Here is a 72,089-nt window from a genome sequence, read left to right as displayed (position 1 = left end):
AAGATATGGAGAGGCTACTTCTTGACTTCTTATGTTTCAAAAGTGCGACTGCTTCAACAAGTTCAGTCATTTTTGTGTTGCAGTGGTTGGTGAGTTCATTGACTGTGGAGTGGCAGGGCAGAGGTAGAATTTGGGAGTTGACTAGCGTTTCCAACTCTGCTTGGGAGATTTAGTGGATATTCCTCACTTAGCGCTTGGGACGGCTGGGTTTGGAGTGGGCCTTCGGATGAAAGGTATTGAGCTGGAAAAGTATAAGATTGCTTTTGGTCTAGTCGGATGGAAGGATGGAGGGCAGGGATAGCATGGTTTGCTTGGAGATGATTGCGTCAAGGGAAGAGCCCTTGTTATGGGTTTGTTTGTTGCAGTGCTCGGTAAGATCGTTCACTTCCAATAGTGCGGTAAAAGTTTGTACTGGGGGATCCTTTGCATTATTCAGGTGTAGGTTAAGGTCTCCTAATATAATGTCAGTGCTGTCATTTAGGGAGTTTAGGTAGATTAGGTTAACTAAATCTTTGAGGAATCCTGAGATGAAATTTGATGGGGATGGGGTCTTTTTAGGGGAGATGAACGCCTAAATATTCAAAGGAGGGGTAGTTGATAGTGAGGAAGGCAAATATTTTTTGTGTGTATAACAGCGTCTCCACCCCTGTGACCCTGGCGATCATTGTGAATGATTGAGTAGCTCTGTAGGATGAGGAGGTCGATAAAGGTGCTCTGTTAGCCATGTTTCAGTGAGCAAGCATATGTCGATATTGTGTTGTAGGATAATATCCACTAATAATATCCACTATATCAAAGGCATGTCTGACTGCTGATCAGCAGTTCAGGAACAGGCAGTGAGGCAAAGGTGGCAAATTCAACATAGGTTAACTAGGTTGGATGGTAATTAGATGTGCGGGCAGCCTGGGTGGGTGATTGGAGTTCAGGGTCCTATTCGAGTTGAGTACGACCAGGATCTTACGAAGGCTTGGCTGGATTGGGGTATTGTCGGAGGTGTTGCTCAACAATTCTCCTACCAGCTATGGCAATCCTGCCATGCTGTATCTAGTGTTGGTGTCTTGGTGTGTGTAGTGGGAGGCTTTGTTAGGGGTGTGGGCTGTGGAGTCAGAACAAGTGTGTGGCGCAAGGCCGGTGTTCGGCATGGATGGAAGGGGTAGGGGCATGGAGTGATTAGCCCTTTCATCATTATGAAGCGATGATATTTCTTCTAGGATAAATTTGATTTTAAGTTCTAGGGGCAACCTAATGTGGGGAGCAGTTGAAAAGTATCATGAGTTTCCGTAGCAATTGAGGTGTGGTAGCATTAATCAGAGTCTGGGATAGGGACTGGGCAAAGTTCCCGCCAGTTGGGATTGTTGGACTGAGTGGGGGAAAGTGCGGGAGGTAGTTCTGGATGGGCTGTGGATGTGCACAATGGGGAGGGAGAAGGTAATACTGGCAATGAGGTCACAGGTTGGAGGCGTACTGAGCTGGGGGGGTCAAAGTGTATAAGTCAGGCGTGCCAGTGAGATTGGTAAGAGGAGTAGTAGTAGGAGTAGGGGGTTGCTCAGAGACGGTGCAGGTGAAAGGATCAGATATTTGGCAGAGGGGAGAGGCATATTTTTCCTATAGGGGAGGGGGTAGGTGTGGTACCAGATGGAGACTAGGGGTTGGTCCACTGGGTGAAGAGATCAAGGTGGTAGAGGGGCTAGAAGGCAGTGGCAAGGTTAGTTTTCCACAGGAGGGGATGGGGTAGATCTAAGACCGGGTGTCTGTGGTTCTCTAAGAAAAGGGAGGGGGTTAGGAGTGGGGCCCGAGAGCAAGGAGGTGCAGAGCATGGGGTGGTGATGGTCAAAGATTGCTAGGTTTTGTCCAAAGGCTTGGATTATGATGTTCCCAGATCTGTAGACGGTTATGGACACCTCTCTTCTGAAGAACTGCAATGGCGATATGTCGAGTTTAATTTCATAGGGGATGTTTGTAGTGTTTGTTACGTGAAGGTGCTGACAGAAGTTTGTTCTCCATTGGGTGTTTTTTTTGAGTGGAACATGAAGTTCATCTTACGGCCTCCATGGGTCACGCTGCAGTGGATGTCTTTTATTAGTGTTTCAGGGTGATCTTTGAGGAATTTATGCTTGAATTATTTTGTGGCAAGTTAAGAAAGGTTTCTTGGAAATTTGATGCAAAATGAATTGGGGCCATGCTTTTCCATGAATGTGCTGCGGTGGGTCAGTGGTGAGAATTCAGGGTGAACTGGGCTATCAGAATTCATGAAAATTGGCCACTGTTGTGAGCATGGGGTCGTGTAAATACAGTACAGTGTAGGCAGGAGTTACTCAATATCCACATACAGTCACCGTGCTGGCTGGGAAAGAATGAAAAGCCTTATTAATGCGAGGCAGTCAGAGTCATCTTGAAAACAAATGTCACCGTACATGCAAAAGAACATGATAGGCATTTAAAAACATAATGCAAACAATCACTAATAGCAGTGTACGCTAATTGAAAATGTGTTCACACTGAGCTAATATAGGTGTGATGTAGACAAAAAAACATCTTGTGGTCAGTTGAGATGGTATGCGCATGTATAGGTGCGTACATGCCCACAGTATGAGGATAGACAGTAGAGGACCTACTGAGGAGGAAACCCCATTCCAGTAAGTCAAGGAGATAGCCTCAGTGGTCCCTTCTTGGTGTGGTGCCATTCCTGGCCTCCCTGGAAGGATTCTGCAATATGCCCGGTGTGCTCAGGGAGGAGGTATAGGCAGTGGCAGGAGGGAGTGTTTTGGTCAATTGTTTTGGGCACTTCTCAGTAGGCTTTGGTGAGTTGTGGGCTACCTCGGAGGGAGTCTGTGTCCTCAGCTCCATCCCCAGCAGCAGCACACTCTGGCACAGAGAGGGGGCAGACAGAGAGTAGGTGTTGCTCCTGGCATCCCCATAAGTGTTCCACAATGCTTCGAGTGGGGTAGGAATGGAGGTGTAGAACACATAGCTGCCAACTGTCCCGTTTTTGCTAGGACAGTCCTGGCCAGTTGGAGACTGTCCCGGGTAATTCACTATCCCAGGACAGTCCTGGCAATTGCACTTCACATCTATAGCACTGAGCTACCTGCATAAATACAAGAAAACACAATCCTGGAAATGCACATCTGTGCATGCCCGGATATAAAGACCTAAAACTGCGTGCAGGTGCAGATGGAAGCATGCAGCCAAAACAGTGTTTCTCTACTTGCACGGACATCGCAGAGCAGTGAATCTAAAGTAAGTTCTCAGAAAAACACTCATTAACAAATACATGGTATAATGTGTACTCTCTCTATAACCACCAGTGTGTTTTTTTTTACCCGTTTACTTTTGAACTTGTTTTTTTAATGTTTAGATGTTGAACCTTACTTGTATATATTTATTTAAAATGTACATAGCGTGGACGACCTAAGGTGGACTTTAAATCGTTTTGCATTTGGCAGAAAATAATGAACTTAATACAGTATAACAAATGTATGTATTTACTGAGGGAGGTTGGTCTGCCACCATTTGAGACGCCTTATGTTTGCCGACTTGGCCTGCATTTTAGAGTTTGATTTGATGCTTGGGTCAGATGATATGCCTTTTCAAACAGCATTCCTTTATTTACCACCTGCAGCCAGCTCTGCAAAGTGTCACACATCACCTGTTGCAGGTATTTATTTTAATAATTTCTCTGCAGCACTGGATGAACCAGAGATTATCATACTAAATGTGTCTGTGATGTTAAGTGCTCTGACACCCTTTACTGGTATAAGCAGTGCTATAAAATAAATTAAATATTTGTTACAGAGGGACTACGGAGAGATAAGGGGCACTGCTGGCCAGTGGTTAAGTGGGAAGCTATCAAGCATGAGGTAATGGGGCACCAAAAATGATTGTTGCACTGGGCGCAATCTGCTAGAGTGAACAAGTAATGTCTGTCACTGTGCAGTTCTAGAATGATAGTTTTGTCCAGTTGAGAAGCTGTTGTTCTTGGTCTTGCCTGTATGCATGTATGAACTTCAATAGCACATTGTTTATTTTATAACGCAAGTTATAATCCATGACGGTATTTTAGGTAGGTGGAGTTAAATTATGGTAATTGTGTCACTTGGCCCAAGTGGTCGAAGTTTTGGGAAAGTGGGTGTGGTAAATTATCAAGTAAGTAATTGATGCTGTGCTGCAAAGTGTCCCTGGTATTTTTTTCAAATGTTGGCAACTATGAGAACAGTGGCAGGAAGGAGCATTGTGGTTGCTTGTTTGGGCACCTCTCAGTATGGGTTTGGTGGGTTTTGGGCTTACTCAGAGGAAGCTGAACCTCGCAATAGGCTTTGGTGGATTTTTGGCTACGTCCAAGGAAGTACGGGACCTTAGCTCTGTCTCCAGTAGCAGCACATTCCGTCACATAAAGGGGGCAAGCAGAGGGTAGGTGTAACTCCCAGCCTCCCCAGACGTGTTTCACAATATCTGCAGTGGGGTGAGAATGGAGATGTTGGACATTGGCAGGAGGGAGCATTGTGGTCACCTTGGGCTTCCTCTGAGCAAAGGCCCTAGCACCCCTTACCAGATCTGAGGCCGTCCCATTGTAGAAGAGGCAAGTGAGTGCTCATCTTTGCCCCCAGGAGGGCTCCCAGGGTGCTCCAGCCGAATCAACACTCTGTGACTCAGGTCAGGAGTGCATCCACCTCAGCGCTCAGCCCACTTTTTAGTTGTTGCTGCAAGGCTTCTTATGGAGCCAGTTTTCACTGTGAATTGATATGTTGTGCTGAGGTTAGCTCTAACAAACCACTTCCAGTCAATAATTAAAGGTCCATAGACCAGTGGCTTAATTTGTTTGCTGACTACACCAAAGCCTACAGGTATAGAACAAGGCGCCAGTTCAATTGGTAGCAACAAGGATGGTTCATTACTGAAGTGTAGGGAGCTAGAAAATTCCACAAGATGACTTGAAATTTGCCCAAGCCTCCCCTCATGATCCTGAAATCTATGGTCCCGTTTGGAGAATCGACGGCATTCTGGAGGTTCAGAAAGTGATTGTAGTGTCCAAGGAGTGAGTATAAGCAGGGCTCAGCATTGCTAATTGTGGGTTGTCAAGCTTCACGGTGTTTGTGTTGATGCTGTGTATCTTGGTGTATGGTTTATTTTGAATCTGAGAAGCTGCAAAGCTTCATGGAAAAATTAATGTGCTTTCTTGTGTAGTTTGTGTATGTGAATGAATGTGTATGTTATTTTTGAAAATGTGGAGTTTGCTTATCAGACTAGCCGTAGGTTAAGATCCTGGGATAGACAATGAGTACATTGTGGTTTAAACTGTCTGTTAAATGTTTGTGGTTTTGGTCTGTGAGGTATCATCGTCCACACAAATAAGAAATGGAACTAAGTATTATTATTATTATTATTATTAGGAGTTTTATATCGCGCACGGTTACCCTTGGGCATCCCAGCGCTTGCATTGGGAACCCGTCCTGGTTTTTCCCTGTGAGATAATCCATACTGGGCATCCCCAAGGTGAAAGCCAGGCATCCCGCCGCGGGGGGGCCGTTGTGGAGATTAAGCAAGCTAGTTGCCCAGAGCTGCCTAGTGTGAACTCATGCTTAGAGTAGGCACCGAAGCGAGAATTATCAAGTCCGTGGAAAACTACTGTTGTAAGAGTGTACTAATAGTGACTGGTGTTGGTAATTTCTTTTGTGCAGAAGAGAAACTGCACTAGTCAGGGTGATTTCCTTGTGTATGTGATAACATGTGGAAAGTGTTATTTTCTCATCTATCTCCTTGAATGAGTGATAACTTTGAATCCCTTTAGTGGAACAGACACAAGTCATTTGTTTTCGCTTACCATTTGTAAAGCATTGCTTGGGTGGAGCTAATTGCGAAGGAGGATAAGCCGCTGCTAGAAGCTGCAACTATGTCATTAAGTGCCATGGTGGTGTGGGTGCTGCTCTGGGATTGGTCACTGTGTCATCAGGTGCCATGCTATGAAAGGCCAGTGTCGAGTGGGCAGAGCTTTAATTGGACATTGGAAATATTGTGTATTACATTTCTATTTGCTGAGAACTGCTGCTCTTTTTTTTAGTTAATTTATATTAAGACCCCAAGCTTGAAATACTAATTAAGTGTTTTAGGACATTCAGATACCTCTTTAAAGGTAATATTTGGGAAGGCGCGGAGGCTCCTTTGGAAGGTATGCTTGGTCATTACACCGCATTCAATGTCACGCTCCACACATGTATTTGGCTTAAACAATGGAACAAGATCCCTGAGAAAGAAGGGCCTGTGCAATTTCCTGATATGGTACCTTTAGTTTAAATATAAAAGAAAATTTGAGGTGATATTGTATAACATGAAGCCTCCATTTGGACCAGCACAGTATGAGACTTAAATCGCGCAGGAGCAAGCCACATATGCAAAGGATAAAGAGAATTATCAGACCCGTGGTAGAAGGCAGGTCCTAGTTAGATGGATACAAAGTGGGATGCAGAGCAACATTTATCAAGGAGAGATATGGTAGAGGGATTGTACTCTGTATAAACAAATGAAAAAAAGAAAACCTGAGAAGATGATGCAAGTGCCCAATCCAAGGCAAGCATTAACAGGTATTCTAGTGATAGGTTTCTGGAGGAGTTTTCAGTTTCCTGACCTACTCCATATAATATGGGCTGATAGTTAAAATATTTTAGGGTATTAAGAAATTCCTCCAACATGGCATGAGTAGAGTATAAATTATGAAAAATAAAAGAAGTTGAGACAATTTAACTTGGCTAGATAGGAAACATTTGCAAGATAATTCAGTGAACTTTTCCACAAATGATACAGTAAATGCTCTCACAAAGACAACACTGGTACCTGTGGTTCAGGGCGCAAGGATATCTGCATTGGCACACGGCTGCTGTTTGTGTGCCGGTGCAGGGAATGCGCTGTATCTTGTAGATACGGCGCCTTCCTGCCCTTTTATTTTGATGCATGGCAGCACAGCAGGAAGTCTTGCTGCACTCCAATATAGTAGAAGTGTTGTGTATGTTGTCCCACTACTGGCAGGAACCCTGTGCCTGTTCAAGTTCATTCCCACCTACTGATAATACCCCAGGCTACTATTATTGGAAAGGTCAGACACACTTGTCCTAACAGTCACAATCGATGATGGTGAAACCTATACAAACTGCCATGGAGGAATTAACATTTTTACACAGAACCCCACTGCAGAACACTGGTTACATCTCCTCTTCTGGGCCTATCACCCACAGCAGGGTGAGTAATGAGGGCTCCTGTTACACTCAGTTCTTATCAAGAGCCACCAAATATGCCAATTTATGGGTAGTTTGTTTTAGGAACTATCAGACGGTTACTTGTCAGTTCTAATCTTCTGTGAATATTCCATTACTCCTTCAACAGAACATAACTCACATAGATGTATGAGGTGAAAAATGGGATCTAATGCTAGCAGCCACTCTTGTCATGTTTACGAATGTAGGACCCTCTTACAATCATGATAGGTGAACATTATTTATTATTAAGCATTCTCCTAGCTATGAATCATAGAAAGCTGCTAATATTGTCACCTTGTCATAACGTGATCTGAAAAATCTCCCTCATCCATACTACAAAGACCCAATAGCAAAATAAATGGGTCTGGAGACTCCCACACTCTTTCCTCCTTATTAGCTAAGTGATGAGCTTCCCACAGCTCCTGGAAGCAAAGTCCACACCTAAATCTGTGGTCTTCAAACTTGTATATGCTTAGCACCCCCCACCTCCCACTCTGTGTAAAGCCACACTGGGTTAAAATGTAGCCTGAGGCTGTCAGAATGACGATTTTTTTTTCACAATTATCTAAAAACGTGACATATCTACTCATATTTACCAATTCAAACATTGCAGTTATGTTCATTTATTTCTTCTAAAAAGCAATCAACTACAGATTATCAGCATGCTATGGACAACCTGATCACCCTAAAGTATGATATTACCCACAGTGTGATTCTTAAGTTTAAAAGAAATGAGAGGGCTTTGAGGATTAGAGTCTCCCCCCCTTTAACTACTGCTCCCAGCCAGGAAATAAGTGTCAAAAGATGTAACAGATGGTCTAGTACATAGTGAGTATTGCCACTCTGTTTATTATTAAAAACAGTACAGTTTTTAGCATGACCCTCTTCTTGGCCAGTGTCTGGTTCCCTGCTGAAATAAATTCAGGCCTTCCTTCCCCATTTGAGGACCTCTGCTCTACATTATACCTCTAAGGACACCAACACCATAAACCTAGGCAAAGGGAAATTAACGCTCACAGTGTTAAATAGCTCAATCCTTACAAAAAACATTGGGTTTGGAGTGCTAAGATGAAAAGAAAGAAATGCCTAAGAGATAGGGAAGACTAGTTGCAAAAGACTTGCAAACTAGACAGCATCTGGTAGGCACCATGAGAAAGCAAGAAACATCACCACCGATTCGCAGAAGATGGAATCAATGAGTTGAAATTAAATGAAATGCTTTATGAAATAATATGAACTAGATACCACAGCTAATGCCTGAGGGCATCAAGGTGCTAATAGCCAATGCCAAAAGTAACCCTGCTCATAACCAAATCATGAAGGGTGAAAGGCAAATCCCCAGGGAGAAGAGTCACTCTTTTAAGGCCTTCCTAAAAGGCATATGCAACTTCATATTGGTCAGATGGAGGAGAGGGTATTCCAGAGCTTGGAAGCTGCAACCGGGAAGTCTCGCCCTCCCAATCTCTTTTTCTGTACTCAGGGGATGACCATTAAATTGTGGCCTGTCGATTGGAGAATTCTTCTTGGGGAGTACCATCGGTACATGGATTTAATTCCCCCCAGTCTAGTACTATGCAGTGCTTTGTGAACAATGCACATGGCCTTGAAGGTGACTCGCTTATGTACAGGAAGCCAATGAAGTTTTTGCAATCCTTTTGAGACTGACATGTATCTGGTGATCCCTAGTGTAAGCCTGGCTGTTGCATTTGCACCACTTGTAATTTGGCGGTAGAAGTCTTATTGGTGTCCATCTAGAGTGCATAGCAATAATCAATTCTGAATGAGATTAGAGCCAAGGCCACCTGCCTGGGAACAGAAAAATGGAAAGATCTTCCACAAAGGTCTGAAAACCAGAAACAGGTAGCTACAATGAGATTGACCTGAAGATCCAAGGACAAGTCACTGTACCAGGATGACTCCTAAGCTTTTAGCTGAGCTAGTGGGTATGGGCAGTGTCCCCAGTCGGTCTAGCCACCAATTCTGATTCCATACTGATGACTGACTCCCAAACATCTGCACCTCTGTCTTCTCGCCATTAAGCTTAAGACAGTTCTTGTTCATTCATACAGCCACCACCTTTATACAGTTGTTAAAATTGGCCGCTATAGCCTCTGGGTATTTGTAAAGGGATACAATGATCTCTGTGGCTTCAGCGTATCACACAACCTGAGGATGATAGGAGCCATCCAGTTTGGCCAACGGTGTAATGTACATGTTAAACCCTTATCTCTGACGTGTTGTGGCTTCAAGATCGCTTGTTCAAACCAAGGAAGGCGATCTTCTGAGGTAATTAAATTGAGTTACATTACATTGGTTGTAGTAACACCTTCTATTTACAGTGCTTAGAAGCAGGCTGTTGTCCAGACATAACTTGGGTCAGTCTCAGACACAGACAACTGATTACCAGTGCCTCACGTCATCCCCTGTTCTTAAACACACCTAAATATAGACAAGCTCAGGGCCCTATGCTGCATTCCTGAACTTCATCTTACAACTGATGATGTCAGTGGCTGTGGTACGAATAAGGAACATTTACTCTCTCTGTGCTGGTTGGCTATTAAAACAGAGCCATATGTAGAGTTTAGAGGGCATGAAAACTCCTGGGGTCCTGGGCCCTGGTGCCACTGCAATGCTTACTATATATAGCTATGTCCCTGGAAGATGTATTGTAATAACGACAGACATCTAAGCTGCCGCCATTTTCTGTTGCAGGGTAGATCTATTTGCGACCCACTACAATTTGCTAATAGGAACAGCGATTTCTTAATTGCGATTCACGGAGAATCACAATTAAGAAATCACTATTCCTAACTTTCGTAAATCTAGCCTTATATTCGTAACACAACAAGTGGGCCATGCTTTCTCACAGAATATATTTACTACTGTGTACACTATGTCTTCTGATCTTCTGAGCCTAAGTTAAATTAGCAGCGTCTGAGCTGCATGTCATATAATGCATATAAAATAAAACATATGGGCAACTACTGCAGTGATCCTCATTGACTCAAAGCTCAGTGACAGGAGCAACAGGGAAGCCATTTTGTTCTTTTGCACTTAGCAAAGGCCTTTTAGTGCAGCTATGTCCCCCCTTCAAATCATCAGATTGAATCAGCATAACCTTTAAACATAAATAGCATTGCCCTGGATACCAAGACAACAGGGACCTCAGGAGTTCAGTCAGAGAAGGAAAAAGAAAAATAATATCGCTATCCACAAATCCAACAATAAGTCATGAAAGGCTGAGTGTGGGAGGAAGTCAATGATCTGCCATTGCAAAAAATTCCTGTTTCCAGTCAACAAAAAGAAGAAATACAATCGAAAACCGGTTCTGATTTACTTTATCACAAACAGAGCCACTTTTATAAATTACAGTTACTCCACTGCATTTTGCCACCTCGTTTATCACAGTTATCCAGATCTGCTGAAAACAAGCTTAGTCCAATTTCGACTTAAAAGCATAAAATAATTTACAGAATATCTTCAATGCTTCTTTTATGATCAATCTTGTTTTTATGTGTATGTACACTCCAAGCTGCTATTCCTGGGTTGCTATTCACACACCTAAGAGTGTAAATGCCCACTGCCATCTCTCCTGACTTTTCCATGGGTGGGTTTCCACATATAAGTTTACTACTTAGGGCCTGATTACGATGTTGGTTGGAATGACTGTCCGACTGACTTGGCGGGATTGAGATTCTGACAGACTCAACCGCGAGCCTTCCGACCGCCGTATTATGAAGTATACCAGGTAAATTTCCGACTGCGTTGGTCAGAGATGACACAGACATGACCACGTTGGTCACAAACATGTCCAATCTGACTGCATCGGTCAGAAAGGCTATTCAATAGGGATTCCGACTCCGCAAATGCATTGGTTGTACTGCTGAGCTGATTATGATGCAACCAACGCAGTTGCAGTTCCATAGGGGCCTTTTCACCACATATCAAGTGTAAATCACAAAAACTGAAGATAACTAACGCAACAACCATAGTATGCCCTCACAAAATACACAGCTGATGACCATTCAAGGAGTAGAAACACCCACCAATCCACCTCTAAACTAAAAAAAAATACCAGACCATGATCCTTTGCTATCACAATTCATCTGAGCCTGACAGAGCACATAGCTGTCCCTAGTTACATATGCTGCAGCTATTCCTTCACACGTTCATGCACCCCATTTGCATAACTCACTGCACATTTCACTTTTTTATTGGTTCCTTCTTGTTCTGTGCACGACTTCAATTTCCCACTCACACTCACTAGTTCACAATGGTCAAAAAGATACAGCCACATTTCTCAGATAAGGAGTTGACAGTGCTTGTGGATGAAATCCTTAGAGTAGAGCCACAGTTATTTCCAACAGATTTCCATCACACAGAAAAACCTGATATGGGACTGGATAGTCAACAAGCTGAACCCAGTAGCCAAAACCCCACATACAATGGAGGATATAAGGAAGAGGTGGTACAATGTCAGAGGAGGGTCAAGATAATAGTCGACATAAACCACCAGGTTGCACAGCAGACTGGTGGTGGCCCTCCGGCGCCACCTGTGCCCTTTCCTGCCTGGGAGGACAATGTGTATGCCATCATGCCATTTGAGAGCTTTTTCGGAATACCAGAAGGACTGGAGTCTGATAAGTGACCTCCAAACATCAGCAACAAGTCAGCCATGACCCCATACCACACTGAACTACAATTATCTAAGACATGCAATTATGCCTTTTTGGGAATGAAGCAGTACCCTAAGTATTGTATATGTGTAACTAAGGCAGACTACCAGTATACCTGCAATGAACTTCTAAATTTACCCAAACAATCACATTTCCAAATGTCTACATTTAGGCAGTCAGTGTATGACAATGCAACTCATCGTGACACCGACAACAACATCTGTCAACATTTCCCTAAAATGGCCCTCAACTAGAGTAAGTAGTTACCAGGTATGTAATGCAAACTGCTCCATCAAGTAATTCGATCTCCCCAAAGGAAAGGACTACACCTACCACCAGCCACTCACACTTCACCTAAGAACAACAAATTCCTATGTGAGCCATCTCTCCTTGCAACTTCCCCTCACTGGTAGTCAGCAGGAGGCCCAGGTGGGCTGGCTGGGTAGGCTGAAAGGAGGACTCACTGCACTAACCACACATCCCAGCAGGCCTTCCGCTCCAAACTCCACCCCCCTCTGTCCGCCATCTTGCTACTACGCACACCATCACTGGCAGGAAGTCATTGGTCAAGTGGGGGTGGGGAGGAGTGTTAGAGAAGACCACACATCCCAGAAGGCCTCCCACTCCAGACCCCATCCCCCTCTGTCAGCCATCTTGCTAAAACTCTCACCCTCACTGGCAGGAAGTCATTTCTCAACTGGGAGAAGGGGTAGGAGTGTTAGAAAAGACCACACATCCCAGCAGGCCTTCAACTCCAAACTACATCCCCCTCTGTCAGCCACCTTGCTACTACACTCACCTTCATGGGTAGGAAGAAATAGGCCCAGATGGTCTGGCTGGGTGGAGAACCCACTGCACTGACCACACATCCCAGCAGGCTTTCTAATACAAGCTCACAGAAACAGTCACCTGTGATGTACCTCCAACACCATTTATCTCACATCTCACTATAGAGTGTATTTTAAAATTCACTGAGCTGTGTACATACACGGAGACCATCACTCCCAGCATGACTACATTATATGGGAATATACACAAACTGTTCAGCATTAGGCTGTTACTTCAATGTGTCTGGTGAGACATAGACCATGCACAGCACACACAAATAACAAATACCATTAACAATAGATGAGTATGTATGTCATGCAATCTATGTAGATTGTAAACTCACATATCCTCAAGTGTCATCTACAGATTATGAGGTACACAGCAATGTCAGTAGACATGTTACAATCTAATTCAAGAACATTACCATATCAGCACAGATGTGGAGCAAGACCATAATCAACATCATGATCAAGTTGCATCGTCAATGCCAAATAAAGGCTAACATCATGTGGATAGGTGACAAATCAGCCATTGAAAACTGTTTAGGCATCCAGGTATATTCTCAATGTGTACCAGTTAAGGTATGATGTATCATCACATAATTGACTGTGTCATATCTGTACCAACTAGGCAATCTGGGAGCACATTAGTGCAAAGTGAAGACAACAGCCAAGGACCGACTTCCACCTTGAATGAGCTCCCCGGTGAAGAAGACTCTCCCTTACCCTTGGACGAGTAGGAGGAGGAGGAACCTGGCCCATCGGGTTTGGCTCAGCAGATGGCACCAACACGTCCAGCGGGATCCAAGGTGACAACTACCACACCACAGCTACGAACACCCAGCTGACCCCACCACAAAAGATGCACCATCAACCATGTACAACAACAACATCACGGCTGCACAGTCCACTCAGGAGTTGACGGACATAAACTCAATACATGAGAGAGGAGGATCTGCTTCGACTGTGCATGCACAAACCGTGCCAGCCTTTGGGCTGGGAGATGGCGTGTAGATCCCCGTCCCCAAACAACTGGTGCCACTGATGGCCAAGACAACCTCTCCAGGGTACTTAATGCCTATCAGGGATACCAGGAAGCAATGAGCCTGGTTTCAGAACACCTCCAGAACATTGAACAACTGCAGGTATCCGAAGACCAAAAACTCAAGCGGTTCCATGATCAAATGGATGAGTCACAGGGGTGCAGGGGTAGATCAGTTCCAACCTGCACCAGGCCTTTGCACACACAAGTGTCCCTCCCTGTGTGATGTCTCCATCTGTGCCATCAACATCTGCACAAGCCACAGGGAGGGACGCTGAGTGTGGTATAGAATCGCCAGTACCCCAGGAGACTGCAGTTGTTGTCCCCCACCCCAAATGTGGGGTGGGTCTTCCAAAGAAAGATAAGGGTGGATTGGATGGCAACGCACAAGCCCCAGGCAGTAAAAAAGGCGCACCTGATATCCTTCATTGTGTGCTACCCGTTCACTTTGTTGACTAATGTTCCACATCAGATGGAAGTACACTGTTGGACTTTGGACTCTGATAACTGTGGCTATGACTTTTTGGATTTCAACCAACAACACTATCAACTTTTCTATTTCCTTTTAGTTTCATTTTCACTGATCCATAATGGGTGTCTTCACCTCTCAACCATGTTTTGTAAATAAAATACACTTTGCACATCAATACTAGCTTATGTTGTGCCTTTGTATCATGTGAGCACTCTGATGTAATCGACCTAGGTCAACAAGTACATGTAAATTGTACCTTAAGTGCTGAAAAGTCAATCAATCGTGGCACCACAAGATAGTCATACAGATTCAGTGTATCATACAAACCTTAGTCCACTGTACATTTTCACAGATAGTCATTTGTAAGAACAATCATCACAAGTTGACATCTCACTAAACAATCTATGCTGCCTAACTAGTGTGTCATGTTCAAACAACCAGACAAAATATTCGGAGGAGCTACATCAGACAATGCAAACTTCAATGTGAAACACAAATTGTAATTGCTGTAAGCACCTGGTAGCAGACCACAAACACCATAAATGACATACACAATCAGTGGACAAAAGAAAAGCAAACAGGACTGCCCTACTGGCCAGTGTTGACAGGCACCATTACAAGACGTTAGGCTGCATCTTTAGCTAGGTTACAAGCACATGTCAGTGGTGTGGCACTTGCACTGTGACATACAATGAGGACACATATTTAGAGCTACATAATTTTTCAAACCTTTCTCATCTAGGTGATATGAATGGAAACAACCATGGTCTATCCCCACAACCACATTGCGTTTGAGCATAGGATGGTACACCTATTGCAAAACAAAGTACACACAATGGGATGAAAGTGGCATTGGTGCTGTAGTAACTTCAATTACTATAATTGCAAGCAGGTGTTGTAGCAGTTATGTATCCTCAATTCTGTGTCAGACATTCCCAGGATAATTCCATGCCCAGGACACAGCATCATATGCCTGGTGATGGCACAACTCAGAAACTCCCCTCAATTGATGGCATGGCAAAGTGAACTGAAACAACAATATTTAAATAAGATAAGCAAGGGCAAATCATGTCTCACAAGTAAGAGCAACATAAACTTCAACCAGAACAATGTCACTGTTGACACTAGTTAGGGCCTAAATGAGACAGTGAGCATGTCATTATAACCATATCCCAAACCTGTCCTGCATAAACACACTTATCCTCCACTGTAATGTGTACATACACATAGTCCACACTGCTACACAACAACATATGCAGTGGAATAGGAAAGACATTAAAGTGCATACTTACAATCATGAAAATAAGTTGTTGATAAGCTGTTCTTGCAAGTCAACTCCTTCCTCCTCACCACTGCCTTCATTGCCCAGCCACAGATCCTCAGCTGGTGGCACTTGCTGGCTTCCTTCATGTTCAGTCAGAGAGATTTCCTTCCTAATTGCCAGGTTGTGGAGCATGCAGCAGGCAACGGTGATCTGGCACAACTTTCCTGGAGAATATTGTAGGGCTCCTCCACTTTTGTCAAGATAGCCAAATCTTGTCTTCAGGGGTCCAAAAGTCTGCTCCACTATCCGCCTTGTACTCCCATGTGCCTCATTGAAGCGGAGTTCCCCTGGAGTGACTGGATTCTGCAATGGTGGGTTGGGGTATCCTGCACTTCCTAAATGAAAGATAGGCAAGAGCTGGTAAGGGTATCCTGTGTCTTCGAAATGGAAGATAGACATGAGCACAATGTTCAAGCAAACATTCACTGATAAGACACACAAAGCCACTCACAACAAACAGCATTAAAAAGCTTACTTACCAACAAGCCAGGCCCGCTCTGGAAGTAGTTGAGTCATCGAACAGTGTATGACACTGGTCCTTAAAATGTGGGAGTTGTGGGTGGATCCGGGAAATCGGGCACAGACATGAGAAATACTCTACCAAACACACCACCTGTACGTTGTGTAAGTGGAAGAGCTTCCTGTTCCGATATACTTGCTCGTTGGCCTGTGGTGGAATCAAAGCAATATGTGTCCCATCAACTGCTCCAGAGACATGTGGGATTCACCCAAACCCAGCTTTGATGTTGTTCAATTCCCCTTGTTTGGGACACTTTATGTAGCTGTCCATGTGTCTGGTCACTGCCTGCAGTACATCCTGAAGTACATTGCTAAATATGGGCTAGGACATTTCGCCAGATGTTGCCACTGTGTACTGAAATGACCCAGTGGCCAAGAAATGCAGTACTGCCATCACCTTGACTTTGAGCATGAGTGATGTAGGATAGTAGCGATATGGATGCAATGAAGGTGCCAACTGCTGGCACAAATCATTTATTGTGGCCTTATTGAGACAGAATTTTCTGAGCATGTCCCTCTCTTCCATGGTTTGTATGTCAGGAAAGGGCCTACAGAGAGGAGGCTGTCTTATGGCTCCTCCGCAATACCTATGTGTGGAGTGTAAACACAGTAGGTATTAGATCACATTGTGCCTAGCAACATGTGCTTAGACAAACACCAAAGACCAAGTGAACACATATAACAGTCCATGGCAGTACAAACCAGATTTTAAAAGACAAAAATATACTAACCATACTACAGTATACATGACACATCTGATTATGTCTCAAATGTATAGTTACACAGGAAGGAAGGTACACTTGACTCACATCACTAGTGGCAGTTTTTTTAAAGCAAAATCAAGTAGGACATAGTCCAAATCTCACAAGCCAAGAACACATGACTTAGGTATGTCTAAGGACTGGGCAAATCTTGATGTTAACACAGTAGGATCAAGTTATGTACGCCATCATGTACACCACATACATCTTGAAATTCAATCAGCATATCATGCAGACAAATCGTACAGGGTGTACACTGTCATGCTGTCATGTCTTCATTGAACATGCAACAAAATACACAACCCATTGACAATGTACATCTTTCTTAATATGCAGATGTCACTTCAATGACTCTGTAGGGTGATTGAATTTTGAGTGTAAAGGCCCCCTGGGAAGGTAGGATAATGTACATCAGACACACACACTCTTTTCTTCTGAACATCACACACAGGGTGATAGTGGCTTCCCAAACTGTTACATGGTGTATTTCCACCTGTCAATGGGCATGTGTTGCATACTGATTGGGAAAAATTTGAACATCAGAATCTGTAATGTACACTTCCATGTTGTTTTAGCCTACCATCAAGTGTTTCAGGGTCCACTTAAGGTGACTTATTCATGTGAATTTGTGCATATACATTGTATGCTTCTTCAACGCACATTATAGTGCATCCAGGCATGGTTTAGTACAAAACTTCAACATTTTCAAGTTTTTTCCACCAATCGAATCTTTATTCAAAAGTCACAGTAGGCTGGTCAGAACCGAGGCGGACACAGCCATTGGTTGTAACTTGTTATGGTGACAGTTGTGGCTCGCTGATTGTGTCCGCCTGCAGTGAAGCCCGATGCGGTAAACTTCAATTGCTTATGTAGCAATCTTACTCGCGGACCACCAGCTATTTTGAATGGCGCAGTAGGCGGAGTGTCAGGCAGCAATTGAATCCATCGGATGCATTCGGAAAACATGACCAACGTGGACCTATCCCTTTGACCGCATGCACAGAAGACCACCTATGCTGTCTAGATAAAAACCTCGCGTTTTGCTACACAGATCACTTGCCTTCAGAACCTGCACAACTACAGGCCTCCTCATCTCTCTGTTGCTGTTCACATCCTCTGGGAGCTACAATGTCTCACTGTACAGGGATCAGGACCCCTGTCTTCAAGACAGGATAGATATTTTAAATGTCAGCTAACCATGCACATAAGGCAGATTGTTGCAATGAGACATACGTCTGAATCTGTAGCCCATTGTTTAAAAGTGTGTTTGGAAATGGACAAGTCCACTGCTGTATGTGTGTCAGTAATGGTCTGGAGTTTATATCAATATGAATATCTCATCATCAACCACAAACTTCATATGGTGTATTATATAGGCATGAGCAAATCAGTTTGACAAGGTAATACCTTGTTTCCTGTCTTATTTCCAAGTGCATTTGCTTGTGGAGTCATAGCTAAACTGACTCTAATGGTGAATGTGAAATTTAATTTGCATTTGTGGTTAGGTTGCTTCTGTTTACAGTCACTACAACAACTCCATAACTATATCAGTGTTACGTCAGTCAAGTCACAAGCCCCCACATGGAAAATGACAGTGCTCCACAATGCTCATGTCAACTGTAGGAAGGCGACCAGGTCTATGTGTCATAATGTCCATTTAGGCTATGTGTAGATCATGTTAGACAATGTGTCATTTACACAGTGTAATCATTGGCAATTTGGCATACTAGTTAGGTGTATTTCCAGGGCTAAAATGCTACTCTTACCTTCCGCAGAAGACATAGGTGTGCTGAGGTCAGTCGTAATGAGGTTTCATGCCACATGTGTTGTTCTCCCATCCACAGTGTAGTGAGAGGTGTTGCATGGTCACTTACGGCAAGGTCATGTTGGAATGTGGTCAACAGGAAATTAAAACGTGTCATGAAATATGTTACGATCACATGTTTGACAACAGGTGCAGTGTTGAGAATCCTAGTATGCTATTGCTAACTCGGTTATTGTTTACGCAAGCTATTCCTGAGCTATGTCACAAAGTACATGGATATGTACATCTTGCATGTGTACTAAGTGTCCGATACCATGTTATCCGTACAGGTCAATACCCATCAGTCCTGTGGAGGACCATTGCTTGGAAGATGTGTTCCCTGGGGGTCACATGTCGGCCCAGTGCCCACTGCTGCGAATGGTGGCAAGATCTGGGAGGCTGGGCAACAAGGATCACTGAAGTACAGCTGGGCCTGACACCATCAGGCAGGAGGGGTGCGCATCGCACCCAGACCCCCTTTATGCGTCACATCCTGGCGATGGCCAATCCCAACCTTTATGGGCAATTTAAAGCCAGACAGCAGCAAGGAGGGGATGAGTGTGTGCCTTGATGAACTTACCATGTATGTACATGATAGGCAGGCAGTGTCATGACTTTTAGTTTTTTTGCTACAATAATTGTTTCGGAAATAGATGGTGGAGTCGACGTTTCGGTCTTTAAAAGGCGTCGTGATTTCAAGCCAGCTCTCCTATAACGCCTTTCTTGAAATATTATTGACAATTTGGTACTGGATGAACAACTATTTCCTCTTATATTGACGCCATTGACCTGGACGGCTTTGCTAATTCTCGCCATTAGTTTGGCCTAACCTTGATCTTTTGATCAGTGCCAGCCCCGGCCATCTATATAAGCATCAGTGATTATATCTCCACGATTAGGATTAATCGTGTCGAGTTTGATTAAAAAGGGTCCTTCCTTATTTGCAATATCTATTGTCCTGAAGATGGTCTGATGGACTGACGCCTTTTAAAGACCGAAACGTCGACTTCACCATCTATTCCCGAAACAATTATTGTAGACAAGTGATTATAATTCTCATTAGGAGATATGTCATTTTTGATTCCATTGGAATAGATGTTACTTTCATGAACTGTAGGATTAATTTTATTTGTACCTCTTTCATGATCTATTACTGAATTGATTCTTCATTTGTATCCCCTTTTTTAACTTGGTTCATCTACATAAATAATTTTGTACTTTCATCAAAAGATATTCCAGTGTTTTTGTGCTTTTTATGTCCATCAATTGGTGTTGTCAGATGACAATCAGGTGTATGATCTAACTAGACTCACCTACTAAATAATTTCAGAACAACTTATCATTAATTTTCCTGAAATAAAATCCCTTGTAGGCATTTTCTACCTATCACTATTTGATTCGCCCAAGCCTCCAAGGGTATATTGGGTTCACCCTATTTTTATACTTGATGCAAACATGGCCCCACAATTGAACTTCCACCCAGAGATATAATGCACCATACTTGACCATGGTTACCTCCCTGATAGGGTATACATGTGCTATCAGAGGGAAATGTCTGTTGTTACATGTGGGTTAGGGTTGTCAAGGAGCGTTTGTGTGTCAAGTGAAGTCGAATGTGTGTATATGTCCAGGTATGATGTGTCACGTGCAAACATTGGCCAGCCACAAGCATTAGGACTTCTGGGTTGTGGTAAAGTATTTTAGTCTAGTGATCTTTGCATTGTGACTGCTTTAACTTGTTTGTCACAACAAGAGTTGGAGTAGCTTAATTTAAGAAGGGAATTGGGGTTGGGACTCAGGGATGTATATTATGTCTATGTGGCCAGCTTTGACAGTCAAATGGGCAACATGAATGTGTTTTTCTCATGTTGTTGCACATGTGATATGTCAATACTTCAGGTATATGACAGGATCTAGATAATAGAATGCACACCTTGCATTGTACCTAAGATGCCTGAGTGTTTGACATTGGCAAAGGCTGTTGTTGTCAATTCACCTTGTTGACATGAAGGTGACTTCAATGCTTTGGGATTTGTAGTTGTGTCAGTAGGAGAATGTGGTTGTAGTGTTACCGATGTCTCAGCTATCAGTTGTGTGGAACTGGTGGGTGATGCAGCTGCAAAGTCTGCTTTCTGTTTTTCAAGATACTGCTGCACTCATTGGAGTTTGCATGGTAGCTTACTATGCATTCAATTTCCATCATGGTAATGCTAGGCACTATCAAGTCAAATTACTATTTATAGATTGATATGGATTTGTCAGGGCTTGCTCCTCCACTGCACCTTCAAGCACCCTCGTGTGGTACATCTCAAGATGTACATTTTCAGCGAGACACTGTACTGCAACACTCTCATTCACAATGCAGTTTAGGAGTTCAGGTGGACCCTCAGTCTCTGCTCCCAGCAGTGGTGATAAGGGTACTGGTTCAGGGAGGATGTAGTGTATTGGTTTCTGTGGGACATACTTTTAGGAGTGCATTGGTGTTATGTTGCCATGACATGTGGCACTTGAAGAAGTGGTGAGCTCACCATACATATTTCTGTATATGTATATATATAATCACTCCCAAACTCCTCTCTCATAGCGAAAGGAAAGGAAAAGAAACCAGCACTCACCGGGATAAATTGCAGCAATTACTGATTTATTTCGTTGCGCAGCAAAACAGACGCGTTTCGGAGCAAGTCCTTCGTCAGTGTTTCACATTTCATGTTTGTGAGGCGCCATATTTTATACACTTCACTCATTTGGATGTTGAAACAAACGAGGCATGGCAGCTAGCATATTGCACGCGCCATATTGTAATGATATATATTTCACATCTCTGCATACAAGTGTTGAGTGTTTAACAAATGATTGAACTATATATTCAATTCATTCAGTGGTATACAACTAAAATGCTCATAACCTTGTATCAATAATCATTATTAAATGATCTCGCCGTGGACCGGCGAATAGCAACCTCAAATTTGTTCAAACCATATTTAGAAAAATAAATAAATCAGTAGATAAAACTCTTGGACAATATCATTACATTTCATATCATTTTCTTATATATATATATATATATATATATATATATATATATATATATATATATATATATATATATATATATATATATATATTTTTATTTTTTTATTTTTTTTTGCACAACAGACTCCGAGAATAACCAGGAGCAGAAGGGGAATGAACAAAAAATAAAAACTGAAGACTTGACAGTAGTGAACCTATCAAAAAGAAAATTAACAAAAACAGAAGAACAAGTACTACGAAAAGGTCTATCATTTTGCCCAACAAATCAATGGGACTACGTCCAAACGCGGATTGACCTCTACCTTTTCATCAGAAAATTGAAATTAAATAAAATGTTCCATGGCAAAATCCCGAAATCTGTGAGAGATTCAGACCAGACACTTGACCCGACTGACCTGCTAACTGGAAATGAATTACCAGCTTTAAGAGCGCTTCAAAGCCTTCGAGAAGAAATCGAGGGAGATGAAAATGAACTAACACAACCACTCAGCGACATAGAATTTCTGGAGCAGAACGAAATAACACAAACAGGAATGGTCACCAATTTAAAAAAGAAATCTAGATTCATACCGAGAACAGCGTATGATATGATTGATAGCTTCCATGAACTGGTAATTAAGGATTTGGACAAGTTAAGAACTAACCCTAAAGGAATAACTAAGAAGAATCAAAACATCTCATTGTAGCAACGTCAAGCAATAAAAGCCTTACAGGAAGATCTGACGATTGTAATAAAACCGTCTGATAAAGGCGGGAACATTGTCATTCAGGACAGCATATCATATGAACGAGAGGCGTTAAGACAATTAAATGATCATGTATGCTATGAAAAAATTACAACTAAAGACTACAATCAAAGTATTCTAGAATTTTATGGCATGATTGATTTTTGGAAAGACAAGGGGATCCTAGGTTTAGATGAATATGAATTCATCAAAACAGAACATCCTGTTACCCCTACATTCTATCACATTCCAAAGCTCCACAAAGATAACAAAAGACCCCCAGGGAGACCAATAGTCTCATCCATGGGGAGCCTTTTGGAAAATACCTCAATCCTGGTGAACAATGTGCTATGTCCATTTGTATTTGATCTGGCATCTTATATAAAGGACAGCACAGATTTCATCAGGATAATTGACAACATAACTTGGGATAGCTCTTTTCTTCTTGTCACTTTAGATATTACCAGCTTATACACAAGTATCCACCAAGGTCAGGGAGAAATGGCCATAAAATCCTTTCTAAAAACGAGATCACTGAAATACACAGAACATAGTGAAATGATCCTACAATTTCTGTCATTTTGTCTGAACAATAACATCTTCACCTTCGGTGAACAATTGTATATTCAGAAACAGGGTACTGCGATGGGCACGTGCTTCGCCCCCAGCTACGCGAATCTTTTCGTGGGCTGGTGGGAGAAGCACGTGGCCTGGGCAGGGATCAATGAGGCGTGGGCACAGAAGATAGGAGTCTGGACCCGCTTCATCGACGACATATTTTTCACATGGTCAGGTAATAGACAGGAATTAGAGGAATACCTTGAAAGCCTGAACAGCAATGACATTAATCTCCACTTCACAGGAACTATTAGTGAAAAGGAAGTACCATACCTAGACCTTTTGGTATATGTAGAGAATGACACCCTGCAGACAAGACTATTCCGCAAACCTACTGCAGGAAATGCAACTCTGCATTTCACCAGCCAGCATCCACGCTGTCTGGTGAACAGTATACCGTATGGGGAATGTCTTCGCCTAAAAAGGAACAATACTACCAAAGAAAATTACAAAAAAGCCACAGGAGAAGCGGTGGACCGTTTCAAGCAGAGAGGGTACCCGAATCACATTCTTAAGGCAGCAACAGATAGGGCAGAAACACAAAAGAGAGAAGATCTACTAAGTAAGCACTCAAAAGTAAAAAATGATGGCACCATCAGACTTATTTTAACCTTTTCCTCAGACTCTGGTGAAATCCGTAAGATTCTTAAGAAACATTGGGGAATGCTTCAGGCAGATATAACCATCGGCAAAAAAGTTCCAAAACAACCCAGTATAACATATAGAAAGAATGTTTCGTTAAAGGATATGTTAGTACACAGTTATTTTTCTAAAAAAGATACATGCCATCACAACATCAAAGGCTACTATCCTTGCCTAAAATGTAAGGCATGTAAGAACAGCGTGGTTACAAAAAGCTACTTGATTCCTGGTAATGAGCGGCCAAGAAACATTAGTAAACTATTGAACTGCAATTCAGACTTCACAGTCTATTGTTTGGTATGTCCGTGTAACCTACGATATGTGGGGAGCACAATACACCAAACGAAGAAGAGAATATTGGAGCACATGCGTGCAATAACTAAAACTGACAATAACTACCCTGTGGCCAGGCACTTTGCCGAAAAACATAAAAGCAACAGCAATCTTTTAAAATTCTTCTGCCTAGATCGAGTCCCACCCCTTAGAAGAGGTGGTGACAGGATAAGAACTCTCAGACAGTTAGAATCGAAATACATCATAGAGCTTCGTACCTTGGCACCGAATGGTTTAAACTGTGAGGAAGAATTGTGGATACATGTTGGCTAAAATATGAATAAATCAGTAAATGAAAAATTGTTAGAAATAACTGTAACACAAGTAAGTAGAATAACATCTCAGAAAAAAGAAAAATGAGGATACTGAAGGTATAAGAGTAAGAAACTGAAAAATCTATGGTGAAAAAATGAGAGAGAAAAAATCAAATTACTATAAGAAAAGGATCATAATTGCATATGTTGTGGTAAAAACAGAGTATCTCAAATGAATTAATGGCAATACTGCTGCGAAGAAACGTCATGTATTTAAACACAGTTCAAACAAATTTTGATGAAAGCTTTTCCCTCCTAGAAAGTTCATATTTTGTATAGAATCCGTCTGTTTTTAATTGCTATCAGATTTAACCCATAGAATGACTGATAGGAACAATGAGAACGCAATGATGTATGCCCATTCAGGGCAAAATTTCATAGATTAAATGCAACATGTTCCAAGCCAATTCAGGTGTAACATCGTGACGGAGGGCCAATTGAGTTGCCTAAAGAACAGCCATAAAAAACATGAATGAAATGTTTACTGCGATTATAATTACACATATATGTTTAAAAGCCCATTCGGGGCGTAATGTGTGATGAGAGGTTATTCTAATGAATTCATGAATAATCATGCCAAAAAATTGAAAGCAATATGTTTATTAATTATGTATGTGCACCTTGGCGGAATTTAGCTATAGGATTACATAGCATTTCCTGACTAGCTCAAAATGGCAACCTCTTAGATCGGCTGTGAAGGAGTCTTTCTGAATGTTACAGTCCTCTTTCTATTGCAGTCTAAGATGACGTGGGTTAAACAATGGTTATTTATCCGGTGCAAACATTGTGTGCATTGACATTGACGAAGGCCAGCATGGCCGAAACGCGTTTGTCTGCCTTTGGAGCGGAATAAAGAAATTTGAAAAGATCATCGAAGTGTGTGCGCCACGTTTTATGTCTTTGACAAAGAAACGCTTGGAGAAATATATATATATATTCACTTAAAAAACCATAGGTTTCACACATGTTATAGTTAGCTGGGCATTTCACTCGTGAAAAACCAATGAAATTCCCCCGTTATAATTAGTGCAGGCAACTATAACTCACGCGACCGCAATCCTCTGCTGATGACGTGAGATATTACATCACTGTATTTAGACACTTATTTACCCATGTCTTCTTCCATAAATTTTTAGCTATACATATATTACAAATATTTTTTTTTCAGAAAAACACATATGTCATCAGTGATGTAATATCTGACGTCATCAGCAGAGGATTGCGGTCGCGTGAGTTATAGTTGCCTGCACTAACTATAACGGGGGAATTTCATTGGTTTTTCACGAGTGAAATGCCCAGCTAACTATAACATGTGTGAAACCTATGTTTTTTTCAGTGAATTTGTACGTTTTTTTAAATGCTAAGTTATGTATTTATTTATTGAAATTTTTTTTTTAAGGTTTTTTACCGTGCGCGTACCGTGCGCACACGGTGCGCTTCGCGCACCGTGCGCGCGCTGTGAGCGCTCGGTGCGCTTCGCGCACCGAGCACCCAGGTTACGTAGTTCGCGGAATTTATCCGTTTCTACCGTGCCCGTACGCTACGCGCACTCCGCGATTTTTCGTAAAAAATTAAAAATACATTTTTGCCCTTGGGGGTCCTTCTGGGACCCCCTGACCAAGGCTAGGGGGTCAGGAACTGTCCAGCCTGCCCCCTTTACACGTTATCCACCTTTGTTTTTCACCCCCTCAGACTGCGAGAGACAAAATGGCGGCCGACACTTCCTGGTTTCGACCGATTCGAATGTTTACTAAGATCTAACAACCAATCAGAATCGCGCTCGTGCACGGTGGCGTGCGCGTACGGTAAGCTTACGGTACGCGCTCGGAGCGCGCCCATAGATATATATATTGATTTAAATGCTATTTTCTCAGGAAATACTGAACAGATTTACACGAGACCTTCAAAAGGCACATCCCTGACCTGAGGGCTACCTCTCTGCCAAATTTCAAGTAATTCTGTTCAGCCGTTCGGGCTGTAGCTGCGACTAAAGTCCCTATGGAAAAATCCATGGTGAAAACGCGTTTTGGGACCCCCCCTTTTTCTCGGCCCCTGCTTGACGAATCAACCCGAGACTTTCAGGGTAGGAGCGGAGCGCCCCATTAGTTTTGAAAATTTCGCGAGGATTCGTCAATCGGCGCCAAAGTTATTCAAAATAGAATTTTGAGATTTCCTATGGAAACTCGGTCCTAACTATAACTATCTACTGGCGACCGCCAGTAGATAATATATATATATATATATATATATATATATATATATATATATATATATATATTTTCACTGAAAAAACCATAGGTTTCAGGGGCGTTATAGTTAGGAATTGGCATTTAAAAAACCTTTGAAATTCACTGAAAAAACCATAGGTTTCAGGGGCGTTATAGTTAGCTGGACATTTCCCTCATACAAAACCCTTGAAATTCCCCCGTTATAGTTAGTTCAGCTAACTATAACTCGCGCCCCCGCAATGCACTGCTGATGACGTCACATATTACATCACTCATGACATGGTCAGTGACATCACTGATGACATCACTGATGACATCTGAAATGACATCACTGATGACATCACTGATGACGTCATCCAGTGAGTGTGTGTTTCCATAAATTTTAAATATGTTTAATATATATATAGGGAAGAACCTATGGAAGAATGAGTGGGTGTATAAGTGTGTGAATAGATGATTTAGTAGGTGCGTGACTGACTCTATAAGTGAGTCATTAAACGTATCTTACTGCAGACTAGTGACTAAACTGTGTGAATGTCTGTATCTGTCTGTCTGTTGGTGTATAAGCAGCTGCATGGTTTTGTGAATAGCTATATGAGTGTCTCTATGGGTTATTGATTGGTTGTCTGAGCATCTGTTTGGGTGCCTGAGTGTTTGTGTGGGTGGGGTGTGTGTGACTCTGTGCATACATGTGTGAGTGGGTGATTCTATGGGTGCATGGTTTGACTAGTGCATCTGTGATGGACTGTATGGTTGGGTGAGTGTATGTATGGGTGTGTTAGTGATTGAATGTATATCTCAGTTATACATGTGTGAGTAACTACATATGTGAAAGGCAGTATATATGTGTGTAAGAGTATATAAGTGGGTATATGTGAGAGTGTGTGATTGTGAGAGTGGCTGTATGGATGAGTGTGTGTTTGTATCAGTGATTGTATAAGAGTGTAAGAATGTGGTACTATTTTTATGAGTAAGTGAACTTGTGTGTGTATAACTGCATAGGTGAGTAAATGGGAGTGTGATTAATTATTTGCATGACTGACTAAGTGTGAGAGTACCTCTATGGATGATTGGTGGTGTGTGAGTGTCTATGTAGGTGTATAAATGCATATGATAGTCCTGTACTGAGTGACTGTAAGTTTGAGTGACTGTACAGGTGAGTGAGTGGATGTGTGTGTAGATCTAAGAGTCAATGAGTGGGTATGTAGTTATTGGTATTGGAGTATCTATGGTTTTGAGAATGGACGTCTGAAATTTTGATTGAGTATATCAAAGGGTGTGAGAAGGTGCACTAATTTATCCCATGGATGACGTCATCAGTGATGTCATCAGTGATGTCATTTCAGATGTCATCAGTGATGTCATGAGTGATGTCACTGACCATGTCATGAGGGATGTAATATGTGACATCATCAGCAGTGCATTGCGGGGTCGCGAGTTATAGTTAGCTGAACTAACTATAACAGGGGAATTTCAAGGGTTTTGTATGAGGGAAATGTCCAGCTAACTATAACGCCCCTGAAACCTATGGTTTTTTCAGTGAATTTCAAAGGTTTTTTAAATGCCAATTCCTAACTATAACGCCCCTGAAACCTATGTTTTTTTCAGTGAATTTCAAAGGTTTTTTAAATGCTAATTCCTAACTACATCAGGCCTGAAACCTATGGTTTTTTCAGTGAATTTCAAAGATTTTGTAAATGACAATTTTGAATGTATTAATTGTTATACTGATTTTTTTGATACTGATTTACTACATTTTTTAAACTATTTATTTTTAGATATATATTTTTTAATTACATTATAATTACATTATACATTACAATACAAAATATACTTTCTCAGAATGAATTACTTTAGTTTAAATACTTGGCAAATAGGCAACAGACTTTTAAGTACAGTAGTTACAGTTGTTGCAATGGTCAACACAATTTCAAACACAAAGCAACATTGAGCTCAAGGTGAATTTCTATTTAAATGCAATTAGTTACTTTATGGATTACTTTTCTAACCACAGGACTGGAGCCTAGATTCAGTCCTTGGACATCTCCTGTAAACAGTTGAGTAAAAGCGCTTTGGTTACAGTAGTAATTTTTAAGGAATATTATTGTATTTTAAAAGTTGACACTTAGAAACTTTTTCCCATAGAATCACCAATGTTATCCTATGGCAGAAAATTCACTTAGCAGGTAAGTAGTGTTATCGTTACTTTTTCTTACTCAGTGGTGGATCCTGGATCCAACACTGGCCAACCTCCTGTAAACAGTTGAAAGAATGTGTTTAAGTCATACAGGCAATTTTTTAGGAATATTTTTAGTTTGTGAAAATAGACACTTAGAAACTTTTCTGGTGAAAACCACACAATGGATTCCTATGGAAGGAAATACAAGTTACTGGTAAGTACGCTTAGAATTACTTTTCAGGGTCAGTGCTGGGCTAAAAGATGCAGCCCTGGGTTCTCTCCTGATTACAGGTGAGTAAATCGGAATTCGTAGTTCGGCTGATTTTAGACGAATATTTGTACTTTTCATAAATGGACACTTAGAAAATTTTCTGCTGAAAACCACACAATGTATTCCTATGGAAGGAAACACAAGTTACTGGAAAATACGCTTAAAATTACTTTTCAGGGTCAGTGCTGAGCTAAAAGATTCAGCCCTGGGTTCTCTCCTGATAACAGGTGAGTAAATCGGAATTCGTAGTTCGGCTGATTTTAGAGGAATACTTCTACGTTTCAAAAATGGACACTGAACATTTTCTGGTGAACACCACACAATGGATTCCTATGGAAGGAAATACAAGTTACTGGTAAGTACGCTTAGAATTACTTTTCAGGGTCAGTGCTGGGCTAAAAGATGCAGCCCTGGGTTCTCTCCTGCTAACAGTTGAGTAAATCGGAATTCGTAGTTCGGCTGATTTTAGAGGAATATTTGTACGTTTCAAAAATGGACACTTAGAAAATTTTCTGGTGAAAACCACACAATGGATTCCTATGGAAGGAAATACAAGTTACTGGTAAGTACGCTTAGAATTACTTTTCAGGGTCAGTGTTGGGCTAAAAGATGCATCACTGGGTTCTCTCCTGATTACAGGTGAGTAAATCGGAATTTGTAGTTCGGCTGATTTTAGAGGAATATTTGTACAATGGTGAAGGAAGGGGGAGGGGTCTGAGATGACCTGTGCAAACACGCCCTGTGGCGCCTTTTAAGTTGGGGAATTAATTCCTCTTCAATCCTGTGGTCCCCTGGGGGCCAACTAGCTCACCAGGTACCTCCAGTATGCGCCAAGGAGCTGCATTGCAGAGAGGTATTCAGAGGCCACGCCCCTTTTTACAACACTCTGCAACACAGCTCCGTGGCGCTTACTGGAGGTACCTGGTGGGCTAATTGGTCCCCAGGGACCCTCAGGATTGAAGAGGAATTAATTCCCTAACTTAAAACGCGCCACAGTGCGTGTTTGCACAGATCTCACCTCAGGCCCCGCCCCCTACCTTCACCACTGTGCAAACGCGCCCTGTGGGGTGATTTAAGTTGGGGGATTAAGTCCCCTTGAATCCTGAGGTCCTCTGGCGGCCAACTAGCCCACCAGGTACCTCCAGTATGTGCCAGGGAGCTGTGTTGCAGAGAGGTGTTCAGAGGCCACACACCCTTTTACAACACTCTGCAACGCAGCTCTGTGGCGCTTAGTGGAGGTACCTGATGGGCTAATTGTCCCCTAGGGGACCTCTGGATTGAAGAGGAATGAATTGCCCAACTTAAAACACGCCACAGGGCGTGTTTACACAGTATCACCTCAGGCCCCGCCCCCTACCTTCACCACTGTGCAAACACGCCCTGTGGCACATTTTAAGTTGGGAGATTAAGTTCCCTTGAATCCTGAGGTCCCCTGGCGGCCAACAAGCCCACCAGGTACCTCCAGTAAGCGCCAGGGAACTGCGTTGCAGAGAGGTGTAAAAAGGTGCAATGCAGCCCCCTGGCGCATACTGGAGGTTCCTGATGGGCTAGTTGGCCCCCAGGGACCCCCAGTATTTAAGGAGAATTCGTTCCCCCTCTGCAAACGCGCCAGGGGGCGCGTTTGCAGATTGATGAAAGGAGGGGGCGTGGCCTCCTCCCGATCCCGTTTTTTTTTTCCTCCTTTTCAAGAAGGGGGCCCCCCTTTTTTTCTTATTTTTTGGCCCTGGGGACCCCATCCCCCAGGGCCTGCCCCCAATTTGTTTTTTTTATTTAAAAAAAAAAATTAAATCGGGAAGGGGGCCGCGTGGCCCCCCTCCCGAGGCCATAATTTTCCCCTGGGGACCCCATCCCCCGGGGCATGGCCCTTTTTATTTTTATACTTTTTTATGGAGGGGGGCTGCGTAGCCCCCCTCCTGTGGCCCATTTTGGCCCCGGGGACCCCATCCCCCGGGGCCGTTTTTTTAAAATTATTATTTATTTATTTTGGGGAGGGGGGCCGCGTGGCCCCCTCCCGGGCCGCTACTGGCCCCGGGGACCCCATCCCCCGGGGCCTGGCCTCTGTTGGGGGCTGTGGGGGGGTCCCCAATACCCCCACAGCCCCGCCGGCTCCGCGCATCCTGCGGGAGCCGGCATTGCTTTTGCACATGGGGAGCAGCTAACATGCTGCTCCCCGTGTGGAAAAGCAATCGTCTTTGATATTTGGAAGAGAGAGGAGGTTCCCTGCTCTCTCTTCCAAATACCAAAGCAGTTTGCAATGGCAGGATGCCATAGCAAACAACAGTGTCCCGGGGGTGGGCACCCTGGGACACTGCAGGATTATATATTATTTTAAGTAAAATCTTGTGTAAAATGTTTATTCACTTCAGCTATTATCTTTTTCAGCTTTAAAAACTGCAGTCAAATTGAGGCTCTGATTCATCCCCAAAATCTGCTTTGGTGCAGCATGAACAGTCAGGCCGATGACTAACAGCTGTGCACATCAATCAAATACGACACTTCATTTATTTATCAAGCATGCTTTTCAACAATTTTCCTGTTCGTTTGTTCGCCAATAAAGTCACGCATTTCTGCTCAGCTTTCGTATGACTGCTGATTTCTACCTTTTTCATTTAATTTGTAAACAAATGATAAAAAAATCATTCATTCATTCATTTGCTGCATGCAAGACTGTAGCAAAAGGCGTGTCTGGAAAAAGAGTGCCATTGTTGCGAATCACATAGGTTATTCTGAAAATACGAAATGTAGTTTCCTCTTGTTTGTTATTCTGATTCTGAAATGTTGTTTCAAAATCAAGGGTCGATTGATGCGGAATATGTTTGTGCCTGCTGATAGGCATGACAATCTCTTTGATCAAAATCAACTTTTGAAGAAAGATTTTTGCCTGTTTTTTGTTTCAGAAGACTTGACAATTAAGGATTGACCCCACGCTCTAGGTAATAAGCTGCCACTGTGCTATGTGTGCTATCTATCCATACATTAAGGCCCAAATTTACTAAGACTGATGCAACACTGCATTACATCGTCAAAAGTTACCTTGTGTTGCGCTGCATTCTTGCCTCATGGATGCACCATATTTACTATAAGGCGTACTATGATGCAAGAAAAACACAGCCAAAATGTAAAGTCATTGGGGCAGATTTACAATGAAAGTGACTCAGTGCATTCCGCAAGCCATTTGGCTGCGCCGCACTGAGTCACTTTCAAAGCACAGGGATGTGACATATTTCAACAATATGTTGCATCTCTGTGCTTACCCCTGCGCTGGCGCACAAACTGCAGCCATGCACGGGGGCAGGCACCCTTGCACCATGGTGCAAGGATGCCTGCGTCGTAATCACTGCAGGCATTTTCCTCTTTCAATTCATGCTGGAGAAAGCAGCACGCATTGGAAGAGGAAAATGAAGAGAAATTAAAACATTTCCCCACGTTGCGCCTCCTTACGCCTCCCCTGGGGAGGCATAGCATTCACACGCATTTCCAGATTTACGAGGAATCGTAAATCTGGAAATGTGTCTCGTTACATTGATGTTGCGTGGGAACGCCCCTTTCACGCAAAGTGCTGCGTGTAAAGGGGCCAAATTTACAAGGACAGGAAAAGCCACGCAAGGCGGCTATTCCTGTCCTTGTAAATATGGAGCGGTAAGATACGCCACCCGTACGTCACAAAAAGTGACGTACTGGTGGCGCAGGGGGCTTGTAAATCTGCTCCATTGTTGGTGAGAAGCATGCCATAATGCCACTCCTTCTTGGATGACATAAAGCAGAGTTGCGTGACACTAGCAAGATTAGTGCTACACAAGAGACAATTGAGTTGGGCTGCAGGTCAAAATGCGACACAGTTTTAAAATCACTTTCCCAATTTCAGCATGGTCGACAATGATAATGCCATCAGCCAGGTGGGTCCTGGAAATGATTGATGTGATGCCATGGAGAGTGGCAGAAAGATTAAGCTCACCTTTACAGAAGAGGAAAACCTGATTTTGATTTTAGAGGTGACAAAGCAAGAAAAATAGCTGTTTGTCACTCTCAAATTGCCTTTATGTAAGAAGGATGCTGTATGGCAAGCATTGTGGACAAAGTAAATGTTGTTGCACCAACAGGAAGGACTGTAGGGGAATGCAAGAAAAGGTGGCATGATTACAAGTGCAGGATTAAGGAAAAACTGGTCAGGAACATCAAGGCTGCTATGCCTGCACGAGAAGGACCAGAACTATTCCTACCGATTATCCACTCAAAATGATTAAACCAGGGTTAGTCTTCAAGGGTTTGCAATGGCACTGTAGGAGAGTACACAGGTAAAACAGCATTGTCAAGAATGGTACAAGGTTGTATTTTCGTCCTCTTTTATTCTCTTTTTATATCAATGGTTTGGAAAAGAAAATCAATTATTAAGGGAAAAGATTGGCCACAGTTAGGGAGCCGCCCAGTACCAGTTTCACTTTATGCACATTGCTACTCACTCTCACCAATCTTTACCAAGGGACAGTGACTCTCATATACAATGCACAGGCAGCTATGTACTGCACCACACTAAAGCATACACACATCAAAACATAAAAAGAAATACTTACATACCATGTGTAGACAAAATTGCACCACAGTGCAAGTGTGCCTGTATGAAAGTGTTTATGTGCGTTGCTTGAAATAAACCAATGAGTATTTTTCACATGGGCTGTGGCAACAAAGTTGCGCAACCTTAACACACAAAAATATAAAATCTGGTCATAAGCACTTTGTGTGGCCCCCAAGGTATAAAAAGTACAAACTCCGTTAGGCAGAAGGAGGTAAATGCACACAATCATTGGTCAGAGTTCACACATGTACAATACTTCCTAAAAGAGACCTAGAAAGTGTAATCTTTGATGCTCTTTAGACAGGTGTTTGTGTCTCTGGTAATATTGTTAAATTGTTTGATAGAACACTGTTTCAAAGTGGGTGCTGCCCACACAATACACCCTTTTTTTTGCTTTTTGGATCACCCAGTTCTTGACTTTCTACTGTGGGTGAGTCTCACTACATGTGTCTCACACACCGTAATTACATGGCAAAGGGACTGCGTGTGTTTACCGCTAGTGCCTACCGTTTAAGATAAAACTAGAGGGATGCAGCTGGTATGAGGGACAGTGGGCTGGTTACCTGTGAACACATGTTCACTCACTTTTGCACGTGTGGGCTGTGCGTGTGAGACTACTGTCATGCGCAGCCCGGTAAATGCACACAGGTAGGCGGGTGCAAAGGGGATTCTTCAGGGGTAGCTATTTACCTGGGATAGGCCTTATAATATTAGTGGGCACTTAAAGTTAAAGTCAGTGTGATTTACAATTTTGCCTGTAGTGCATAGGGGAAAATTTGCTGTAGGGTGCAGTTTCGCTTTGCTGAGGCCTACATTTATCTCCAACAGCAGAAACAAAGGCCTCTCCACACAAAAAAACGTAATTAACAGTGCATCCCTTAGCTCCTGGGGAAGAAGGGGTTGGAATGAAAATCTGTATCTGTTAATTGCCCCTCACACTGTACCAGGGCCAGGGACAGCCCAGGATCACTGAACAAAGGAGAAAGCCCATACAACTGGAGCCAACACAGGAGGTGACTCCTCTTTGAAATTTTGTTGGGAAAGGTCCTGGCAGTGATGTTTGTGAGGGGTGGAGCTGAGACCCTAAGAGCAGATGTGACCAGTGACTCCTGAACGAGGCCTTTATGAAGGAGGAGTTATTGGTGCTGTTTGTGCTTTCTGTTGCTAGGTTCTGGGCCTGTGATAGCCATGGACCACTGTAAGGAGAAAACCCTGATGCCGAAAAAGACCAAGGACTGTGTCCCAGTGGGTCCCAGGACCAGTGGGCTTCTCCAAGGGCTGGTACGGCTGGCCCCTTTAACTCGATGAGGACTAGTTGGGGAAAAGATCCAGACTTCTGCGCCCAGAAACAAAGATCAGGAGGAGAGTTGGTGCAGGGAGCCAGTGGAACCAGCTCCCTGTGAAGTACACCACTTTAGAGGCGAGCAGGTCTGCTAAAACTGCTCCTGCTGGAGCTTTTGTTCTACTAGTGGGAGTGCAGTGTTTTGTAGGGGCTAGTTCTATGGCTCCATTCCATGTATACTGAAGGTGTAAAAGGAATATACAGACTCATGGAAGGCATGATCGCTCACTAGGGACTAGTATTTTGGTTGCACGGGCTATTTTTATGATTGCATTTTATATGGCATGAAAGTACATAAAAAGCAGACAAGATATATGTTATATACATTTTAAATGCCTCATTAATCCGATATTGTTGACAGAGATTATTGATCAAGGTTGATATGCTTTATGAACATTAATAACTGCATTTACATACAAAATTATGTTGTTTTTAACGCATGGTTTGTTCTTATAATATGGTGAACCCCTACAAAGCCAAGAGATGTGCCTTTTATGTTGTGATGATCCTTGATAGAGCCAAAAAGACAGTTTTATCTAAAGTGATACCACCCATATTGTGATGTTCTATCTGGTATAGGTGGGGGGCATACTGTAATTTTTAGGGTCATGAACCTTTAGGGGTCAACTGTGATTTCAATGTTATCTAAGGTATTTTCAATCTGCCGTATGCATATATTTGTAAATTAATGCTTAGCATTTAGTAATGTGTGTTTGTGTGTGTGTTTGTGTAAAAAAAATACTTTTCCATTTCTATAGAAAAAGCACTGACTGGACAATTATTTATTGACTTTTGTTGTTGTGTCAGTGAATGGTAATTACTTGCCCAAACCACTGCCCATTATTAGGCCATGTACTGCTCTGCTTCACTACCCGAAGAAAGTCAAGGATTTCAACGGAGTGTTTGATTCCCAGTAAGGGAAAATTGTGGACCTATTACTTGTGTAGACCTCACATCCTGCACAACTAATAATCCAATTTTCTACAAACACTTTGAAATCGGCAATAAAAGTTGTTTACCATATTTTTATAATGCTTAGTTTCACAAAATTCATATTTAAAAATCCAGCATGTGTTTCAATTATTTGACAGGGGTTTAAAGCAAAGTCAATTGTAAATATTTACACTGAAATACAAAGATTTATCATTTTTAAAATGCAATGTATTTTTTATTTATGTTCCTCAATGTAGCATTATCACTACCTATTTACTTATAGACATCTATTTGTGGCTACATGAAGGATTCATAGATTTAGAAGACAAAGTTTTGGTTATTGAAACAATGTTGACATTTCGAGTTGGTTAGTGCGAATTTTGCCATAACTCATGTTTCCTCGAACTGTTATCAAAAACAGAATATGTAACTACATGATTACTCAAAAAAATGTTCCCTATTGAAGCTGCTAACAAATTAATTAAAAAACTTAGAGGTAAACTTTGCATTATTTCAATTCTCTAGATAACATGAATGCATGAATGAATCAGAAAAGAAACTACATGCCATTCGGAAGGCAAGACTTAAAGGGATTGACAATAATTCCAGTGGTTTTCGTCTAAAGGGGGATATATATGATGAGGCCAAACAGGAGTGGAGAACAACTCAACATGCACATTCTCAAGCAACCACATCTGCTTCTCAACAGTAGAAAAATGACACATCTACATCTGGGAGAGCACCTGCTTAAAAGCAAGAGCCCATGATTGCCCAAATGCAAAACACCAGTAGTCAGCAAAGATTGAAACAGAACAGCCTTTTTAAAACATATAAAACACTGAGGCAGAGCCAAAAATTCTTGAAAAACATATATAAAACCAAGAGGAGCATCAACCACCAACTGAAGCACATCACGATATTTTAAGGGGGTGGCAAGAAGCACAGTACACTTTGACCTAGAATCAGTAAAATGTATAATTTCATATGTTAGTAGTTCTTTTTTTACATAACTTAATATAGTAGAAGCCTTTTAGATCTTATATAAATACTTAAATAGTTGTTGGTTATCATAGTTTAGAGCAGGTTTTAGATATATTTAGGCAAGTTAGATTGTAGAACTTATTTTGAAACGGGAAGGTAATGCCTGCGTATGTGTTTAGATAAACAGTTCACTGACAAAATATTGAAGTAAAAAATATAGAAGTTAAAAATATAGATTAAAATATATGGAATGCCAAAATATTGAAGTAAAAAATATAGAAGTTAAAAATATAGATTAAAATATATTGAATGCCAAAATATCAAGTCCCCATACCAAACAGGTAAGTACAAAAATATTTAAAGAAAATCGATGTAAAAAATATAGTTGTACAAATATCTATTTTTATATATATTATAAAATAATAAATATCGAATATATTAAAATAATAAAAGTAATTTAAACAAAATAAAGTAGATTTAATATACATTTTAACAAATATAACAAATAAACATAATAAAATGTTTTAAACACACATACATAGGGGCTCATTATGATGGCGGCAGACTGGCTCCGTCCGCCACGGTGGCGTGAACTGGAACCGTCCGCAATGCATACAGCAGTCCCACATACTCTATTATGATGGGACCACCACCACGGCGGTCTTATTCCGTACCGTTAACATTGCGGTGGTGGCTGCTGACAGCAGCACCACCGCGATGCCAAAAAGAGCATGTTGTGCATTTCACTGCACTACGTGGCAGGCACTACACTGTGCCTGCCACTTGGTGCAGTGAAATATTGGGGGGTATCATGGGTACCTCCCCGTGCACCCTCACCTCCCCCCACCACAAGGGGGGCCCTCAACAAGCCCCCAAAACCAAACTCCGCCTGCCTTTCAACAGCGGTTGCACCGCCGCGGAAAAACTGGCTGGAGACCGCATCATAATTTGGCGGATGGAGCTTACTAGGCACTGCCACCATATTGTGGATGCAGACCGCTTTGCCAGGCAATCGTAACGATTGCCTTGGGCGGTTCCGTGGCAGATGGGCTTTGTCTTCTCCGCGGTCGTGTTCTGAATCCCACTGCCATCGTAATATGGCGGTGGGAGAATCGTGGTCCGCAGGGCCTACAGACATCACCGTCGGCCCGGCGGTGGCAGTCCTTCCGCCATCATAATGAGCCCCATAATTATTTAAATATATATATTTACTTTCAAACAATTAATAAACTATTATTTTAATTTATTGTATAATTATGAAATTATATAAAAAATGATACATATATATATATATATTATATACCAATAACATAAAATCTAATAAAAACATTCTATTATAAATTAAAATGTTAAACTATTTAAAAATCTTTAAACTTAAATTTCCCACTCCAGTGAGTGCAGCAGTAGGGAAAGTGTTGGATAGCAGAGGGGTAAAAATTACTATTCCCACTCTAATAAATGCAACAGTAGGGAAAGTGTTGGATAGCAGAGGAGTAAAACTTACTATTCCCACTCCAGTGAGTGCAACAGTAGGGAAAGTGTTGGATAGCGGAGGGTTAAAAATTACAGTTCCCACTCCAATAAATGCAACAGTATGGAAAGTGCTGGATAGCGGAGGAGTAAAAATTACTGCTCCCACTCCAGTGAGTGCAACAGTGGGGAAAATGTTGGACAGTGGAGTGGTAAAAATTACTATCCACACTCCAATAAGTGCAACAGTAGGGAAAGTGTTGGATAGCGGAGGGGTAAAAATTACTGTTCGCACTCCAGTGACTGCAACAGTAGGGAAAGTGTTGGATAGCGGAGGGATAACATTTTGTATTCTAACTCCACTCAGTGCATCAATAGGGAAGGTGTTGGATAGCGGAGGGGTAAAAATTACTAATCCCACTCCAGTGAGTGCAACAATAGGGAAAGTGTTGGATAGCGGAGGGGTAAACATTTATATTCCCACTCCACTCAGTGCAACATTAGGGAAAGTGTTGGATAGTGGAGGGGTAAAAATTACTATTCCCACTCCAGTCAGTGTAACAGTAGGAAAAGTGTTGGAGAGCAGAGAGGTAAAAATTACTATTCCCACTCCAGTGAGTGCAACAGTAGGGAAAGTGTTGGATAGCGGAGGTGTAAAAATTACTATTCACATTCCAGTGAGTGGACCAGAAGGGAAAGTGATAGATAGCGGAGGGGTAAAAATTACTATTACCTCTCCAGTGAGTGCAACAGTAGGAAAGTGTTGGATAGCGAAAGGGTAAACATTACTATCCCCACTCCAGTGCGTGCAACAGTAGTGAATGTGTTGGGTAGTGGAGGGGTAAAAATTACTATTGCCACTCCAATAAATACAACAGTAGGGAAAGTGTTGGATAGTGGAGGGGTAAAAATTACTATTCCCACTCCAATGAGTGCAACAGGAGGAAAAGTGTTGGGTAGCGGAGGGGTAAAAATTACAATTCGCACTCCAGTGAGTACAACACTAGGGAAAGTGTTAGATTGTGGACAAGTAAGAATTAATATTCTCACACCAGTCAGTTCAAAATGAAAAGCAAACAAAATATTAAGAACAACAAAGATATTTAAAAAACAAAATAAGTAAAACAAATCTTTAAATATGTTACAAATTAAAATCAAATATATGTAATATTAAATTTTTTGAAAACCGTATAATAATGTTAAACGCATATGACAAATACCTACAAATATTATATTAAATAAAATAAAAAATAATTTTCAAACAAATAAATATTTATAATTAGAAATTATTTCGAAACAAAAAAAAATATTATTACATAAATTTACCTTTTTTATTTCAAACCCCATAACACCACACAATTTACAACCCACACCTAAGTTTAAAAAAAATATAATTCCATAATTAACATAATTAATTAACAATTAAAGAAATATTATTAATTAAAAAACAAATTAAAACTCATAAAAACTAATTAACTTCCCACACTTTTCCCCTATAATCTACACAACCAGCAGCTAAAATTAACCTGTAAAAAAATAATTACACAATTAAAACTTATTTTAAATTACAAACCTAATAGTTTTTAACAACTAATTATGAGTTGGTATACAGAGGAGTGTTCGCCGGTAACATCGGCCTCTATGCGTGTCACGCTCAATAACAATATGTTTATCAGTGTTTTTTGTTGCATAATTGTTGTTTCCTTTATGAATGCAATGTATTTGTTAGAAGGGAGCATAGTAGGTCGCCAATGCCCAGTTGGGGATGGCACAGCGTGGGTGGTTTCTTTTTTTCTCTTAACAGTTCACCTGAGCATTCGGGCTGTGAGCTATAATAGCAACATAATTAATATAGCACCTATGGCGGTCATGTCACGTAGTAGTTTTAAATGACACACTAAGGGGTCGATTCCGATCCTGTATTTTTTTTTTTGCGTATGACTCGTATCCGTAATTTTATCCGTACGAATCGTACAAGTCACGTCCGACCCATGAAGTCCGATTTGTACGGGAAAAATACATACGGATCGGCCCGATCCGTACAAATCGTATCGGGAAAAGTTGTACGAGACGGACCCGGACACTTTTCCATACGAATCGTAAAAATACAGTCCGACCGTACAAGTACGATCCGGACCGGCTTTCCGATTTATGATTCGTATGGAAAACGTCCCGTACACGGGAATGACTTTACCCGCTACGAAGCAAAGTTTGTACGACTCGTATCCCGGGAAAAGTTGTTCCCGGGATGCGAGTCGTACAGGGGTACAAGTCGTACAGGCCCCCCCATGCATATGTACGCACCTTACAACAACATCGCATATGTACGGTGCGTACCCCCAGTGTGAATGTACAGTGCGTACCCCCAGTGCGAATGTACGGTGCGTATCCCAACATTGCGTATGTATGCACCGTACATTCGCACTGTGGGTACGCACCGTACATTCGCACTGGGGGTACGCACCGTACATTCGCACTGGGGGTACACACCGTACATTCGCACTGGGGGTACACACCGTACATACACAACGCACGGGGGTGTATGCCTGTTTACCCCTGGGGATTCAGCTTTTACGGCTGTTATTGGCTCCCGTAAAAAAAGAGCCGTACGGAGTGACGTAGGGACGAATCGTACGTGCTGGGCCGGAAAACGCTGCTTAAATGCGTCCGGACGTCGCGTACAGGCCGTTCTGGATCCGAATTGTAGTTTTTTTATACCCGTACGGTCTTTTGTATGAAACTTACAGAAATAGGCTTTCTGTACGAATCGTACTTCCTAGGTTGAACGGAAAGTTTACCGGGTACGAGTCGTACGAAGAAAACGCTCCGTACAACGATTCGTACAGCCTTTTTCCAGGATTGGAATCGGCCCCTATGGGTTAGGCCATGGGTTTAGGAGTAGGATACGGCTTCTAACCTGGAGCATGAGGGGACCTAACAATCATAGAAAGTTGCATAAAATACTGGCATACTTGAAAAAACAGAAAGTGAACATTGCTCTGCACCAAGAAACGCACCTTGCCCCCAATAGCAATATGCTGACGAGACGCAGGATTCAGGTTCCGTTTCAAGCAGCTGGATTCACCTTGCACTCAAGGGGTGTGCTTACATGGGTAAATCCAAAATCTGGCATTTTACTTGAAGAGCTTAGGGTAGATCCCGCTGGTAGATATGTAATTTCCACATGCTATGGCAGGGGAACAGACTTCCAAATTGTCTCTATAGATCGGCCTAACTATGATGACCCTCAGTTCTACAATTCATTATTAGCAATCATGAGTGACAATCCTTGATTGCCACAAATCTGGGGCGGGGATTTTAATTGTGTGTTGGATCCTATGCTTGACCATCCAAAGGGTCACCTCTAGGCGACTAGCTGCTGCCGCCAAGGCTATTGGAGAAATAGCGCTACAGATGGTAGATATTTGGAGAGCCAGATCCCCTGGGCAAGGTAGGTTGACGCACTACTCTGCATTACATGATATACACACTCGAATAGACTACTGGCTAATATCAGAGGCGCTATTGCCTCGGGTACGGGACTGCAAAGTATTAACTTGCTCATTTTCTGACCATTCTCCCATATTACTGAAGATCGATATTCCTCCGCGTGGGGCTGCTCCTTTCCTGTGGAGATTCCTCCTTACTCCCTCCTAGACACGGTATTTAAGGTCGAATTAGCCGCAGCCATTTAAGAATTCTTTGAAACTAATATAGGATCAGTTGAGCACGTTGCCACGGTGTAGGAGCCATTTATTTCATAAGGTTTTCATAAGAGGGTTGCCATAAATAAACACTCCGGGGTGCTTCGCTCAATTAGAAACTAACTCCCTCTACTTGAGGTTCGCTTGGGTACACTGGAGAGAGAGGCACTGAGCAGGAACGACCCGCAGATCATAGAGCAATTGAAAAAAACACTAGAAGAATATCATGAGGAAGCAGACAGTGAGATGAAAAGACATGTGGAAATACGCATCGGCTAGAACCTATGGCGAGGGTGACAGACCGGGCTCGGTGCTGGCGGCGGTAGCTCGCTGTGGGTGTGAGACTGGAGTCTTTACCGAGCTGTTCGGAGAGAATGGCAGTATACTAAAAGAGCAGACAGACATAGTGAACAGATTCGGCAGATATTACCAAGACTTGTATAGCTTCAAATTTACTCCAGACGATGAAGACATATTGAACTTTTTGGAATATACATGACTTCCCTGGCTGATGGCTAGTCACAGAGAGTACCTAATGAGGCCCCTAGACTCTGTGGAGATCCGAATGACACTTAATTCTATACGAGATGGGAGTGTCCCAGGGCAGGATGGGCTCACGGTGTCCTTTTATAAGGCTTTTAGGGAATTGTTGGTCCCACACTTGAGCACCTTGTTCCAGGAAATGGGAGAATCTGGCATCATGCCCACCTCCATGCGTGAGGCTTTGATCGTAACCATATAGAAACCAGAAAAGGCTCTGCAAGAATGCTCGTCCTACAGACCATTGTTGCTGATAAACGTTGACACTAAAATATTTGCTAGAATATTGGCCAACAGATTCACCCCCCTCTTTCCTATTATGGTAGGCCCTGAACAGGCGAGCTTTGCGCCAGGCCGCATGTTATCCTATAATCTACAGACAGTTTTCGGGGTTCTACAACATGTTAAACCGGATATTAAGGCGGCAGCAGTGTTTTTAGTCGCTGAAAAAGCTTTTGATTTGGTTGAATGGAAATTCATGTTGGCTGTACTGAGGTGCATTGGAGTCGGAGAAATATTTCTTAAATTGATCTTGGTACTCTATAACACACCCACAGCTCGAGTGCGCTTAGGTGATGCTGTCACCTCCCATAGCCGGATATCTGGAGGCATGAGACAGGGGTGCCCTTTGTCCCCGCTACTGTATGCTGTGGTGGCGGAGCCCTTGCTGTGCTCACTTCGTGAGAAGCATGGTAATAGAGGCATATGTTTTCCCAACTACAATTTTATTGTCTCTGCTTATGCAGATGATGTGCTATTGTATAAAAAAGGACCTGACTCTAATCTCTCTCCAATAATACGAGAGGTACTGAGAGTCAGCAGCATCTCAGGACTTAAAATCATCGGGATAAATCTATAATTTTTCCACTAACCCCGGTCACAATGCAGACCGTTTTAGATTTTCCCCTTCAATGGTCATCAGATCCAGTGAGATATTTGGGGATAAAGGTCCACTCTGATACGGAACAAGTACTCAGGGCAAATTATGGCAGAGTAATTACCAAGCTAGAAGAGGACATACAAAGGTGGATTCACATCCCTCTTTCATTGGCGGGTCATATATCTTTGATTAAAATGATTGTTCTTCCCAGATTCCTTTATTTCTTCGTTAACATCCCTATGGTTGTCCCACAATACATCTTCAAAACACTGCGGACCTTAATGGGTAAATTGGCATAGGCTGGTAAAAATCCGTGTGTCAAACTGGATGTCCTTACTATGCCCTATTCTATGGGGGGACTGGGTGCGCCGGATTTGGAATTGTATTATAGGATGGCACAAAGCTGACACGCTCACAACTGGATTCACGGTCTGCACAATCTACCCCATCTCCACATAGAGAGGGTTGCTGTAGGTCCTGACCCGCTCCTGTGTTCTTTGTCTCAAGCACCTATTAGACGGTGCAGCGTGCTGGATTCGGTTAACTCTACTGTACACGCTTGGCATAACTTACACAAAAACGGGCTGGCGCTCTACTGTATTCCCCCCTTATGCCTGTGAAATGGTGCCACTAGCTTCGATCGCTGAGAGCCCTGCGGATACTCACGATGGGAGACTTTTTCAAGGAGGGAAAAGTGTGTACGTGGGAGGAGGTAGCAGAGGGTGTACACGACCTTACCCCTCTTACACAATTTTGCTATTTTAGAATCAGCCATGCATTGCGAACGTTGCTTGGGGATGAGCTACAACAGCCTCTGGAGCCACCCACCTTCTAGATATTACTGCATTCATAATCCCCAATCAAGCAAGTCTCGAAAGTTTATGCCATGTAGCAAGCCTTTCAGCACACACAATACACCAAGGTGCCAATTACGATCCTGTAAAAACCGGGTACGAACCGTCGGACGGAGGCTTTTTTCCGTCCGACTCGTACCCGGTTGTAAAACTTTACAAACATGCAAGTACGATTCGCACGGAAACACCATTTCCGTACGAGTCGTACAAAACACCGACCGACGAAAAGATACATACAAATGTGATCCGGGGAAAGCGCCAACGTGACGTCGGGACGCTCTCAGGCAGCGTTTCACGAACCAGGAAGTACGATTCGAACCGACAGCGGTCCGGACGGCAATATTTTTACAGCACCCAAAAAGTGCCGGAAAAGCGAAGTACGCCGCAAAACGACCAGAATAAGGGGCCCGGTACGTGCCGTACCCCCCCCAGCCCCCGTGAGTACGCGCCGTACACCCCCAGCCCCCGTGAGTATGCGCCGAACCCCCCCCCAGCCCCCGTGAGTACGCGCCGAACCCCCCCCAGCCCCCGTGAGTACGCGCCGAACCCCCGTGTATGTACACCCCTGTACGTGTCGAACCCCCGTGTATGTACACCCCTGTACGTTCGAGTCGTACCCCCACCCGTGTATGTTGTATGTCACCCCTGTACGTGTCGAACCCCCATGTATGTACACCCCTGTACGTGTCGAACCCCCGTGTATGTACACCCCTGTACGTGTCGAACCTCCATGTATGTACACCCCTGTACGTTCGAGTCGTACCCCCACCCGTGTATTTTGTATGTACACCCCTGTACGTGTCGAACCCCCGTGTATGTACACCCCTGTACGTTCGAGTCGTACCCCCACCCGTGTATGTACGGTGCGTACCCCCAGCGCTACGCGCTGGGGGTACGCACCGTACATACACGGGTGGGGGTACGACTCAAACATACAGGGGTGTACATACACGGGGGTTCGACACATACAGGGGTGTACATACACGGGGGTTCGACATGTACAGGGGTGTACATACACGGGTGGGGGTACGACTCGAATGTACAGGGGTGTACATACACGGGGGTTCAACACGTACAGGGGTGTACATACACGGGGGTTTGACACGTACAGGGATGTACATACACGGGTGGGGGTACGACTCGAACGTACAGGGGTGTACATACACGGGGGTTCGACACGTACAGGGGTGTACATACACGGGTGGGGGTACGACTCGAACGTACAGGGGTGTACATACACGGGGGGTTCGACACGTACAGGGGTGTACATACACGGGGGGTTCGACACGTACAGGCGTGTACATACATGGGTGGGGGTACGACTCGAACGTACAGGGGTGTACATACACGGGGGTTCGGCGCGTACTCACGGGGGCTGGGGGGGTACGGCGCGTACTCACGGGGGCTGGGGGGGTACGGCGCGTACTCACGGGGGCTGGGGGGGTGGGTCAGCGCATATGTGGGCACATGTCTCCATGGTTGCAATGGGATTTCGGTGCGGACGGTGTTTTTACCATACGGTTGTGACATCGGACGCACGGGATGGATCATACTTGCGCGGTCGGACTTCACTTTTCACGTTTGTACGGTAAATCGTCCGGGGAGGTGTCGGACACATTTTCCGACCCGAGGACGTGTGGGGAATTATTCCCAATGCGACTCGTATGGAGTTTTTCCCATGTGAATCGTAATTGGCAGTTTGTACGGCACTTATACGATTCGTACGGTAAAAAGACCGGATACGAGTCGTACGGGGAATTTTTTTCCAGGATCGTAATCGGCACCCTAGTCTAGGATAGAGTGGCAAAACGAAATTGGGGTGGCAATGATGGATGACATATGGTGCTTCTGCTGCAAAGCTACACAAAAGATCTCACTTAATAGAAGGCACAGACTGATCCATTTCAAATATCTCAACCGGGTATACTACACTCCTAAGAGATTATTCCGATATGGTCTTAGGGACACTGACTGCTGTGAATGGTTCTCATATCAAATATTGATGTAATAAATATAGACATACACAAATACCGATGCAAAAATATAGAATAGAAAAATATCGAGTGCCTATACTTAAACTGGTAAGTACAATAATATTGACTCAAAATATCGAAGTAAAAAATATAGATGTAAAAATTATCGACTTAAAAATATATATGACTTAAATCAAATATAATAAATATTATTAATATTTACAGTTAATGTATATTTTAACTAAATATAACTATTAAACTTAATTGAAAAAAATATAAACACACAAGCATAAACATGTATACATATACATATATTTACTTAAATATAATTTATTAACTGCTATCTTTATTTAATTTATAAACTTTTTAAAATATATAAAAATAAAATATATACATAAATCAATAATTTAAAATAAAATAACACATTCTATAACTAATTAAACTATTAAACTATTAAAACTAAAATAAAACATACATTTCATAACACAACAAATATAACAGTAGGGAAAATGTTGGATAGCAGAGGGGTAAACATTAGTTTTCCCACTCCAGTGAGTGCAACAGCAGGGAAAGTGTTGGCTAGCAGAGGGGTAAAAATTACTATTCCCACTCCAGTGAGTGCAGGAGCAGGGAAAGTGTTGGATAATGGAGGGGTAAAAATTACTATTCCCACTCCAGTGAATGCAACAGTAGGGAAAGTGCTGGATAGCACAGGGGTACAAATTACTATTCCCACTCCAGTGAGTGCAACAGTAGGAAAAGTGTTGGATACCACACCAATAAAAAAGACATCAACATTTTTATAAAATGTTATACCCATAATTAACATAATTAATAATAAATGTAAAATATATTATTATTAAAAAAAACAAAAAACATTCATTCATTACACATTCTTTAACACTATAATATCTATAACACACGCATAAAATTAATTACACAATTACAATTAATAATTACTTATTAATTTAAATTAATTAGAAATAATTATTAATTCATCAATAAAAAATCAATTACTTCCCACCCTACCCACCATTTACACCTATAAACACCACAACACACACCTAACATTAATCAAACAATTACCATAATTAATTAATAATTAATTAATTGAAATTAATTAACAACTAATTATCAAACAATTATTAATAAATTAATTTACACATTTAACTCTATACCATCACAATTATACAAATATGAATAAATATATATTATTCAACACATTTCATATAAGTCAATTACTTCCCACTGTATTCTCCTATAAACCCACTATCCGCTACAGAACTAAAAACGCAAAATTCAATTAAAAGAAATTAGTACCTACTATAAATAATAAATACAATTTATATAATTAAATTACTTCCCACCCTATTCCCCTATAAACCCACCACCCGCTATGGAACTAAAAATGCAAAATTCAATTAAATAAATATATTAACTACTAAAATTTAAACACCTATAATAAAAATGCAAACAATTCTCATACAAAAAACAAACATGACACACATATAAAATATGTACTAAAATACATAACATTAATAAAAAAATCGATATTTTTAACAACTATATTTTTACAAACGATATATATTTTTTTTTTTTTTTGAGTTTTAAAGAAAATTTTATTGAGATTCAAATATAACAGAATTGTAATAAAACATCATGGCTAAATTCAATTACAAAAAGGATATTGTCCTACAGGAGGGGAGGAAAGGAAGAAATAAGGGAAGGGAACAAAAAGGAAAAAGTGACTGTCAAATATTAAAACAAAATAGAAATGCAAAAAGCATAATTATTATTACTGTATAAAACACATGCATAGGAGGTATAAAAGTACAATCGGGTATAGAAAGACTTCTCTAGTCATAACGTATGAAATATTTCGAAATACAAACATTTTATATGTATAGATGCTTAAATGCAACAAAAATATGTTCAAGGAGGATTGGGAACTTCTTCCGTACGAGGATTGTGTAATGGTAGAGAACGTGCAGCTTAATTTAAAAAATTCGTGATTGGTACCCATAATATATCGCGTTTAATAGCAAGGGTAATGGGATATACATAGGCCCTGTCTAATCTATGGTGGTAACAAACCCCATACCACCAAGCCTAAAAGAAACATTTGAGGCATCCTTCCAAGACTTAGTGATTTGTTGAAACGCCACAGCTATAAGCAAGTCAATAATGGAAGTGTCTGTAGTGGAGAAAGACCATATGTCAGAGAGACTACCTAAGAAAATATGTGAAAGAGTAAAGGGGAAGTGTGTTGAAAAGATTTTATTGATCTGCCGCCACACGTCATTCCAGAATTTGTAAATTACTGGGCATGTAAATAACATATGTTTAAGGTCTGCTAGTGGGGCTGAACACGTCCAACAGGTGGAAGGCACAGAAGGGTCAATCATGCTCAATTTAGCAGGAGTGATTAAAAGCCTATTATAGATAAAGAATAACGTCTGGGTTGTATTAGCTGCTCGAGATGACTTCCTTATTTTGATCCAAATTTTCTGCCACACGGTAGGAGAGAAAGAGTCCTCTAAGTCTGACTCCCAATCAGATTCTACTTTGGATTTACCCTGAGTAGCAGGAACTTCTCTCAATTTTCTATAGATTTGGGAAGCAGAAGAAGAAGCAAGTAAACAAGGGAGAGGAAGAGGAGAAGGGTGAGTGTGAGTGATAGATGAGGAGAGGGAATCGTAGCTACTCTGTGCAGCCACACGCACAAGATTATATTTCGGTTCAAAGGAAACTGGTAAAGAAAAACGAGATTGAAGAGTACTGAAGGAGACACAAGTACCTTCATGAAAAAGTTGGTGAGTCCAATTAAGACCAAGATCTCTCCAGTCCTTCCAAAAAAGCGTCCTATTTTTTAATTTAATAAGAGGATTATACCATAGGGGGGAACGTAAGAAACGTGAGCGATCATCAGAACCGTTCACAAAAAGAGGGGAAAACATTTTCCGAGAATTTTTAAGAATGGGAAGGGAAAAGCCCTTAGGAATGTGGGACAATGATATAAATTCTTCAAAGGTGAAAGGGTGAAAGAAAGAGGACTCAACATCTACCCACAAAGGCTGAGAAAGAGTATCAGATTTATGATCAGATAAAAGGGAAACAGAATGCTGGAGAAAAAATGAGGTATGATACGTCGCAAAATCCGGAAAATTAACTCCACCTAACTGCTTAGGGCATTTGAGTCTGGCAAAAGACATCCTAGGTTTTTTATGATGCCATAGGAATTTGGATAAGATGGAGTAAACATTTTTATAGGAGGATTTAGGTATATTAATTGGAAGATTAGACAAATAGAACAAAATTATCGGAACTAACATCATTTTAATAGAATCTAATCTACCCCACCAGGATAAAAACAAGGGATGCCACCGAGCTGTAGAGTCCTTTAGAGTTGTTAATACATTTTTAAGATTAAGCGCAACAGTTTCTTTAATAGAGGGTTTAAACCACAAACCCAAGTATTTAATCTGAGTCGGGCTCCAGTGAAAAGATGAGGTCAAAAAATCTGCGTGGAAACAGAATTTATTTAGCGGAAGGATTTCACACTTGTCCACATTTAGCTTATAACCTGACACCTTTGCAAACTCAGCAACTTCAGATAAAAAGGATGGAATAGAGGATTTAGGATTAGAAATGAATAAAAGTATGTCATCTGCATAGGCCGAAAGTTTCAAATACTTATCCCCATATGGAAAGCCGGTGATACTGTTATTTTCTCGGAGCTTTGTCAGAAAAGGTTCTAATGCTAAAATAAAAAGAAGAGGAGAAAGGGGACAACCTTGTTGGACACCTCTAAATAGGGGAAATGAAGAAGAGACAAGGCCATTAGCTAATATAAAGGATCTAGGAAAGGAGTATAATAAAGAGATGTACGCAAGGAATTTCGGACCAAAACCAAACCAAGCAAGAACTGCAAACATAAACTGCCAATTAACCCTATCGAAAGCCTTTTCGGCGTCCAGCGCAATAGCAGCTAAAGAGAGCGGGTAGGAATGAGATTTACTTAATACGTTAGAAAAGAGTCGAGTATTGTCAGAAAGATGACGACCCTTGACGAAACCACATTGTTCCCTACCAATCAAATGAGGTAAAATTTTATCAAGACGGAGCGCCAGAATTTTTACAAAGATTTTGTAATCTAGATTAATTAGAGAGATGGGTCTGTAATTCTTACATAGGGTATGATCTTTATTCTCTTTAGGAAGGAGGCAAATTAAGGCTTCCTGAAAGGAGCCTTCAGATTTTTTGGAAGATATAAAGAAGGAGAACAGTTGATAAAGCTTAGGAACAAGCATCTTCGAAAAATTTAAGTAGAATTCGATTGTAAAACCATCTGGCCCAGGAGCTTTGCCTTTTTTAAGCACTTGAATGGAATCCTGAATGTCTTTAAGACTTATATCAGCTTTCAAGGGAGCAAAGTCAACGTCTGGAAAAGAAGGTGAGGGAATAGAGGATAAGTATTGATCTATATCAGTTGACAAGGGAGGGGATTCCGGAGTATAAAGTTTTTGATAAAAATTTGTAAATTCCTTCAGAATATCCTCATCTTTATGGAGTGTGACGTTAGATGAGGAGACAATAGATTCAATTTGTGTGCGCTCTCTCTTAACTTTAAGGTATTTGGCAAGAAGATTGCCAGCTTTATTCTGAGCAGTATAATATTTGGCGCTGGATTTAAGTAAACATAAATTCGCAGTTTCAGTAGAAGCTTTATTAAATGAAAATTTAGCTTTGAGAAGCTTGTCCAAATCAGAGGGGGAATTAGTCAAGTAATAGGAATGCTCCAATTGTTTGATTTGTAGGTTAATCGATTGTAAAGACTGGGAAGCAACACGCCTTTTATGAGAGACAAAAGAAATAATGAAATCCCTAGAGGCAGCTTTAAAAGTGTCCCATAACACTTGAGGAGAAATCATAGGGGATTCATTTTCGGTAAAAAGCAAGGAAGAGAACTCAAGAAAAGCCGGGGTAAATTTGGGATCTAATAAAAGAGAATTGTTAAACCACCATCTCCTAGTGCCTTTTACAGGTGGAAGTAAGTCTAGGTGCAAGGAAACTGGAGCGTGATCAGAGATTAAAATAGAACCTATTTCAGAATAGGTAATATGTTGAATCAAGGCTTTAGAAATAAAAATGTAGTCAATCCGGGATTGGGAGGAATGGGCTGGTGAGTAGTATGTGTATTCCCTAAGTGTAGGATGGCAGAGTCTCCAGGAATCAACAAGAGACCGTTGGGAAATAGTAGAGGTAAATTGAGTGTGCATCAGAGAAGGCGAGAAATGACAATTGGAGTGACGATCAATAAGGAGGTCTACAATTGTGTTACAGTCCCCTCCCAAAATGAGATAGTCATCAGAGGATTGCATCAATGAGGTGAGCATCTGTGGCCAAAATAGTTTGTCCTGAGTGGTAGGAGCATACACATTGAAAATAGTTATAGGAATGTTATCAATTAACAAAGATGCACTCATCCATCTACCATCAGAGTCATTGGCTTGGTGTATAACTTTGATATTTAAGCGTTTATGACAAAGAATAGCAACACCATTACGCTTCCCTGAACCAGGCGATGCAAAAACATGACCCACCCAATTACGACGTAGCTTGGTAACTTCAACCTCTTTTATATGAATCTCCTGTAATAGCACAATATCCCCCTTCAAGCTTGCTAAATGGGATAACACACGTTGCCGTTTAATGGGAGAACCCAATCCTTTAACATTCCATGTAAGTATATTTAACGACATTTAAAAATACAAATTATACCAAAGAAATTATGTGGAAGTCAAATATATACATAATGATAAAATACAAAGCATCTTGTAAAAATTGGAGAAATTTTTTTATTGCGTCTAGAGGAGTAGCTAAGAAATAAAGAGAAAAAATATGAAATAAGAGAAAGACTTGGAGAAGATAGATTAAAAGTAGAAAGGCATAAAGCGAAAGGATTGAGGATCAAATATAAACAAGAGGAAAAACAACTGGAGGAGAGATATGACCAGAGATAAAAGCGAAGAAAGTAAAAAGTAAAGGAGAAAGAGGAGAAAAAACAATTATTTCAAAAAACAAAGGCATAAAACGACAGACAAGAGTAATAAAAACAAAGAAGAACAAATAGATATACCACCAAAAATAGTGAAGAACGGGGTTGGTGAAGCCACATGAGGAAAATGGGACACTACAACGGGGGACTCAACAGCGACGATGAAGGAAGGGACATCCGCTAGGCAAGCTGAGGAGAACAAGGAACGATGAGGAACCACAAAATCGCTACCTGAGAAGGAGAAGAAAAGGGGGAACACGTTAGCACAACATTACGATACAAAGTACAAGAGGGGAGAATTAAATAACATTAATGGTGAGGCAAACAGACACCGCTAAAATGAAAAGGTCCATCATGACTGAGGTACTTCCATGGATTCCGTTCTGCAGCTGTTCAGGAATTGCTGGAGCAGCGCAGGGTCTTCATAACTGGTAGTTTTGTTGTTATAAGTTACTTTAAAAAGACATGGATGAAATAAACCATAGCGTGCATTTAAACTGCGTAGTGCAGGTCTCATGTCTAGGAATTTCTTCCGGCGATCAGCAGTTGGCTTTGCATAATCCTGGGCGAAGAAAAGAGCAGAACCATTCCAAGTAATTTTTCCGCGTTGTTTGGCAGCCTGCAGGACTCTGAGTAGATCTGTGTACTCCAGAAAGTATAAGATGACTCCTCTCGGTTTAGTAGATGATGATGAAGGAGAACGAGCTAAGGGACCTAAACGATGTGCCCTTTGAATATTTAATGAGGGACTTTCTGGAAGACCCAAAAGAGTTGGTAAAAAAGTTTTGAAAAATGAGATTGGATTGGCCCCTTCAAGACCTTCAGATAAGCCATAAATGCGCAGATTATTACGCCTATTACGATTTTCTAACATTTCAACTTGTTGTTTAAGCTGAGCCACCTCCTGAGATATGAGAGGAACCTGAGCTGCGATATTTTGAACGGAATCAATACGTAATTCCAGGTCTCCAACTCTCTTCTCAGTGAGAGACCAGTTAGCTTCCAGATTCTGAAGCCTGGCGTTCGTTTCCTCCATATGTGGTTTAAGGGCACGAATTTCATCAAGAAGGAGTTCCATAGAGATCGGGGACGATGAACTAGTGGGAGAAGGCGGGTTCGCCTTCACCCTTTTGCCAGAAGTAGACGGTGACGCAGAGGGTATCTTGGTATTTTGTTTAGCACTTGAGCGAGGAGTAGACGGAGTAATAGATTTGGTGCCAACATAGTCTTTGGTATTATCATCAGTATGTTCTTGTAAAACATCAAAAGGGTTAAAAACCTCTAAACTGCCCTCAGTGGAGGAACGGGCGGCATTACAACTGCCGCGAGGCATGATGCTCTGAGAAAAAATATACTGAGAGTCCTTCAAAAGAAAGCAGAGTCAAAATTGGAGGAAAATAGCCCAGCAAAAACGAAGAAATATTGTTGAACAGTAACTGCAGGCACACCATCAATCAACTAATATAGATGCTGCTTTAAAAAGGACGAAAGAACATATTGCTAGCGAAAAAGGCAGCCAAAAATGGATCAGCGCCGTCACACAACCGCAAGCAGGGAGCAAAGAATCGTTGAAAAAACAAAATGGCGGCTGTGACGGTGAGGTAACAGAAAAAACATTAAAATAAACTTTCCAGCCTCACCCTATGAAAAAATAAAGGTATCATTCTGGAGAGTTGCAGTTCCGATTGTCAGAATGAACAATTTCGGCGATTTCAACGAAGAAATGCTGCCCGCAGAGGTCGCGTTCCCTCATGGCTCGCCGGAGCTCCCGGGAGTAGCGGCCATCTTCAAAGGCTCCGAAGCCACGCCCCCACAAACGATATTTAACACTTCGATATTCTTGACCACAATATTTTTTCTGTGGATATTTCTGACCCACGATATTTTTACCTTGATATTTGTGCAAATCAATATTTTTACATTGATATTTTGACTCTGCACTGCTGTGAACGCTGTGGGGAGGCGGAGGCAGGCTTTCTACATTTGGCATGGTTGTGTCCAACCGTAGTGGAATTTTGGAAGCAATTTTTTTCACACTAAATGTAATCACAGATCAACCCCTCCCCCCAGACTCCCTGCTAGCACTTTTGGGGTACACAAAGCCTCTTAAGAAGGATGTCAGGAAACTAGTCTCTATGGGATTAATATTAGCTAAACGCAGGATTGCAATGCGTTGGTTGCTTGGTCCCATACCCACTGGAAGAGAATGGGAACAGGATATGCTCTACTGCAATACTCAATCAGATGTCTATAGCGAGCTGCTGCCCTCCCCAAAGTTGACCAAAAAGTTTTTGGGGTCTATACAAGCAATATCTAGTGGTAAAACATGCTGGAAACATAGATGATGAATGATAGAACAATATGATTAAGGAGCCCCAGAATACATATGTAGTATAGTTATTACATTAGGTTGACCACACCAGATGTTTACCAAATATGGTAGTTGGTTGTACTCAGTATGTTGTTTATCATGTACCGTGAATTGTTGTGAACTGTCTTATGAAAACTAATTTAAAAAAGAAATGGTGCTGCCTACATACCATTTTGGACAAGTGCCTTCTACTACATAAATTGCAGATTTTGTCTTGCATTTGAACATGCCCCCAATCGTCATAGGTGTCTTTCTCAAGGGTGACTGAATCGTTTTCATGTTACGACCATGTACCATGTTTGCAGGCTTTGCACCAAGAACACTTCTGGAAACCCCTACTAGTTCTTAACCACTCAGAACCGCTCCTGGTTTGGGGAGGCTCGGCACCAGGTCATTTCACATAGATTGCGCCCCTCTGAACGATATGAGGGGGATACGGTGTATGTCATGCCCTATCACCGGATCACTTTTGATAAGACACCAGTGTCTGTACAAGATGTTACATAATCTGGCATGATAGGTTGAATACCCCATAATCAGGCAAATCTGGCTCTCATCAGTGGTTGGTTTCTCCCTCGTATGCCTGCCAAATAGCAGATCTTCCCTCTTCTGTGTTTTCACCTTCTCTCTGGCTGTATTCAGAACAACCACAGCACACCCATGTAATGTGAGATGTGTAGAAAGGTCACTCTGTACCTCCCTCAGTGTATCCTCACTACTTCACTTACGCTTCATGAGCAGGTTTCCTGCATGCGGGATGCTATTTTTAAGTTTTGTTGGATGGAAATTCCTGGCATGCAATATAGAATTACCAGTGGTGGGTTTTCTGTACGTCCTGGTGTGCAATCTGTTCCCTTCTACATACACTACCAGATCTTGGAAGTGTGCCTCATTTTTTACTGATGGCATGTGGAAAAGTAAGACTCAGCACATTTGTGTTCAATTGCTGTGCAAATTCTCTTGCAGACTCAGACAATCCCTTCATCAAACCTGGTCCACAGGACAATGTTTTCTGCCCATTCATTGGCAAAGTCTACCAGGAGTACCTGCTCCTCCTACTAGCCCATCAACACATCTGCATAGATGGGTGCAAAACAGGTACCCATAGCAGTCCCTTATAACTGTTTGTAAGTGTGCTGTTGGAATAGAAAAAGATTGTTCTTAAGACACAACTCTGCTATATATATATATATATATATATATATATATATATATATATATATATATATATATATTATCTACTGGCGGTCGCCAGTAGATAGTTATAGTTAGGACCGTGTTTCCATAGGAAATCCGCAACATTCTATTTGGAATAACTTTGGCGCCGGTTGACGAATCCTCGCGAAATTTTCATTTAGGTGGGGCGCTCCGCTCCGCTCCTACCCTGAAAGTCTCGGGGGGATTCGTCAAGCGGGGGCTGAGAAAAAAGGGGGGTCCCAAAACGCGTTTTCCCCATGCAATTTTCCATAGGGACCTTTAGTCCAAGGTACAGTCCGAACGGCTGAACAGAATTACTTGAAATTTGGCAAAGAGGTAGTCCTCAGGTCAGGCATGTGCCTTTTTCATATATGGTGACAATCTGTTCAGTAGTTCCTGAGAAAATCAAAAGTAAAATCACATACATATCTGGGCGGAGCCTAACCACGCATCTCATCGTGAGATCTGATTGGCTGTCAGTACTTCATCCAAGAAGTGTTGGCAGCCATCTTGGGACCAATATACATGATAGCACCTCATTAAAAAGCATTGCAGTTAATAGAAGGTTTTAAGACTTTAGTTACATTATAAATCATGTGTTGATGGTACCATACTCATTTTAGGAATTGTGGTGTGTTCTAAGGTGACTTTACCATGTGAAAAAGCCTTCTGCTGTGATATCATGAACCATGTTTGAGAGAGAACTATTTTCTCATACTTTTCCCACAGAGGTTTGGAAGGTGATCTATAAGCTAAACTGAGAGCATATTTTCTGTAAATTCACGTTATCTTTCTCAGTCATGTAAGAATGAAGTCGGACATTCTCAGTAAAACATGTACATCCAACAAGGGCAGAGAGTGTCAGTTGATTCCTTTGTGTTCTACTGCAGCTTCCCAGAGTGCTCTAAAGAACAATTAGAGCGCTAACAGTCTTACGTATGACAAAAGTATGGCACACCTGAAGCCATCTTGATTGGAATAAAGTGGTAACACTTAAAACATTTAATTTACAAAGGAACAAAATGAGGGGATTCATTTTGCCATATAAATTATGATTAGTGCTGCAGAAAGAAAAACTAGGGCACATTTTGACTTCTGAAATCCTCTTTTATTTCATAAAAACATTCTGACATGCAGACTGAAACATGCACTTTGAATACCAGCAGCAGACTTGCCTGGGGAGCAGTAGCTTTACTACAGTGATCTAATGAGCAACTAGAGTGCTAACATTCAGAATTTATGGTAAATGTGTGACACATCTGAATGCCTTCTTGATGGAATCAAAGTAAAAAACTGAAAGTATTTCCTACTGAGGACACTGCAGTAAATGAGGAAATTAGGAAACTTCATAACAAATAAATCTCCCAAGATGGCCACCAGAGACAAAAGAGCCCAAATGTAGCCCAAATATCACCCAGATGTAGCCCAAGTATAGCCCAATGACAGAATGTCCCAAAGTGTTCTTAAGAACAACTAGAGCGCTTACTGTCTTACTTATGACAAAAGTATGGCACACCTGAAGCCATCTTGATTGGAATAAACTGGTAACACTTAAAACATTTAATTTAAAAAGGAACACAATGAGGGGGTTCATTTTGCCATAGAAATTATGATTAGTGCTGAAGAAAGAAAAATTAGGGCACATTTTGAGTGACTTCTCAAATCCTCTTCTATTTCATTAAAAAATTCTGATATGCAGACTGAAACATGCACTTCTAATACTAGCAGCAGACTTCCGTGGTGAGCAGTAGCTTTACTACAGTGATCTAATGAGCAACTAGAGTGCTAACATTCAGAATTTATGGCAAATGTGTGACATATCGGAATACCTTCTTGATGGAATCAAAGTAAAAAACTGAAAGCATTTCCTACTGAGGAGACTGCAGTAAATGAGGAAATTAGGAAACTTCATAACAAATAAATCTCCTAAAATGGCCACCAGAGACAAAAGAGCCCAAATGTAGCCCAAATATCACCCAGATGTAGCCCAAATGTAGCCCAATGACAGAAGTGTGCAAAACACTTATTTGTTTGTGTATTTGCAGTTTTATATAGTGCAGACTTGTCAGGTATTGGAGTGCTTTACATGGACATTGGTTACATCACACAAGGTCAAATTCATTTTGGTTGTAGACATGGGGAGATTAAGTGATTTGACCAGAATCACAGAATGTTGAGCTGAAGCAGAAACTCCAACCTGGTTCCCCAGTTGCAAAGTCTGCAGCTCTGGAAGTAACACCACACCCTCTCCACTTGGATGCAACATTTAATCAAGTGGTCAACTGGATAAAAAAACTAAGATTACAAATAATTTAAAAGTTCTTTGTCGCTATTTGAAAACTCAGAAAATGTGTCCTCATTTTAGTTTTTTAGAGCACTAACCATAATTTTGATGCAAATAAGACCCTCTCATATATGTAATTTCTAAAGGAAATGCTCTAGGCATTACAGTTTTGATTACATCAAGAGGACGTCAGGCATTTCACACTTTTGTGATAGATATAGAATGTTAGCAATCTAGTTGTTCATTGGGATACTGTTGAGAGGCAGAGGCCAGGGGCACGGACTCTGAAAATTGAAGGCAGATAGGAGAGTGCAGAGGCCACAATTTGACCACATTAGGCAGGCGGGAAGGGCAGTGGCAGCACAACAGACTATGGAGGGCAGTGGAAAGGTGGGCAGGGGCAACAAACCAACAATACAGGACTGGCAAGAGAGGCTGTGGCAATATAATAGACCATTGTGGGCAGAAGGAAGAGGCAGTGGTCATACAACCATACATGCCAACAGACCCGTTTCAGCCAGGAAACGTCCAATGTTTTTAAGCTCAAATGGGCTTTACTTGATCTGTTTCCTGGCTACAATCTTCTCTTTTTCAATGTAACTCAAAGGGGAAAATCAATACCCCAGTTTTATTTCAAAATCTCCCTCTTACGAAGTTCAAAATGTTCGCAAGTATGGTACATTGGATCATGGAAGGCAGGAGGAATTGGGGTAGGGACTTGAACTCGGATAACAGAGGACAGGAGGGACATTGAGAGGTGCACCAAACTGACCCTACAGGGCAGGCATCAGGGTTTGCAGCAGCACAATACACCACACAGGGCATGCGGGACGGGAGTGCAGCACAACAATCCATAGAAAGCAATAGGGAGGGGACAGCAGACAACAGAGGGGAAAGAGGCAATGGTAGCTAGCTGACCATAATGGACAGACAGGAGAGAAAGCTGCAGCATAACAGACCATAAAGGGCAGGTGGGACGGATCAGGGGCATTACAATGGAACCGACAAGCCAGGAGGGAGGGAATAGGGGTCTGCACATGGAAACAGAGGGTTGGGGGCAAGGGGGCAGGGCAGGAGCAGCAAGATGACCATGGAGGTCAGGCAGGATGGGCACTAGAAACAAGACACACCATGGAGAGCAACAGTGAGACTATGATGGCATACACACAGACCATGGAGGGAAGGTGGGAGGGGGTCAGGAGCAGCTAGCTGACCACACAGGGAAGGTGGGAGGGGCCATGGCAGCACAGACGACCATGCATGGCAAGTTGGAGGGTTAGTGGCAGCACAATGGCTATGATGGGCAAGAAGGAGGGTGCAGGGGCATGCACAAAGGTCCATGGAGGATAGAAGGGAGGGTCAGGACCTGGGCACAGACAAGAGAGTTCAGGGGAAGGGGCCTCACAACAGACCGCACGGGGCAGGCAGGAGGAACAGTTGCAGCACAACAGACCAGGGTGGGCAGAAGGGTGTGGCAGTAAAATGGACCATGGAGGACAGGAGGAAGGGGATAGGGGCATGGCATGTGGACAGGCAGGGTGGAGGTGGCAGGGACAGGTTACAGTCATCTGACAATGCTAGGCAGGTGGTAGGGGAGTGGCAGCTCAACAGAACACTCAGAGTAGATAGGAGTGGCAGGTCCATGGAACATGGTGGGCAAAAAGGATGGAGCAGGGGTATGCACAATGACATCGGAGGGCAGGGGGAAGGAGAATAGGGGCTGCAAGCAAAGCACAGAGGCTAAGCAGGAGGTCAATGATGGGCCATAGAATTGGGCAATGGAGGGCAGGATGAGTGGACTGGTACATCATGCTAAATGCAGGGCAGTGGCAGCACATCAGACCATGCATGGCAGGAGGGAGGAGGCTAGTCCATGGATTCAGACAACAGAGGATAGGGAGGAGGTGGTTGGGGCAGCAAGCTAACTGTTCATAGAAGGTGGGTATTAGGAACTTTATTGTTTTTAAAATGTGTGTCTGTGCGAACTACTTAAAATATGAACAAGTATGCAGCATAATCTCACTTTTATTCAGGAAGAAGAGGACGTTTGGGACTGTGACTCCGGGCTCACTTGGCAGAAACATCCCCTGACCCTCCACCCCCATCGCAAAATGTAATGCCCGTGAAAAGGGTAGGTGGACGCAGTGTTATATAGAACATAGTCCTGAGAGCACAATTGAAAATGAAAACTAGATATAGTATATGGTATAAACTATACACCAAAAAGTGTGATATAAGATGAACCGGGGCGTGAAATATAATATGCAATACATTGTGCGCAATGACAGATTCATTGGAGAGCGCGAGAAAGCACAGGCACTAGCGCTTGCTATGTGATATGCGCCTTGGAGTGTAATATGCACAGGGCAGTGTTGTGTAACCTAAGTAGTCTCTAAAGTTGTAATATAAAATATGTGCTGGGTAGTGTAACATTGCATATGCACTGTGACAAAGATATGGATCCCAGATTGTAATATGTATGGCATAGCGCTGTGCTTTATAACATAGGCATCGAGGAAGGCACGTTAGATGGGGTAATATAACCCGTTCGAAGGCAAGTGTGGCATGACATATTCACGGGGTGGCGTTACAGTGCACATGGGCTAGAGAGTGTCATAGCATACGCACTAGCTGGAGGAATACAACACAGAGGTGTGTGGCACTCGGCGGGCACTGGTGGGTGTAACACAGCATTGGGCTCAGCCAGGAGCGCGCTGTGACTCTCAAGTGAGGTTTGTCTCCTTTCCAGAGAGTAAAATAAAAAGTATTACACATCCGGCGGTGGATGTGTGTTTTATTAACCGTGAGGGGGTTTCTTGCATAGTTTGGTCGAATTTTTGTCGAATCCCCTTTGAATGGCTTGGTGTGCATGTGTATTAAATGTGCCCGTCAATAGCTACCCATGTTTGTATAAATAAACGACAAGGGTGTCTACTTGGAGAGTACCCACCAGCGGGGGCGCCGGGATTAGGCACGGTAGGGTGTCAGACATGTCAGAGCCTCACTAGCGGTGTGAATACATTCTACGTGGATTCATTGTATGCATAGTCGCCTTTTAATGAATATCACGCAAATCGTCATGGTGATAGGTACATACGGTTTGTCCAGCATGTCCTAGGTGTTTCTATAAATATATATATATTTTTTTTAAATAAAAAACAAAGCCCGGCCCCGGGGGATGGGGTCCCCAGGGCCATAAGTGGCCTGAGGAGGAGGGCAACACAGCCCCCCTCCTAAAGAATAAAAAAATTACAAAAAGGCCATGACCTGGGGGTTGGGGTACCCGGGGCCGATTAAGGCCTTGGGAGGGCCAAAATAATTTTTATCAACAAAAAAAATTAGGGTGCAGGCCCTGGGGGATGGGGTCCCCAGGGCTAATAAATTAGAAAAAGAAAGGGGGCCACACAGCCCTCCTTCTTAAAAATAAATAAATAAAAGACCGGCATCGCGCCGGAAGTCATGCCCCCTCCTTGCAGCACTCTGCAAACGCGCCCCCTGGCCAGTTGTAAGTTGAGGAATTAATTCCCCATCAATACTGAGGGTCCCTGAGGGCCAACTAGCCCAACAGGTATCTCCAGTATGCGCCAGGGAGCTGCGTTGCAGACAGGTGTTCTGAGCCCACGCCCCATTTTAACCACTCCATGCAACGCAGCTCTGTGGCGCTTACTGGAGGTACCTAGTGGGCTAGTTTGACCCTAGGGACCCTTAGGATTCAAGGGGACTTAATCTCTCAACTCAGAACGCCCACAGGCCCTGTGGCGCGTTTTTAAGTTGGGGAAATAATTCCCTTTCAATCCTGAGGGAACCTGGGGTCCAACTAGCCCACCAGGTGCTTCCAGTAAGCACCACTGCTCTGCGTTGCAGAGAGGTGGTGCAGGCCGTGCCACTTTTTACACCTCTCTGTAACGCAGCTCTGTGGCGCTTACTGGAGGTACCTAGTGGTCTAGTTGGACCCTAGGGACCCTCAGGATTCAAGGGGACTTAATCTCCCAACTTAAAACGGCTACAGGGCGTGTTTACACAGTGGGGAAGGGAGGGGACGGGGCATGAGGTGACGTATTCAAACACGCCCTGTGGTGCATTTTAAGAGGTAGTTTTAATCCCCTGCCCTATTATATACTAGGGGCTTACAGAGGAGGTCATGCTAATCACAGGGGGACCCCAACACATAGTGTGCCCTAGTGTCTGTAGGTGTTTTCACTGTATTCTGAGTGTCTTTTAACATAGCACTGGCTCTAGGACTGGTTAGTCAGACTCAGTTACCACCAGTATCCGTCTGAAAAAGTTGAGGGTACAGGATGATTTTGCAACAAGGCTTGTTTCTGCTCTTCTGTTTGTTCTTTCTGCATGTTATACTTCTTCATGCACTTTTCTTCGTCTTTGAGGACTTCTGTTGCTTCTTTCTGCATTTCTCTTTTTTTCTTGCTGTGCATTTTTCCTTCTTTCTTCACATGTCCTATCTCTGTAGGCATAGCTAGAAATTAGCATTTAAAAACCTTTGAAATTCACTGAAAAAAACATAGGTTTCAGGCACGTTTTAGCTAGGAATTAGCATTTAAAAAACCTTAAAAATTCACTGAAAAACCCATAGGTTTCAGGGGCGTTATAGTTAGCTGGACTTTTCACTCGTACAAAACCATAGAAATTCCCCCGTTATAGTTAGTTCAGCTAACTATAACTCGCGCGCCCGCAATGCACTGCTGATGACGTCACATATTACATCACTCATGACATGGTCATTGACATCACTCATGACATCACTGATGACATCATCCTTGTGATAGAGTGGCAGACCTCCTCTCCCCCTAATATAACCTTTGATACACACATTCAAAAATAGAAATTAAAATTTTCAAAACAATGGACATACCAATAACAGTTACAACAACCTATTCAGTAATTGTAAGAACCACATCCACATCCACTCATTCACCAACAGTCCTACACAGTCACTCATACATGTACTCACTCATCATATGTACTCATATACCTATACATCCTGTTACACAACGCCACTCATCCATAAAGTTACTCACACACATAGTCACTCATGCTAATAAAGAATCAAACATCTGTTTACCTGCATATACAGTTATACACACACCACCACACTTACTTCTACAGAAACTTACACATACTTAGTCTTTTTAACAATCACTTATAGAAACACATACTTATTCATACAGGAACTCTTTCAATCTCTCACTCTCACATATACTCACTTATATACACCAATAGTCACATATACTAGTTTAAAACATATGTAGTTACTCATAGAGACACTATTGAGACAGTCATTCACTCACTAACACACCCATGCACACACTCCTCCACCCATACAGTCCTGCACACATGCTGTCTTCAACACATACAAACAGTAAGTCACTCATTCATGCACCTATGCACTACGTAATACCCCCCACCGAACCATACAGACATCAGACACTCATACTGATACTCAAAAAACCAACTAATAACCTATATAGACACTCATGTAGCTACTCACCAACCCATGCAGCCACTTATACACAAAGTGAGAGACTGATACAGATATTTACATATTTAAACATTACTCACTAAGCCATGTATTCACTAAGATACACTTAATCAGTCAGTTATACAATCAATTTTTCAAAAATAAATCATCCATTTAGACACTTATATACCCATTTATTCGTCCATCGACCTTGAGATATACATATATAAAACATATGTAATTTTCAGAAAAACACACAGTCACTGGATGATGTCATCAGTGATGTCATCAGTGATGTCATTTGAGATGTCATCAGTGATGTCATGAGTGATGTCACTGACCATGTCATGAGTGATGTAATATGTGACGTCATCAGCAGTGCATTGCGGGCGCGCGAGTTATAGTTAGCTGAACTAACTATAACGGGGGAATTTCTATGGTTTTGTACGAGTGAAAAGTCCAGCTAACTATAACGCCCCTGAAACCTATGGTTTTTTCAGTGAATTTCTAAGGTTTTTTAAATGCTAATTTCTAGCTATAACGTGCCTGAAACCTATGTTTTTTTCAGTGAATATATATATATATATATATATATTATCTACTGGCGGTCGCCAGTAGATAGTTATAGTTACGGCCGGGTTTCCATAGGAAATCTGAAAATTCTATTTTGAATAACTTTGGCGCCGGTTGACGGATCCTCGCAAAATTTTCAAAACTAATGGGGCGCTCCGCTCAGCTCCTACCCTGGAAGTCTCGGGGTGATTCGTCAAGCGGGGGCTGAGAAAAAAGGGGGGTCCCAAAATGCATTTTCCCCATGCATTTTCCTATAGGACCTTTAGTCGAAGGTACAGCCCAAACGGCTGAACAGAATTACTTGAAATTTGGCAAAGAGGTAGTCCTCAGATCAGGGATGGGCCTTTTGCATATATGGTGTTAATCTGTTCAGTAGTTCCTGAGAAAATTGCAGTTAAAAGTACATACATATCTATAAGCGCGCACCGTGCGCGCACCGTGCACGCACCTTAACGTGCGCGAGCGTAATTATGATTGGTGGTTACATGTCAGTCAACATTCGAATCGGTCGAAATCAGGAAGTGTTGTCCGCCATTTTGTGTGTGACAGTGAAAAAGAAAGGTGGAGAACGTGAAAAGGGGGCAGGGTACAGAGTTCCTGACCCCCTAGCTTTTGTCAGGGCGCCCCTGAAGGACCCCGAAGGGTGAAAAAAATCGTATTTTTTTTTAAAATTAAAATCAAAAAAAGAGCCGTCGTGTTAATTGAGGAACAGAGGAACAAAAAAATGAAAAAAATTATGGGGTGCCGCATGTGTGCTGCTGCATCTTGCTCTCTATTAGGGGAATGCTGGTGTCACCATAAGAGAGAAGAGCATTGCACGCATTGCACCGTATATGCACCCTCTTGAACAGAGGGTGTATATCCAGAGGAACAGAAGCAGGTGAAGCTGCCGCCGCAGATGAAGTGCTCGGCTGAGCTGCCAATGATGTGCTCGGCTGAGCTGCTGCGGATGTGCTCGGCTGAGCTGCTGGAGGGTTGTCTCTAGCAGCTCGAGCAAAAGCCACAGGATGTACTCCTTTAACGTGCCTGATCATAGTGAAAATACTAAAAGAGTATTTCTTTTTAGGATCTCCTCTTGTTAAGACAACACCACAAATAGTGCAGGTGACTTTTTGAGCATTCATCTTCTTCTGCCCCTCTGGAAATGTAAAAAATTGCCATATAAAAGAGTCTTTCTGTTTCCTCTGTCTCACAAGGGTCTCCTGCTCACTCCCAGAAGATGACTGCTGCTCTGCCATTCTCAAGTACTGGAGTACTGGAAAAGCTGCTCAGCTCCTTCTCCCAGGTAATCAGAAGAAATAATGAGGGGAGTGGGTGTGGTGTTGGAAGTTTCTGGAACTGAAACTACTATAAACCAATGAAAAGTGTTGTTTCTTAATCACATGACCTGAAACTACTATAAACCAATGAAAAGTGTTGTTTCTAAATCACATGACTTGCCGTGCGCGCACGGTGCGCGCTCGGTGCATGCACGGAGCATGCGCGCATGCGCATACGGAGCACGCGCATACGGGGCACGCACGACATACGCATGCGCACATGGAGCAAGTACGCATGCGCACACGGAGCACGTACGCATGCGTGCACCGTGCGCGCACGATGCGCGCACGGTCCGAAACCCTTAAAAAAAAAATACAAATATTTTAAAGTGTTTATAGAAGATATTAACTATGCTGTTCAACTTTATCCAAATTTTTAAAAAAACAAGAGCGCAGCCATTCCATATTACAGGATAAAGTCAATCTACAACTATATACATAGGTAGTTTATTGTAAAATAAATATTTAAAAAATATAATAATACATTCATAAATTAGCATTTAAAAAACCTTGCAAATTCACTTAAAAAACCATAGGTTTCATACACGTTATAGTTAGGAATTAGCATTTAAAAAACCTTGCAAATTCACTGAAAAAACCATAGGTTTCACACACTTTATAGATAGGAATGAGCATTTAAAAATCTATGCAAATTCACTGAAAAAACCATAGGTTTCACACACGTTATAGTTAGGAATTAGCATTTAAAAAACCTTGCAAATTCACTGAAAAAAACATAGGTTTCACACATGTTATAGTTATACCCATCAGTGATGTCATTTGAGATGTCATCAGTGATGTCATGAGTGATGTCACTGACCATGTCATGAGTGATGTAACATGTGACGTCATCAGCAGTGGATTGCGGGCGCGCGAGTTATAGTTAGCTGAACTAACTATAACGGGGGAATGTCAATGGTTTTGTACGAGTGAAATGTCCAGCTAACTATAACATGTGTGAAACCTATGGTTTTTTCAGTGAATTTGCAAGGTTTTTTAAATGCTAATTCCTAACTATAACGTGTGTGAAACCTATGGTTTTGTCAGTGAATTTGAATGGTTTTTTAAATGCTAATTCCTAACTATAACGTGTGTGAAACCTATGGTTTTTTCAGTGAATATATATATATATATGTACTCTCCATATTAGGAAGCCTTGTCTTATGTGGCTAGCCTGGACGAGCAGTCTAATTTGAGTGCTCCTATTGCCACTATAATTTCACATGCTGCCAGCTGTGTGTCTTTGCCTGTCTCATGTTATGAATTGATCTACCACAGTTTTTAAGAAGGTGAACAGAGGACATACCTGTTTCTATGGTCCTATTTATTTTAAAGACATAGTTGTGAAAATTGCTGACAAAGAAAATTCTGATCTGGGTCAATATCGCTCTAGAAGGGGACTATGGACCATGAATCAATGTCTAAATCTGCCCTTACTAGCTGAGATATATACTACCTTCCAAAAATACTTCCTTCACCTGCTTTTATTGTCCTGATTTCAGTTGTTGATCAAGTTAATAGACTGAATCTCTGGCTTTTCCTGCTGATATATGGGTTAAAGAAGACAATTTAAAATGTCTGCATTTTTTACACTCATAGCTCAACGCTGTGCAGCCCATCTCTCACGCATCTTGTCACTGCGCCTACACATCATAATGCAAGTCATTACAGCCCCTTGGGCTCCCTCAATGATGATGCAGGACCCCACATCGCAAGCTCCTGTTGATGTCTCTTTGGCTCTGCTGCTGGTGCGCAACGCATCCTGATGCCAGACTTCACATCACAGCTCCTCGTCGATCACTCCTAAATGCTGACCCAAAGCTGGATGCAAGGGGTTTGACCCCCAGGCCAGAAGGTACTGTGCCAGTGGACTGAACTAAATCCTGTATCCATCTCGCAATCCATCACGCTCGATCTAAACTTGTGGCTTGGACCCGGTCTACCGTGAGCAGGTATCTGTGGTTGGCACCTTTTTTCTTCTTAGTACTTGATTTCTACAAAGCCTTCAAAATAGCATGTCTCTGGTTCTACGAATTAAATTTTGGTTGTTCTGGTCTTAAATTATCTATTAAAATGATGTCTATGTTTTCTAAATTAGTGCAGGATTTTTCTCGTGTTGTGTTTTTACTTTATTATTGTGTGTTGACTGCATAAATATATTACACATTGCTTTTAAATTAAGTCTTACTTCTTTTGTGCCAAGCTACCATAGGTAAGTGCAGGTTAATTCAGTGAATGTAGTCATTCACTCTAATGGGGATTGTCTCTGTTGCTTGAGAAAGTCTCACAACCTACAAAACCATCCACCTATTTTCTCACAGTTTGCTTGTTCACATAATTGTTTTCTGAAATCATACCTCCCTCATAGACCAGAAAGTGAAAATTAGGAACACAACAAAAGAAAAGAGAGAGAATAGCCATACCCCTTAGAGTAGTGGCCACCAGTCCACTTCCCCCTAGTGGCAAGCAGAAGCCCCAGAACACACGCACTAGTGGTTTTCATTAGTATGTTTTGTAGCCTGTTTCTATTATTGTGCATTGTTGGCCATTATTTTTAAAGGCAGATGGGCTTGTGCTGAGAATGGTTTGTACTTGTGTACAGAAGAGCAGGAGCAGCCTCAGAAACTCATATGGTAGCGAAGGCTGGACAGGGAGACAGAGTATTGTGCACTGAACAATTCTTTTTTCAGCTGTCTAGATAGGAGTCAGAAGATGAGGGCTGGTTGTGGTTTTAAACAACACACCCCTGTGGTAGTTTGCAGAAGTGTTTTGGATGGGTATTTGAAGAAGAGTTTTAGGTTGGGTTTTTAGCAGGTTTGGTGGTGCCAAGAAAAGGGGTACTGAATGATGATTTACAAAGTGGGTTCTGGATGAGGCTTGGTAAAGGATGTCTGAATTGTGCTTTCTAGAAAGGGGCTCGAGTACGGCTTTTACAGGTGGGATCTGTATGATGCTTTTTAGAGAAAGTCGAGGTAGAGCTTTGTAGAGGGGGTCCATTGTGGGCTTTCTATAGAACGTCTTGTTGAGTACTTTTGAGAATGAGTCTGGTTGCCCTGTCAAGTACCACACGTCAGTGGTGAGTATAAAGCTATTTAGTGCTGGTGTCCGTATCACGGCAATAAAATGCATTAGTCACTCAATTTTTTGTATTGGTCAGGTCATTGAAGGGTAGTAGTTTAGTGAACTTCCATTGCAGATGTTTTTCAACAGTTTCTAGACCTTTTTAATGCTTCTCATTGCCTAATAGTGTTCAGCTCTTTCTTTGCACTTCATTGCTTGTTTTTGCTCATGGGAAAGTCTTACTTTAAGTGTCACACACTTGATCGTTGTATGTCACTCCTAAGCACACTGAAACCATGGAATTGTGACACATAAGCATTCGGAAAATGTAACAGTGATGGTCTGGGTGCAAATTTGCAGGGCTTTAGGATAGGGCTTGTAAGTACAGATCAAGATGGTCCTTTGAAGACTAGGTGTGAATGGGGCTTTGGTAAGAGGACCTAGATGGGGCTTTTCTCCAGTGAATTCCCAATATACTGACGATTTAGTTAGCCTTTTTACCCTTGTCTCGATCTGCCCTTTAGAATGTTTTAGAGGGGCCCAACCGCCAAACATTTTTCTCAGGGGGTGCTCGGTACAACAAAGTTTGAAGACCACTGCCTTAGAGATGGCTACTTTGTTTGTAAATGTTTCACACAGCTTCTAATACTGGTTTTGCAAATACCAAGGTGTTATTTTTTACTGTGCAAAATAAGAAGGCTTATCACTTCTGCCACATGACCGGAACCTGCTTATGAAGCTGCTAGTAGGCGGGCAAGTGTGATTCAGTCAGGAAAGATATAGGCCACGTGGTGTGGACTTTAACTCTTTCTCTCATCTAGGCAGTCCGTAGGTATCCACTTCTGTATCATACAAGCAGGTTAGGCAAGCCAACCACTAACAAGGGTGCAAGATCATAATGTCTGAGGGAAAAGGAAAAAAAATCTACATTCTCAATCTGGCCCTGCCCAATGAATAGCCTTTTGGATTGTGTGGGAGCATGTTAAAAGTCACATGCTTTATACATTTTCTATGTGAGGCAGCCAACTGTCTAGTGATTGTGTGGAACAATTAACTGTATGTCACCTGCTTGTATGTCCAGAAAAGGGATACAGTTCGGCCAATTCTATGCAATGTAGGAGCAATATGCTTACTACGTTTGTGGTCCCAGCACAATTTCCACTTGTAACTCAAGTTCAAGACACCTGCTCTGCAGAAAGCACCAGGTATTCAGTCCTTTCTCCTAATTGTACATTGCTGGGGCTTGAATCTAACTAAAAAGAATGGCAGCTAGTTGTCAGGCCAGTGTGCTGAAGCCTGAGGGAATAAACTTCAATTAGGGTTGTGGGCTCTCACGCAATAGCAGCCACCCATCAATCTGGAAGGATTTATAATGGTAGTGCTGAAATGTGGTGTCACTGAAGAATGGATGTGTTCATGATAGTGTGGAAGAGGAGGCATTTATGGCCTGATGTAGAGATTGGTGGACAGAGTACTCCATCACAAATATGACTGGGCCACCCTTTTTGATTCAGGGTGACCGTCTGTTTATTTACTACATCTGTCATCACCACTGGAAGGCTTACGCCTACTACCCTAAAGATTAGGAGCCATCTGAGTAAGCACATCGGACCATCCAGCCAATTTAGTACAGAAGACTATGAGATTCTGTAGGAAGCTGGGTTTCGGGTGCAGATACTCCCCCACTTTTTGCCAGACTACTGATGCACTTTGACTTGATGTGCCCTGGATCGCTGCCAATCAAGTTCCCAGGGCCAGTGTTCTTCCCAAAAACTGTACCTTGTACCCCCAATTGGCACCTCTCTGGCCACATATCAGTCCCTTGTAAAAGGTACCATGGGTACCAAGGGCACTGTGGCCAGGGAAGGCCTCTAAAGGCTGCAGCACTTATCATGCCACCCTTAGAGGCCCTGTACTTTTATACTCATACAATGCCATTGCAGGCTGCATATTTTGGTGCAGAACAAAGTGAAGAGTCAACATAGCACACATCCCTGTGTGCAATGCCTATAACCCACTGCCTTGGCATAGGTCAGCCACCAATCTAGCTGGATGCACAATACCAATGGTGAGGGTACAGGTGCATGAGCCCGGTACCTCTACAGTGTCTAGACCAATTCCTATACATTGTAAGTGCAGTAATGACATTAAAAGTATATGGTGCTGGGAATTTGTCATTACGAACTCCACAGCACCATAGTGGCTTTACTGAAAACTGGGAAGTTTGGTACCAAACGTCTCAGCTCATTAAACCCACACTGATGCCAGTGTGGGATTTAATGAAAATGCACTCAGAGGGCATCCTAGAGATGCCCCCTGAAAAACGACCAGCCTCTGGTGGGTCCCTGACTGGTACACACCAGCCTGCCAAAACAAGACATGTTTCTGGACCCAGGGGTGGGAGCCTTCATTCCCTGTGTCCAGAAACAAAGCCTTTGCTGGGTGGAGATGTTCACATCTCCCCCAGGCCAGGAAGAGCCTTCTGTGGCAGGGGAGCTTCAAAGGCCTCGCAGCCTTTGTAATGCGACCCCCAGCCTCTCCTGCTATCAGGAGCAGGCCCCCTTCCTGTCTTCCCTCCTTTTTGGTGGGAAGACTGGTGGGAAAATTTAGCCAGCCCAGACGGTGTGCCCACCTCTGCCAACCCCACCCCACAGGTGGGGAGGCGAGGTGAAGCCCACTCTTCAGTGCCCACAATCTTGCAGATGGCAGGCACTCCCCAGCCAGGACTAGGCATTGTGCTTACTCCCCCACATGGGGTGAGCACACCAAGGGTGTAGTCACCCTAAGGTCAGTAGCCCATTAGCTACTGACCTCGAGACCCCTAAAACACCCCCTTAATACAGTATTTATCGGGCAGCCTGAACCAAGAACTTAGACAAGAAACCACAAGGAGAAAAGAAGAAGAAGAACCAAACAACCGTGCCCAAGCTAAGAAGAGGAGGATACCCACTGACTTGGCCCCAGCCCTACCGGCCTGTCCCCACCTCAAACCTGCAGAAGAGAAACTCCGGTGTGCCCTGCAGCCAGCAACCTCAAGAACCCCGAGGACCTGCCCTGCCTTCCAAAGATAAGGCTTTGTCTGCCGTGAGCATCGGATTTGTTGATCCAGAGACTTCAGCTCTGGAGAAATCTACGGGTCTGCACCACTCTGCACCTGTCGCCCACGGCCCGAGTTTGATTGGCCCAACCCCACGAGGAGGTCTCCCCGGTGATCCTGACCCGACATCCAGTGATCCTTGACCTGCCTCCAGCCGACGCCAGCAGCCTCAATCCGGAAGGCCCCCCCAACCGCGACTAGGAGCTGGTAAGAAGATCTGACCCTTTAAAGAGACCCTTGCACCCGATGCCCCACTGCCTTGGGTGGTCCAACCGACGGTGTCTAACCAACCCCCAGCATCCCAACTTACCTCTCCAAGTGGTGGTCACACCCAGAAGACCTTCATCCCGAGCCTGCAGTGTGTTTGCTAACCGGAGACTGCCCATTTA

The sequence above is a fragment of the Triturus cristatus genome, chromosome 11 (genome assembly GCF_964204655.1).
Source record: "Triturus cristatus chromosome 11, aTriCri1.1, whole genome shotgun sequence".
In the NCBI taxonomy this organism is placed as follows: domain Eukaryota; kingdom Metazoa; phylum Chordata; class Amphibia; order Caudata; family Salamandridae; genus Triturus; species Triturus cristatus.
The sequence above is the reverse complement of the archived record's forward strand: the minus strand, read 5'-3'. Positions refer to the sequence as shown.